This window comes from Vulpes vulpes, chromosome 13, assembly GCF_048418805.1.
Source record: "Vulpes vulpes isolate BD-2025 chromosome 13, VulVul3, whole genome shotgun sequence".
NCBI lineage: Eukaryota > Metazoa > Chordata > Mammalia > Carnivora > Canidae > Vulpes > Vulpes vulpes.
In genome coordinates, this window is record NC_132792.1 from 68,866,559 (window position 1) to 68,938,647 (window position 72,089).

The following is a 72,089-nucleotide window of genomic DNA, read 5'->3' on the forward strand; positions in this document are numbered from 1 at the left end:
CCTAGCAGAGTGCCTGGCACAGGGCAGGTTGCCAGTCTATGTGGAATGATCCACTGAATGAATGACCGGATTCGGTGGCAACATGCCCACATAGATGGGACTGCACAGATAAATTTTTCTACCCCAGTGCATGTTTCTCTAATGCAAATTAGCTCATATTCGGTTAGTGAATAGAAGAATCATGTTGTTATAATGCAGAAATTGTGTTGGTTCATAAACATTTTTTCCGAGCATTTTAATGATTTGTGTGGCCAAGTAATACCCGCTGATCTCCAAGTGCACCAGCACGGTGGGGCTCAGCAGGCTGGGCACGAGCAAGTGTGCACAGCCACCTCCCCCCAACCCCCTTCCCCCCTCTCTCCCCCACTTCCCCTCTCCCCCCAGTAGTTCCTCTTTGCTCAGCCAGCCACCTATTTTGCCTGGAAGCCCATATTGTATGGTTTCTCTGATCTTGTGCCTCCAAACTAAAAGCCTCAACTCCTCTGCATGCCCTCGTTCAATCAAGTGATCATTACATTTATTTCAGGGTACAGTTTTATATCTACTGCAATATTATCTTAAATTGGGAATTGAATGGGTCTTTTTTTCAGAGTTAGATTTTAATTAGGGTTAAGTTGGTTTTATTAGTGCCCTGGTTATAAGACTGCATATGGTTGAGGGTCTGCCTATGGCTTTACTTCCCCCACCCTCAAATCCTTATTATTTTTAGTGTGTAATTTTGCAGAACATGACTTTTTTTTTTTTCCAAATCCCTTCAGGAATGCATGTATTTCATTACAGTGGAAAAGCCTATATTGGTTAAAGCAAAGACATGGGAGAGCTGAGGAAAAGAGTTAACCTATGTAGATGCAGTAAAAAGTGGTTTGATATGTCTCTGACTATCTTGGCAAGAAAAATCTTAAAGTATCAGAGCTGCAGAGGGTTTCGGAGATCAGATGTTCCTCATACAGATGAGACACATTACCCAAAAGGTGTCCATGAGTTGCCAAGGACCTTACACTTGGTATTGACAAATTAAAATCGATTTCTAGGTGTTGGGAGACCTGCCTCAGCATTTCTCGCATTCACAGAAACTGAGTCACATCTTGGTGGGACCCACATCTAAATGAGCCTTGTGTCCTGTGAACGCTTTAGCGTCCTCGTGGGTCAAGCCTAGATTTCTTTCCTTGTCATTAGCTTGTGTTATAAGTCAATAACCGTGCCTCTCAATTTGTCAGGGCCGTTTCAGTTTGTGCCTGTTCTCTTGGTTGCTAATTATTCGTGGTCCCTGTTCTTCTTCTAAGTGACCTGGTGTGGAAGACAAATTATATGGTTACACTAGTTATGAGGCACCGTCAGGAATGCAAAAGTCACATGTGCTTCCCCTCACTCCTTTGGCTGTTCAAATCCTACCCTTTCATCAAGATTCTGTTTAAATTCAGCTAGTTGTACAAAAACTTTCCAGGATTACATAGCAAAAAGTTATCTTTTGTCTCTATTTCTTAGTATTTTATGTGTAAGTTTCTAATATATTTTATAGTTTATTTCAGTGTTTCACAAAGGGCACATTGCTGGCCTTTTGGGTGGGGCCACTCTTTGGTGTGCGGAACCATCTAATGTTGGAGGATGCTTAGCAGTCCTGAAAGCCAACAGCAGCCCTCCAGTGCCAGGCTCCTTGGGTTTAAACCCTGGCTCTACTGCCTACTGGCTACATGAATGATATGAAACTGCAGCTGAGATTGCCAGGTTTATGGCAAAATAGGGATAATATCCATATATACCCTAGAGGATCGTGGTGAGAGGTTAATGAAATAATACACTTAAATGCTCAGAACTCAACCTGCAACATAGATGTTTTAGCTAAATGTTGCGAGGTTAACTAGGATGTTCATGAACTGAATCCTAAGACAGAGAAGACAATGAGATATTGTCTTCAATTTATACTCTACATTAAGAAACCCAAGTATACAGCAAAAGCGACTTTGATTAGGACTCTTCAAGTGAGCTAGAAGCAGAGACCCTGTCTTGAGCAATGAATTAGGAACCAATAACCATACTTCTGGTCTCAAATGCCCATTAGTATGTGGTTCAATAAATGCTATACTTCTTTCTTCCTGGTTGTTTTGTCTGCAAATGAAAAGAAGAGAGGAAGTTTATCTTTATCAAAAGCCTGAAGAATATTCATGTAAATGTTAAGCATTTTATGATGAAGGAGAGACAACGGTGTTCTCCTCAGGGTTGCCGATACTATTTTCATCCCCTCTCCAATGACCACACCACTTCGATTGTCTTGAGAAACAAACACCAGCAACACTTTGAGGAGTATAATTTTTGTGAGCAAAACAATCTCTCCATTACGAAGGCAAGTGTAAAGCTCTCAATTTTCCCTCTTGTGACATTCAACTATTAAAGGCAAAAATTCCATTTTATTGGCTTCTTGTAATCAAGGTGATGTGACCTTTACAGGATTAATATCTCATTCTTTTGCTAACTAATTTACTCTAAGAATGCAGGAAGATGCTTTATAGTGTAAAAAACACCTTGGGGTATTGGGATTGGATATAATAGCCAGAATAAAGCCATTATAGTTGGATATATAGTAGGAGTAAAATCTTAAATAAAAATTTGTTACCATGGGATATGGAAAATTTCTTTTTTTAATGTGGGAGTTTTGCTTTTATTAGTTCTTTGTTAAAAGAGCTGCTCTATTTTTGCAGTAAATTTTCGAGGGCCTCTAACTTTACTTAGCCTTTTGTCATCTTTACTTCTATTATTCTTGTAGTTCTTCATTTTATACAAAGCCAAATTAGGTGTCCTATCACAGCCTCGACGTTAATTTGTATTTAGCTGTAGGAAAAGACTCCAAGGACCCATATCTGCCCTGCTTGCCTCATTAGATTGTGGGCTCACCCAACATGGGGATTGTTCTTCTGAATCTCCCTATATCCTAGATCTCATCATGTGGCTGGCACACAGCAGATGCACAAACAGTATGTGACAAGTGAATAGTGATTTTCCCCTGCACTTGAAAAATTCAGTATTTACATTTCATAAGGCCCAGGTAGGATAAAATTGTCGTTATACAATCAAACAGGTATCCAGGGTGGTGGTTACTGTCATGGCCAGCTGGCTCACTCTGATCTCAGTCATTCCTTATGAAGTTTTATGGATCTTCAATCTCCTTTGTGGTTTTGCTACTCAATGTTTTCATCACAAAATGATGAGTGGTGAAATCTGGATTCTATCTGCTTGGAATCCAGTCTGGATTCAGACCTAGCCTGTTTAACTGTTAGTCTGTATGACCAATATCCCAAACACATGTTTGAGAGGTCTTGGGACCGTCTCTTCTTTCTCCATATTCTGTCTTTGTGATCTCAATTATTTCCATTGGTTTTAAAAGAGAGGAAAAAATAAAACAAGACAAAATCAGAGAGGGAGACAAACCATAAGAGACTTTTAAAAAAAGATTTTATTTATTTATTCATGAGAGACACAGAGACAGACATAAGCAGAGGGTGAAGCAGGCTCCCTATAGGGAGCCTAATGCAGGACTTGATCCCAGAACCCTGGGATCATTACCTGAGCCAAAGGCAGATGTTCAACCACTGAGCAACCCAGGTGTTCCCCCCCATAAGAGACTCTTAATCATAGGAAACAAACTGGACTGTGCTTTTCTTTATCTAGTTTTCTGATGAGTAATTTTCTGTCTCCTTATGGGAGGTGGGGGTGTGGAGGGATGGAGTAACTGGGTGGAGTGTGCATGATGTAATGAGCACTGGGTGTTACATAGGACTGATGAATTACTGAATTCTACCTCTGAAAATAATAATACATTATATGTTAATTAATTGAACTTAAATAAAGAAAATTAAAAAAATAAAAAGCATCTTCATGTGTGTCCCTCCCTAATTATATTCTCATTCAGACCTATCTCATGAACTCCTCCTTTCATAATAAAGTGCATGCTTGGTATCTCTTATCTATCTCACAGACATCTTAAAGTTTTCCCCAAATCTCTCCCCTGCCCAGTCAGCTTTCTCTATCACAGTAAATGACCTTACCTCTTGCATTCAACCCTTCAGGAAGTCCTGCCAAGCTTCTCTACACAGCTCTGTGAATCACCTTTCTTCTCCATCTTCCGGGCTTCTACTGGAGTCCAGGGCACAATTATCTTTTACCTACAGACTTCAACTAACTCTCTTTGCTTTCAATATTTATTCTCTACACTGAAAAGAAAAATAAAAAAAAAACATTTTCATGTTTCAACCCTTAAATGGCTTTCTAGAGCACCTAGAACAATAGCTACGCTTTGCGCTATGACATACAAAGACCTATATGATCTGGTCCCTACTTCTCTCTGTCATGCCCATTACAGCTTTCAATTATTTCATTTGTTTGTTGTTTCATTTTGTTTGTTTTTCAAATCTACCTTTCTCTCTAGAACAGAAGACATTTGAGGCCAGAGACAACATCATTTTATTTATTATTGTATTTTCAGCACCAAGTATTTCCTTTGCCACAGGAGAAGTACACAAAAAGTTACTTGGTGAATAAGGAAACTTTCTATAACATTTTGCCCAAACATTCACCCCCTGAATCTCATGCTCAGTTGTATTCCACTCCATTCCTTCCTTTCTGCAAATTATCATCTTATATTTTACTAAGAATATTATATATAAATCATTCAATCCATACCTCTCTTTGTTTCTATCTACTATTTTGACTATTTCTATCTCTATGCCATTGCTTCCCACCTTGAACGAAGGGCTATTCTTGTTTTTCTCACTGACTTTCCACATAGTTTCTTAAACTTGCCTCTATCACCATCTCAGGGCGCGGTTTCTTCTACCAACTATTTTCTCCCCAGCATCTTCAATCTCTTCTTCTCCACACTGGTTTCTTCTCCTTTTTTCAATATATTTAGGTGTCCACTACCTTTTCATGCTCCCTTTGGCTGACATTTCCTTCCTTGGGTCCTTTAATTGCTAAACCATTTGATGTGCTACTATATCTATTGCCTCAAATTCCTTAGGGCTTGTTCTTCTTTACACCCTTGTAATCTAAATATACATTCTCCTCTGTTAAAATTTCTTTCACGTCACCAAAGAATTTTGCTAATTGTCAAATCCAATTTGATTCTCATCTCGATAACCTGTGTTTACTCTTAGCAACAGCTTTCTTTTGGCAACTCTACTGTTTTGAATTTCAGAATTCTAGACTGTGCTTTTCTTTATCTAGTTTTCTGATGATTAATTTTCTGTCTCCTTTATGGGATCTTTATTATTTTACTGCCTTGTAAGTATGTATTTCTTCATAATTAAATCTTACCCATTGGGTTTTCTCTTTGTACCGTCTCCCAAGGAAAACTCATTTACTTCTAACACATGTTAAGCTGCTCTTCCTTCCAGATCACTTTCTCCTGACTTCCTGCTTTTGTCTATGGTGTTATGATCTTTCTAGGCACTCCCACACAAGGTTGCTTATGGCCATCACCCTACTTCCTGCTGGGTCCCAGCCTCACTGAGTCATTTAGCACACAACAGACTCAAGTGAATGCTTGTGTAAATGAGAACGTGCTAATAGCTCTTCTCTATAGTAGTACTATCAGCCTCTAAATAACCACCATCTTGTATCCTATCCAATTGATTCTCTACCTACCTTAAAATACATTCCCATTTTTGTGGTCTAGACTAGGGAAAAAGTGGCAGGCTGGTTTTATCTTTTGAGATAACCCTGTAGGATGGTGTTGCTGCTTAAAGTATTAAGCAGGATCCTGAGGTCTCATTAAGGCTCAGTGAGAGGGACTGTGATGATTGTTTAGTGGTAGCTGTCATAGCTTGGGGAAGAAGGAATGTAGACAGATATATTCCGTGAGTGCTAACTGTGTGCATCTCTGACCTGCAAGTTAAACACTATATTTATTAGCTTAAGAAATCAAATCTTGAATTTTTGCCTCATGGCTCATGACTCATAGTTACTTTTAATAATGTCTCTAGTTATTTATAGTTCCCAATATTTTCCTTCAGCAAAATTCATTGCTCTTCAAACAAGTCTTCCAACTTTTCACGCTGTAGAATCCTTGAATGGTGCCCTAGTATAGAACTTCCTTTAATCTCCATACCTCCTTTCTTTCTTCTAAATGTGAATCTATCCTTTTCCATAAAGCCCAGACCATTTTAATCCAGAACCTTATCTTCTGAAGTTCTATGACAGAGGTCATCTGAACTGTGCATTTGACACTTAAGCATACAGTACCTTCGAATATTCCCTGTATTTTTGTAGGAACCATTAAGTGCCTCTTATAGTATCAGTTTTCATTTTCTTTGCTGTATCTTTAATGACATTTTAAGGGCTCCTATGTACCTGGCACATATAAAGTCGGCTTACCCATATCTACTATGTGTAGTAATCTCCAAGGCTAGAGGAACTGTTTACTCAACAAATTGCCCTTTACAAAGTAGGTGATCATGATACACGATTGGTTTAAATTAGAAAATACTGATAGATAGTTCTCAGTTCATTGTGTTTTTACTCTGTGTTCTATGTTGTATTTATATCATCCCATTTTAGTACTTATAAAAATCTTATGTGATGTGTTACAGTATCCAAGTTTTGCAGAAGCTATGAGGTTTGAAAATATTATCCAAGGTAAGTTATGCAGATAGTAATTGCTGGAGACTCGGTTCAAATGAAGGTCAGATGTACTGAGAGTATCACTGGAAAAATTAATGGAAATGCAAGCATGCCTCATTCTTAAACAAAACCCTATTACTCAGAGGAGCTGTCTCAGAGTCACTATTTCTGGTCATTGGCTCTTGTGACAAAATGCCACCAGAGCTTCTGCATTTACAACCAACACTCTCAAATGCTGATAATGCTGCTAGCAAAATGAAGCCATGGTTTTGCCATATGGCTCTAGTTGACAATTTCCAACCCTGGAGTGCAAACTGTGGAAGGCAGGGGATGAACTGGGACCTAACTATTCCAAGAAATAACTATTCTATTTGGCATTATTCTGGGTGCATAGAGAACTAAATAGCTCCCACACTCTTTATATAGGCTTGGATGGTTATCTGGGGGTCCCCCAACTTCACCTGGACCCTTTGGAACATATCCAAGTCAGTTGGAATCCCTATAAAACCATAGACTCCTGAGGATATTCAGAATGGCCTCTCTCTTTCTAGCTACCTTTAGGCTCTCTAGGTTGAGATAGAAAAACTCTAGAAGACCTGGTAGAACAAAAATAGGAATGCACAAGACAAGAGGGTAAACGGTTCCATTCAAGTGCCTGCAGGATGCCCCCAGTGCTTGGAAAGGTATAATTTTCCTGCAGCCATCATAGTTCCCCACTGGGGGGCACCAAAATGATGCCTCTGTTTTCTTTCTTTCTCATGGCAAGAATTATTTTGCAATGAGATGAAAAGAAATCTGTATGCAATTATTTTAGTAGGAGGACAAGTTGGTAATGGTTTATATTTATCATTCACTCACATCGCCTGCTTTTAATGCTTGCAATCTCTCTATTAATGAACGAGAAATTGGCTACTTCCAAGAAGAGGTAATGTCCTTCTGATGGATAGTGCGTTGGGCTAGGAGTCAGCAGATGGGGTTGCCAGAACAGAATCAGAGTTAGAAGTGACTGCAGAGGTTATAATCTGACCTCTTACTAATTCACGAATAGCCTCTACAATGCCCTTGACAAGTGATCATCCACTTCCAGTTCAGGAGGACCACTGGGTAATTGTGTGTTAGGCAGAGCACTTAGCAAATACATTATAGAATCACGGGATGATTGAGCAGGAAAGGACCTTAGAGATGGGCTAGTCAACCCCTTCACTCTGAGATGAGGGCCGGCGAGGTTAAGTGACTTACCTCTGAAGGTTAACACTATGGGTAGAACTAAGTGTCCCGATGCCCGAGTCAGAAGGATCGCTCCACCATAATTCCTCAGTTAGTTAAACGGGAGTATTGACTATTGTTCTTGGATGTCAGCGCTCTGGGGAAAACAACTGCAAACTGAAGATACTGTCATCCGAATACTCTGGTTCAGAATTAAGGCAGAATCTAGAGGAAGAAGGGAGATTACAACGGTGATGGGGCCAGCTAGAAGTTAATTCAACTCAAGCAGCACATCCTAGATTCAAATAATATTATGCGTAAGAATAATACCATTTTCCTGAGGATCACTTCCAGGGAGGTTGATTGCGGCAACCAGCAGATTTGAACAAGAAATATTTATCTTCTTAATGATCTTGACTTGCCCTCAGGATTAGAAGAGTTCACTGGTTAATCTAAACCTATTCATTCAGATTTCACTTTTTAATCCATTTTGTCAGGCTTATCTCTAAGATATAAGTAACTTTTAAAATACATACATCTTCTCCTCAACTGTGTTACTTTAAGGCATAGCTTCTTATTTGAACAGCTTGAGGACTAATTTGAATCACACTTCACTTGTGGGGGCTCAGAAAGTATGTGATACCTTAGGGAGTTGCCTTACAGGATTTTTAAGATGTTCTAAAGTGAAGTACATCTAAATTCTCTAAATTACATATGGTTTAATCTAGAAAAGGACAATTGAAGCCTTCATTAAAATAGATTTATTCCAATTTCATATGTGAAAAATAAATTTTCCTGAGATAACTTGGTATATGTCTATCCAGATTGTAGCATTTCCCTACTTTCTAAATTAAATGTTGCTGTATGTGAATCTTGGCTCCATGGTGGCATATATTAAAAGGCTTAGTCATCATTATTGTAAATATCCCAGTATTGAGTCAGGTTTCATTGGAACTCAGAAGTTACTTTCTTTTCTTTTTCTCTTTTTCATTTTTACTTCTCATATTTCCTGCACTTCTCCCTCCAGTTTGCTTGATATTTTCTGTCTTTCGTTGATTTCAGCCTTCCTCAAGGACATAAAATAGTCTTGAATGGTTTCAAAACCTTTCTTTGTCTTGAGTGAAAGGGGCAGTTTTGAGCCTTTATGTAGTAGGCAGGAATGAATCTTTCTTAACTACATAGGAAGCAATTTGTGTTTACTTTGTCATTTAACATTTTTAAAACTTTCTGAGATAAGTCTAAAAGATCAATTTAAATATAAGGAGAAAAGCTGAAAGAGATTCAGTATTTTATCCAAAGTCACAAAAATAGTAAATGGCAGAACTGGAGTTTCAGCCTGGGCCTCTCCTACATGAAAACCTATGTCCTTTACACCTCATCATACTTGGTTTAGGTCAACAACAGAGCACTGCTTTAACAAAACAAAGCAAACAACAACAACAAAAAGCACACTTGTCTTGTAATTTGCTGTCAGCAAAACGAAAATTATATACGTGTTGCTTACCTGGGGCCACTTTGCATTTCCTTTTTTCATGAAGGAGCCCCATTTCTTGAGTCATCTGAACATAATATTGTTGCTTCTTGGCTTCTCTTCTCGGTATTATGAAAGCATGGTCATTGCTAACAACACCAAAAAAAACCTATCATCTGTGCCAGGGTCATTTAGTGTAAGTGAGTAAGGACAAAATCAAGATTCAATCTATAGGCCTGTTTAGTTTCCCTCTGAGAATCATTGTTCCATAGCCCAGAACTGCATATCGAACCCAGCCAGCTAGCTTGTCTTGTTCATATTATAAGTAAAAACTGGGGCTCAGGAGATGTTCCAGATGTCCCAGCACACACCGATTGTCATTACTATAAGATTGTTTGGGAAAAATAATTCTAAATATATATAATATTGATAATGGACAACAGATTTCCTTTGACTGTGTGTTCTGGTATACATTTAATTCTACCTTTTTTTTTTCATTCACTCCTTCAGCAAATGTCCTTGAAACCTAGAGCTAACTTGGAATCTTGAAGGGAGAATTCGAATTCAGGCAAATTATGAAACCATTTTCTTACTTGTAAAAACATGAAACATACTAAAATAATGTCTGAAATGTGCAGTAGGCTAGCCCATAGTTAATTCTAATTAATGGGGGTGGTTATGATTTTATTTTTTCACGTATTCTAGATCATATGCACACTGGAAAGTAAGGCGGGGTATGAAGCACTGTTGTATCCTCTGTGGCCACTCAACACAGTAGATACCGAAGCATCAGTATGGCTCATTGTTTTCTACTCAGCTACATTTGTGGAAAGGACAAAGCACAAGGATTCTACAACCCAACTCTGCAAACTGTAATGGATATTTATCAACATTGATTAGTTTATTGAGAAGTATATAATTACTTAATTCTATCCAATATATTCAGCCACTTTATACAAACCAAGTACTTTGTCTTCTTTCTTCTTATTGCAAATTGGATAATGTCTAGACATTTTTTATAGAAGGACAAAGGATATACTGGTGGATGACTTCTAGTCTGCTTGGCCCTTTTAAAGAAGGTGAATGAAAAAGCAGGGTGGGGGGTGTCTCATTTGAAAGTCTCTAATATCTGACCTAATTTTGAGACAGAAACTTGCTGCTCCATTGGAATCTCAGCTAGAAGAGGACTTAGCTAGAGCACAGAGTGGTAATACAAAATAAAATAGGTAAGGTATTTTAAGTCGGCGTTGCTCTTAAATTATTTAATGCTGTACTGAGTAAGGGACAGGGACTTGCATTGTGGAAGATATTGTTAATAAAGAATGTTATCCTGCTTAGTTGGAAATTTATGGAAGTATATCTGACTGAACAGATTCTGAGTCCCTTCCTCTGCCAAAGGTCCTGTGGGAGATCGCCCACTGCATGGCTGGAGGGAACAAAGATGGCAGTCACCCACAAGCTCTCCAATGCCCATTTGTAGGCAAGCTGTCTTTCACCTACAGAGTCACTGGTTGAGCTTGTTTTAATGCAGACATCATAGACTACATGCCCTTTTGGCATTTTTCCATCAATCATTCGGAAACTATCAGGCTAGGCTGTTTCATTTCCTATTGTAGGAAACAGTAGACATTTTCTCTGCCTTGCATGTAACTATATTGATGGGAGGGCATTTTCTACAGAAATTATACTGAATTATTTTTCTCTCTTTTAAAGAGATTTCACTGAAGTCAAAAGAGGAATAATTGGTAGGTTTTCTTTCTGCTTGTCTTAAGGGGTGGGGGGATGGGGATGCTCTATCCAATTTTAAAGACCCATAAAGAGCTCAGCTAATAAAAAGGAGGTGGGTAAAAAATAATAATAACAAAAGCACCAACTTCTGAACTTTTGCAGAAGCCTATACGTTAGAAGAAAGAAAATGATTCAGAAGAGCTCTTTGATATTTTTTTCCACTACAACAAAGTACACCCTTGCTTGTCAGCCCATCTGTACTTTCCCTTCATCTAATAAACTGGCTAGGCCAGAGCTGCAAAAGTACATTATAATATTGACAATGTTGTTGGAAAACCACATGATTTAGGATGAATTAACTTTTGCTGCACTGCTGAACGCATGAAGAAAAACTGGCGTAACAGGAAAAAAAATGGACTTTAACCCATTTTTGCTACTGGAGCTCAATGCAGCAATTGAAATGAACAGGACCCCTCAAAAGACCTAGTGCATTTGTCTCCAGTAAAGAAGCTCATCTTGGCATATCCTTAGGCTATAATATATCTTTGAAGCTTCAAGAAATATCTGGCAGACCTTGGACTGATAGGAGCAAAATTGCAAATAAAACTTGCCAAATAAGCAAGTTATGTGAGCACTGTAGAAGTTAACTTATTGGCAATAGTGCAAAAACTACAAGTGAAGTAACTTGGTGTTCTTATTAATGACATAACGGTGTTCGTGTGCAGCAGCACACCAGTACACCTTCCACCAGCTTCTCAGGGCACTAGTTAAACATAGATTACATTCTTACAGTAATTTTCTAGCCCACGCCTCTCAGGATATCTGGTAAATAGAATATGCTGGAATTGGCTTGTGCCCTATCTTTTCTGCTTTACCCTTTCTCCTGTACAGTTTCACGAGATTGTTCCCCAACTCCTGTCTTCATTCCATTCCCATGTGGACTTAGAGCTTCTTTAACAAAGTTGTGTAATCCCAGACCTACAGGATATACATATACATGTACACATCTTAAAATACTGTAGTAACTTATAATAAAAAATAGTAAGAATACATAAAAATAAGAATATGGTCATGACTTTGAGTTACTGTGCCAGGCATTTTGTATGTGTTAGCTGAGTAGATGAAGTTTCTGGCTCTTGGAGTCGAACTGGGAGAAGACTCATTTCTCTCTAAATGAGTGGGCCTTTACACCAAGTAGTCCTGGGGAGATGGCCAAAGTATCCTTCCTATGGGGCCAACCAGCTTAGAGAACACCGATGGAGGGTTGTCAGGTATTCAGGCTTTGGATGCCCTGTTTCTAATGAGTCACCAATTTTTTGGAAATGTGCAATATAAAACAGGTTCCATGCTTATCTTTCAATCATGGAATTTATACCTTTACTCAAAGCGCAGCATTAAAACTTACTGAGTTGCATGATCTAACCTTATGTCTAAGACTTTCAGACATTAGTTAATTTAGGGGAAGTGCAGGTGATACAAGAAATGTTCTTTAGTGGGTCATAGCCCTAAAAGCCATTGTCTCAGGAAACCCCCCATATACAACTCTAAGATACAAATCATCTGCATTTCCTTAAGGCTGCCCTGGCCTATTTGAGTAATCAGGGTGAAAAGTGATAATAAAACTAGTATTTCAAGGCTTGATTGCTACTACCTGGGTCATCAGTCCTGAAGTCCCTTCCTCTTCATAATGTTATCCTCTAACCCTATCTTTTAATTCCCACATGAACTGCTTGGGTGCTGCCAAAAATATTCACACAGAGCATGAATAATTTATATTTCCCTCTGCTATGCCACATCCTCTTGTCTCCATCCACTGATGCCAAGGTTTCAGCTCTCAGGAGCTCCAGAAGTGTGGCCCTCCCTCTCTTTGTCCTCTGCTCCCATCCTCCCCACCCCAACCTTCCCTGTTCTCTTCCCACCCCTGACCCTACACCATTCCCAGTGAACTGTCCTTACTTGGTAGCATTAGACAAGTCACCCTCTCCAGATTCCCCAATGGCAACTGAAATGGAGATTAACATTTAAAATGGGAGGAGACTATGAAATCAGTGTTTTGAAAGAACAAAAAAAGATTGAACCTTACTGAAAGGGACTCAGAATGACTTGTTGGTGATTCGAGGCTCTAATTTCTGTCAGGGAAAATCTGTTGAAAAGAAACTTTGTGGAAATAGTAGAAGGAATCAAAGTCTCCAAGTGCTTTAAGAAGATAAGGAAATAAACCTTTTATGTTGTGTTACAGTAGTAAGATGGGTTGGTCGCAAAGAAGTGCTTTGGCATCAGACAGCCTGAGGCTCAAAGCCATGCCTCTTATAGGTACCAACATATGGACTTTTGCAAGTTATTTAACTTCTGTAAGTGTCAGATTTTTGGTTTCTGTTTTTGTTTGTAATCTCCAGAGTAAGATTTAGCTTAATTACTTCTTTAGAGATGTTTAAAGATTAACAAAAAGATGTACATAGACTTCCTAACAAAATGCCTGGTTCATGGTAAATTACCAAGACATGTTATTGTATTTACCTCCTTATTCTGATGGATATTATACTCAGATCCATCAACATTCATCAGCCTTTGAAAGCCACTGGATTTAGACTTTATCTGAGCCAAAGGTGTTTCTGCCAGTATAGCCAGAGCTCCCTTTAGTGAGAATCTGATAAATCTTCCTCTACAATTCCATTCACCACATGGAAAAGCAGCAGCAGAGGGAAGCAATTTTTACCTGTTTCTTGGGTTTGGTGACACTTGTCCATTGCTCTACAAAGCACAAATGAGCTTGGTGTGCCACTAATGGCTTGAAATAATTTATAAAGGGGACCTAATGGAAAGAAAGCGTGTCTTCAAGTCCTATGCATTTTTCTGACTGTCAGTTGGAACTCACCTATGATCTTTTGTGAAAAATAGTTTACCTTCAAAGAAGTAGGAGTACTTTCCAGTGACATAAAACCCTGAGTGAGGTCATCACTGAAGGTCTCAACTCTTTGAAAATTATTGGCTGTGTTTCTTCATGGCTTCCAAATTGTATTGCATGAGAAAGGAAGCCTCCAGAGAGTATGGGCTTTGTTGTCTATTGAGGAAAAAAAATCAGAGAAAATAGATTTCTTCAACCTTCTGAGCTTTATCCAAGATAATGGAAAATTCTTCAAAGTAATCCTTCTTTTTTAGGTCTTCAAGAACTGAATAAAATGTTCATTGACAATATAAATTTGTAATGGAATATTATAATTCAAAGAGGGCTTTATGATCATCCAGTCAAATGTCCCTACTTTACTGAAGATGAAGCTGAGAGTAGGTGGAGGCGATGTGATCTGCACAGGGAAGCCCTTAGTGAGTAGGAAGTTCTTACTCAAATTCACCATGTGACACCATCTATTGCATGCATTTCCCCACCTGCCATCTACTTGACTACAACACGGCATACAATGTTTAGTCCTTTATCTTAAAGCAATGGAAGACTTTGTGTCCTTCCATTATTTCAACAAAGTTTGTTTCAATACAGATTTTCTCTGCCATAAAACAGAGATGGAAATCCCTACCAGATTAGTCTGAGGTTCTTTTAGACAAGTTAATTTACTCATTCCTTAATTTCCTCCCATTTAAACAGTTACTGTTCATTTCACTTGCCATTGGATAAACTGGACAGTGTGATTCATCTAAAGCTACCCAGTAAGGACTGTTTTTTTTTTGTTTTTTTTTTTTTTTTTTTTTATCTTTACCACATGGTTACTTTGGAAGATCCCTAAGTTGAGCTTTATACATCAAATACTTCAGATGCATCTACTAATCTCTCTATTTGATCTATATTGTGCTGATAGATTTTATTCACTTACGTAGATTAAATCAGCTGGGGATTGGATAAGGAATGTGCAAATTCACTAAGCAAAGACACTCATAATACTCTGAAAGACCCTTCACGCTCAAGCCATAGATGTGAGCAAATGACATGCAGGGTACATTTTAGCAACATCCCTTTTTGTTTGTTTGTTTTTGAGAAGTTGGTATCATTTCTAGGACCTCCATAATCATCCTTCATTCTTGTTGACTTTAAGTTGGAAAAAACTTTTATTCATTTTAATAATCATTATAATTGCCAATGAAAACTGGTACTCATGTAGCTATGATATTCTAAGTGTTTTGTAAATAAGCATTGCCTTCTGTTAGTTAATTTGTTTTACTAAGCAAGCATAACTCATACTTCTGTTTGGTTAAATCTTATTTTCATGTAGGTCACTTGTTAATTGATAATTCAACCATTCCCATAATGCCAATTGCATACTTTTTTCACCATTAAAAAAATCACAGCTGGAGAAGGATGCTTTCCTAGGTGACACAGACATGCTTTGTTGTCTTGGCGAATTAGATCTCTGGGTTTGATTTTATTTTTGAAGATTGCATCTCCAGCTGTAACTTTCTCTATTCTTTAGTCTTACCAATGTCTACAGTATATGCCTAGTTTGTTATCTGGCCAATACTTCAGAATGAATACTGTAGATTCAAAAATTAATTTTTTTAACCTTCTAGGTTACTTTTTTCTTCTGATTTTCCTATTTCTCCCAATGACACCATCTTTCTCTCAAACACAGAACTGTATCTGAGAACACAATCTGAGACACATCACTACCCCAGTGTAGTAAACTGTGTAAGCCTGTGGACTTCAGGTAGGTTCTCTGGTTTTGAATTTTAACTTGGTCAGTTACCACGGTGAGGAATGTTACCAATATAGCAACACATGATGTGTACTGTGACTATAGGTATTTGTGAGCCTCTATTTCCCATTCTCAACTATGAATGCCATAAGGACAAGGAGTATGTCTTACTTATTAATATTTATACATCTTACAGCATTCACATGGCACAGTGTTACACACTCAATAAAAGCTCAGTAATATATGAATAACAACATGAAAATACAGATGAATAGCAGAATTGAAAATTTGAAATGGAAACCAAATTTTCTCTGTAATCCCCTGCCAATCGAATCCTTTCTCCAAGTTACCAGAAATGTGATAATCAATAAAATCCTAGCCTGAGAAGTCATTCTGAAATAGTGCTCATCTTTAGACAAGGTATTTTTAAATGATCTCATTAGCAAGCTTGACTTTGGAAACTGGCAGACATGATTGCCAAAGGTAATAAAATCATAACAGGAATTTAATTTCACAAAGGAAATAGTCACTTTCATTGACAGAATTATTAGCATTGACAGAATTCAGTATCGGGAAGAATATAGTTTTATGTGAGAATTTCATCAATGATAAAATTTGTTTACTTTGACTCTGTGAGGGTATTTGAATACCTTGGAGTATGAGGTGATTGAAATGAAAAATAAGTGAGTAACTGTTTATTATTCATATATATGAGGATTACTAATGTCACCACCTGAATTCATTGATATGTGAAATAAGTAATAGAAATTGATCACAAAAAGGATATGTCACCCTTTTCTTCATTTTTGGAAAGTGTCTAAAAATTCAAACCTGGGTTAGTTCTGGGTAGCTTAAAAACTTTAATCTTTTTTGTCTCTTTTTATTGTAATTTAATTAAATATTTAATTAAAAAATATTTATTGATCATCTCCTATGTAGGAGAGAGTGTAGTAGAAGCTGATCATAAACGAATGCATATATAATAGTAAAGATTATATATTATATATACGTAAATAAAATATATATTATATAAGTGTATACATATATATGTAATAAGGTATATACATATGTACACATATAATAGGCGAGATGAAAAAATTAAATTTGTTACCAAAAGAACTTTAGAAAAAGAAAAGCTCATACTACACGTGCTATTATTAATAGACAGTGATAATTCCGATACTGTTATTAGAATTGACACTAGAATAAGTGGAATAATAAGCGGAAATAAATTCAGCTAATCAACCTTAATTCATCTGCCACCTTTCAGGTGTTATGAAGTGGGAAAGAATAAAAAAATTTTCCCTTAAGGAGCTTATAGTGGAGCAGGAGAGGTAGTGCACGTCTGCAGGAAGGTGCCATATGCCAATGTCACACACGAGTCATGAATTACACGTTAGGGTGTTTGGAAGCAGCATCTATAGGAGGTGGATCTCTGGTGTGAGACAATGAGTCCATGGAAAAGTAAAGGCTTTGAAGAGCCACACTTTGTCAGGGGCACAGAGACTGCCCACAGAGAGTATAGTCTACACTTTGTACCCCTGGAAGCTCTGGACTCAAATGTGTCATGGAAAAGAGTGTCCAAATTCATATTCAATACAAATGAAAATGATAATTTCTATTCATAGGTAAACCTGACTGGGTTTTAGGGCTGAGGTAGGGGCTTCTGGCCTTTTGGCATGTGCTGGGGCTCCTGTCCCTTGCGTAGCAGCTGCAAAGCTGTCCTGGGGGCAGGTGCCAAGCCAGTCCCAGGGCTGTGACTGCTGCTTTTGGCAGCCACAATGGTCTTGGGAATTATATCTCTTACTCAACTAACTAAACGGCAGTTTGGAACAATAGCCATTGCATTTTAAAATGCTGATTTAAAGCAGATTGCCCTTGACTTTCCACAGTGGTGACTAATTGGTCTTCATGGCTATATTTTGGATTTTGTTGTTGCTGCTGTTGTTTTAGATCACTGCCTAATAAGATCACTGCATATCCAAATTCTCCATATTTTGTGAATAGAATTTGCAACTAACAGTAGGTTAGGTTTGGGATGAAGAGAAAATACAACAGGGGTAGATAACCATATCTAGACATTTCAATTGCTTTAATCTTTCTGTAAGTTTTGTGCTGGGTCATTCTCATGGATTCATGTTTACTCTAGACCTTGGTTTATTATTATGATAGAAATTCTATTATCTCATTGTCTCATTTCCTAATTTTAAAAAGTATATAGAAGGGATCCCTGGGTGGTGCAGCGGTTTGGCGCCTGCCTTTGGCCCAGGGCGCGGTCCTGGAGACCCGGGATCGAGTCCCGCATCGGGCTCCCGGCGCATGGAGCCTGCTTCTCCCTCCGCCTGTGTCTCTGCCTCTCTCTCTCTCTCTGTGACTATCATAAATAAAAAAAAAAAAATAAAAAAAAAAAAAATAAAAATAAAAAATAAAAAATAAAAAGTATATAGAAAATATCAAGGCCTGGTATTACTTCACTAATTGTATCTTTGTATTTTAATAAATGGTATGAGGTTTATTATGATTTCTACATTGTCCTATTTGTATTCTGAACAAATGTTATTTTTATCTCAAAGTCTTCCAATGGTGAAGAGATAAACACTGTTTGTGTGGTTTTCATTTACATTATTTTGTTTTAATAGATATTGTGTTGCTTTTTACCTTCTTTGAAGCAGATTTACAGCGTATTTTTCCAACATGTTCTCTATATATCCATCAAACCATGTAATGAATCCAAAGTCTATCTTACTTATAGAGTATGAATCTTTGTTGCAAATCCTCTTTATCTGTAAGTGCTTCTGAAATTTTAGGTGGAATTTTAAATAAAGCTTCCACATTGTAAAAATGGGGAAATTTGCTTTAAAAAATCCTCATAGGAGATGTAGGCATACTACTATATGCTGGTAGGGGGTGGTAGGATGAAACAAGGATCTGATGCAGTATAAAGAATCACTGGGGTTCTTGTTAACACACAACACACACATACACTTCTATATTTACTCTCGATTTGCTGAATCATAGTCTCTTAGTGAAGCCCTGGAAATGTGTACACAGAGTTTTGTGTACTCTTCATCTGGCTTCCCCTAATAGTGACATTTTGTATAGCTGTAGAACAACATGAAAACCAGAAAACTTGACACTGGTACATTGGTGTTAACTAGACAGCAGGCCACATCCAGTTTTCACCATTTTTAAACCTGCATTCATTTGTGTATTTGTGTGTGTACCTGTGCACGTGTGTGATTCTATGGACATGCGTAGAATTTTGCATTTTTGATAAGCTCTCCAGGTGAGTTATAACCAGATAAGGTGTATATACACGGATTTTATGCAATTATTCACAAACAACACAAAATCATTGGGTGGCTTTTTAAACCTGCAACCCCCCAGGCTCTCATTCAGGAAGTCTTGGATTGGGCTGAAGGGTTTGCGTTTGAACGAACACCCGCCGAGTGATTCTGATGCTACTTTTCTATGAACCAGCAAGAAGCCCGGATGGTACTGTGTGGCAGGTGGAACCTCTGTGGAGATACATTCATGGAGGGAAGCATGCTGCAGCAGAAATGGAGTGTGATTCATTCATTATGAAAGACAACAAGGACAGGTTTTTTATAATTACCTATATCAAGTGGTGCAATTTGGTTCACGCACCACTCTGGCACTCCACCTCTCCATCTATAAAATAAACTAAATGTGGATTATATCATCTTTTATGTCCCTCGGAGCTCTAAAATCTTCTAACCTCATGCTTATAATGATTTGATTCCTTAGATTTGACTACATTTTCATCTATTTTTTTTTTCCGGGTATGATGCAAGACATAAATTTAATGAAAGTTAGATTGATGTGAAGGGATGAAGTTGATTTAATAAATCTAAGGACATTATTGATTATATGAATGTTGCCCATATATTTTAATCCCTAAGAGTGGAGGTTCTTCTGTGAGTAGAACAAATAATAAATGAATTAACCATTTTATAATACACGTATCCCACAAATATTTAATGAAAACAAATTGCTTTAAGTAAGCTTTTCCAAACTTAGTACCTGTGAACTACCAGTTTGTGTTAATTAAATTAAATTTTGGTAAGTATCCTTAGCCCCTTCAGTTCAATGCAAATTCTTTAAGGAAATTATCTGTCTTCCCATTTACTTTGCTATATTTCTGACCTAATTGTTATGAACCACATTTTGTAAGCTCTCAAATGAAATCTCAATCAGGCAAGCTAGTCAAGCAATTTAGGATGTTTGCTGAAAGCAGTTTTCTACATAGATAGAATTAGACCAGCAGCTGGAACCACTTCTGTTACCCAGAAATATAATAGTTTATTTATTATTGCTCATCTTTATTGTATCCATTTGCAGCTGAATTCATTTGGCACAATTTAAGATATTCTGAAATGAAGACCAGTCTCTGTCTTTATAACTTTTGACAAAAACAATAATGAAAGAACAAAGTATATGCACAAAAGCACAAAGTACACAACTCCCCAGAATTTCCCTCAATCCTAGCGAAAGTAAAGATTGCAGCTGCCAACTGGAACCTCACGGCAGAGTTTCATATTCTCTCTCCACAGATTTGATGACTTTGGCCCTTTTAGTATTCCTTATCTCACCTTTGATTTCTTAAAAAACATTTTGTCTAGGTTTCTGGCCTGTCAATAGGGAAAAATTGCTGTAGGCATGCATGACTACAAAGATAGCTTTGTCAGTTTCCAGTGGCTAGGTTTAGTCACACATTCTTGCACTTGAATACTTGGTATTTAAAGTTATTTTTCTATTGATGAAATTCCTTCAAGATACTGCATCCTTGATTTTCACATAGCTCAGTATTTAATTTGCTTATTATGGAAAGGTGGTTTTAACACCAGATGGAGGGGAAGAAGCAAACTGCGTGGGACAGGAAGTAAGGTGTCAGACTAGCTTGGATCCCAGTCCCGGGTCTGTCTCATCAGTCACATTACCTTGAGCAAAGGCTGGATTTCTTTCTTATAGCCTGGGTTTTTTTATTTGACCCTTTGAGAATGATAGAAATATCTGCTGTGCCCATTTCACAGGGTAAAATAAGGTCATGAACGTGAAGGTCGTTTCCAAATGCAGTCTTTAGAACTTAGTTTTGTGATCTCTGTAATGAGAAATAGGATTAAGAATTCAAGATTGAAGATAAAGAATTCATGTAATTTTTTTATCACCAGTATGTACTTTTAAAGGTGTGAGTCTGTTTCAAAGATAATATTTTATTGGGTGTATGCAAAATATAATGTTTAACAAGTTATGCAACAACATATATGGAATTTATTTCTGAGAGCAAAGGTTAAACAATAGCTATTTATTGGATGTGGGGCAGGACCATGACTTTTTATTAAGATTTTTATTTTGGGACACTTCTAGATTTACAGAAAAATTGTGAGGTTAGAACAGCGAGGTCCCATATATCCCACCCCCTTTCCACTATTTTTAATGTCTTACACCTTGGGATGATGTCTTTGCCTCAATTAATGAAGCAATACTGATAGATTTTTATTATCCAGAGTCCACAGTTTACTCAGATTTTCCTTTTTTTTTTTTTTAACTTAATGTTCTTTTAATGTTCCAGGACCCCAGCCTGGCTACCATATTCTATTTTTTTTTTTTTTTACCATATTCTATTTATTTGTTATGTCTCCTTAAGCTCTTTCTGCCTATGACGAATTCTCAGGCTCTCCTTGTCTTTGATGACCTTGACAGTCAGGGATGTTCTGGTCAGTTATTTTGTAGAATGTTCATCAACTGGGATGTGTCAGATGTTTTTCACATTTTCAGATTGGGGTTAGGAGTTTTTGGGAAGAAGATTAAAAAATGTTAAGTGTCATCCCGTCACATCCTATCAAGGGAACATACCACCATCATGAATGACCACTATTGCTGTTGACCTTAATCACTGACCTAATGTTTCTTAGGTTATCTACTGGATAGTTATTCCCCACCTCCTGCTTTTTACATTGTATTTTTTTGGAAAGAGGTTGCTATAAATTGCCCACATTTAACAAATGGCAGTTATGCTCCCCATCATAGAGGGTAACTACATGAATTATTAGGAATTCTTCTGCCTGGGGGATTTGTTCATTTTATCCATTTGTTTGTTTATTCTATTATTTATTTATATCAGCACGGGCTCATGGATGTTTATTTTATGCTCTAGCTTTAATCCAACACTACTTCATCTTGTTGCAGAAAATTTTCTTGCTTTGGCCATTGAGAGCTCTTTCATTTGAATCTTGTGTCCCTTTGACATACCCCATCAGGGTGTGTGTATGCACATGCTTGTGTGCATGAGTGTGTGTGGGTGTATGTGTGTAAGTTTTGAGTACTTTCCTATTTTCTGATATTATAAGATGCTCCACTTTCGGCTTTAGTTTTAGAATTAGCCATTTCTCCAGGAAGCCCTGGTTTCTTTTATTGGAGAATGGTATTAGCAATCGAGAGCTGAGTGCTAAGTATGCCCCTTATTCCTGAGGAGTTGTCCTTCCCAGCCCTTCTCAGATGAGAGAGCAGGGAAATACATGTGCATATGCTAATCTATGTATACACTCATGCCTGTCAATATATAATCCTTTTTCTATATTAAGCTAAACATGAATCCATACTGATGTTTCTAACTTGAATCTATTACCACTTTCTGACCTCCCCTTGCTGTCTGTAAAATCCAACTGCAACACCATCTGCCATCCACCATCCATTCCCTTAACTGTTCAGTGGCAGCATACACGTAGAGTTGTTTCAGAATCAATAGTCTATATTCCATGGCATAAAAAACAAAAAAATTAAAAACAACTTTATCAACTAGATTATGAGGCTTATGTAGAGTGTCTTTTGCCTTTAGTTTTACAGATTTAACTCATTTTTAAGGGTACTTAGGTCAGTATTTCCTACTTCTCACTTTTAGTGAGGCTTTTGCATGCTTTAGTAATACAGTTAAGATTATTTTGTCATATTCTACATTCCTTCCTAGGATTTCCAAAATCCTAAGTGGTTTTTTAAAAATTTGTATATATTGAGATTCATTCTGTGCTGTGAAGTGCTATGAGTTTTGAAAAATTCATAGTATCCTGTGTTCACTATTACTGTATCGTGAGAACAGTTCCTGCCTTATGAAAATCCTCTGCACCTCACTTATTAACCACCACCCTGTACTCCTGGTAGCCATCAATCTACCTGCCTTTTTTGTAGCTTTGCCTTTCCCAGAATATCATATAATTGGAATCTTACCGTATGTGGCCTTTTTTACAATAGCTTCTTTCACTTAGCAGTATAGTATATATTTAAGATTCAGCCATGTTTTTTCCTGGCTAGCTAGCTCATGCTCTTGTTTATCACTGAATAATATTCCATTGTATGGATGCACCACAGCTGGTTTATCCATTCCCCTACCAAAAATCATCGAGATGGTTTCGATTTTTGGGGTGATCATGAAAGTCATCAATTTTCAGTTTGTTCAGCTTTTTCTTGTAGGAATAGGAGAAATGACTTACAAGCTATTTCCAGAAACTGGAAGTCAAACTTTTATATTTTGCTTTGTACAACTCTGCACAATTATTTTTTCTACAGTAAGAATGAATTAATGTTACTACTAAAGAAGCTTTTAATATATTGTCTGGTTCTCTAGTTTATTGGATAGAGAGATTGAAATAAGTCTAAATCTTAGAGCTTTCAAAGCCTTCATGAAAGGGACAGGAATGAATTTGAATGTAAATCATCATTTTTCATGATTTTCTGATTCCTTCATGGATACTTACATGAGAATGAAAGTCCCATGTATGTTTATATTCACATCTATGCAAATACATAAGCATATATGTATACGTAGGAATATATACCTGAAGATGCAGGAGAGCATCAGGCTTTAGCCTGTGGGCTTTGGAGGCAGATTATCTAGGTTCAAATCGAACTCTCTCAGTTGCTAGCTTGAGACACGGTATAAATGACAAATACTTAATTTGTCACCCTAAGCACTAATTTTCCCAAAGAATAGTAACATAAGATACTACTGAATGCCTACCACATGCTAGAGGTGATATTAGAGTCTTTACATAATTCAAGCTGCACTACCAGCCTATAAAAAGTGAAATTTGAAAGCTCTTTTTTTAGATCTGAAAAAAACAAGGCTCAAGAAAGATATGAAACTTGCCTCTGGTTGCACAGCCAGGAAACAAGAGAACTGGGATTTGATTTCAAAGCTGCTGGGTCTCAAACCAGCGCTTTTTCTACTACATTCTAGGCCTCCCAGAAATGTCAAAATGATTGGTTCCAACCACAGTTCAGGGGTTGGGGAGAATTTCTAAGGTTCCAATGGGTGCATTTAGCTGGTTTACTTTGACTTGAACTGTTGGTGTTAGAACTGAACCCACTTCAGCTCTTCTACCTGGGTCTGGAATCTTTTACAAGCCTGGAATCCTTATAAAAAGATCAATTATCCCTCTTTGAGGACTTGGGGCACTGGTTTCTGGATTTCCCTTGTCTCTGAGCCTACATAACATAACTACTCATTTTTCTGATATACTGCTATCCACTCCTATCCTTTGTTGATAACCTAGTGAGGAAGATTCTGAAGTCAGAACCCCTGTGATCATATCCTGGCTCTGTGACTTATGAGCTGTGGGTCCTTGCACAATTACTCAATATCCATATTCTCAACTGTAATTCAGGGTGATGGTATTGCCTATTGCTTAGGGTGGTTGTGAGGACTGAATAAAGTGAGCTTTCGAAGGGACTTACTAACCCATGTCTAACACTGCACTGTCCAGAAGTTGGCCCCAGTTACTGAGCATTGAAATGGGGGTAGTCCAAATAAGCATGAGCTATAAATGTAAATGGTATAAATGCACAATGGATTGAGAGGATTCAGCACACACACAAAATAAAAATATAATTTTTAATGTTGACATATAGAATGAATACTATTTTGGATTTATTAAGTGTACCTTTTTACAAAATCATATTCTCTTTTTGTTTACTTCTTCTTAAGAAGTAAAGGTGGCTACTAAAAAATTTAAAATCATGAATGTGGCTTGTGTTTGTGGCTGCCATGCTGTTTGTATGGGATAGTGCACATCTAACATACAATCAGCACTCAATAAATACTATCTGCTATTATGAAGTCTCTGAGCTATGATTATTATGCCTCATTTATTGGCATGAATTCAGTTATTTTGAGGGATATCTTAGAAGCCTGAAAGCATTTATTTAACTCTAAAACTAGTGTGATAGAATTCATCTGTTAGCACAAAGCTGTTGTTCTTATATAAGGAAACAGTAAACATGTCAAGCAAAAATACATTTCTTCTCTTTTTTTTTTTTTTTGCTTTGAGTCTTCTCCTGAGGTATATCAGACCATATTAATGATAAGACACTTAATTTATGTTGATTGACAATATGGAAATAAGTGTTAGACTCACTAAAGCATGGCATCTAAATTCTATTTTAATTTCATTTGCATAGAATAGAAGAATGATTATTACACCCTGAACTATTCTCCTCACTGTAGAGCTGAGTCAGCAATCCATGATTTCTCTGCTTAAAGTCATAAAATAGACTAATGAAACATGATAGATATTATTGGTAAATTATGAAGCAGCATATATTTTAGGTTTAAAATATTATTCTGGAAAGATTCCATCCATATCAATGTGCTAGGATAATAGTAATTAGCTTTACAGGTTTTACGGAAAATGACTTATTTGTGAAACACCAGAAGGAGTGATTTATTATCCTTCATGGTGTTAATTTTGCAAATATCTGAGAAATCTCCTTTAACTATCAAATTTCACAAGCCTTCTTCCTGGGCCAGGACTCGATCCCTAGTCTGCTTTTTTGATAATTTTCTTCTAAGCTTCCACACGCCACATTTTGGAGCTCTTTCCTTTCAGACTTTTCAGATAAGAGCTGCTTTCTTACCCAGGTTTTCTTGCCACTATCACTGAGTGATATGTTATCAATTGCTCTCAGAATAAGTGGTTTCCACTTCTTTTACTATAAAGCACTGATTAAATATGGTATCACTGAAAATGTAATCTATGTCCAAATCACAAGCTATGGCAAAATGCCCTAGCAAATGTGCAAAGATAAACATTAAAAATCTTTAACATATTGACATGATAGTTATATTCTTGAGCTTACTGACAAAATTCCTTAGTGGTCACTTGACATTTTTTTTTTTTGGGGGGGTGTGAAATGAATCTAGTCTATGTTTGCCAGATTCTCTTATTTACTCAAACTAAATGCAGTATTATATACCCAATTTGAAATAATCAGTATATCTTCTTTTAGTATTGAATAAGTAGGACTAAAACTAAAAACCAGTTAAAAATAGAATAGAAATAGAGGATTGATTGATTCCACTGATGCTACCAGTAGTTAAAAATTCATAATAATATAGATAGAGATATAAGCCACTTACTAACTTTAAACTCTAGGGAACATCCAAAATTAATATATAGATATTTCCTGAGAATTTAAAATGGATAGATAGAAAACATGGGTCACTTATTTTACAGAAAATACCATAGAGCAATGCTATTAGGGAACACAGCTAGACAAAGAGTAGGAAAAGGCTAAGAACCAAAAACTTAAAGTTACATGGATAAGTGTGTTGTATAATAAGATTCTGATCTTTCCACATGTAGTATTCATCCAATGGCTGGTGTTCACCATTGGTTTTCAAAAAAGAATGATTAATCCTGTAAGTTTTACTATTTAGATCAAATTCAGTTTTTTTTAGATGATAGCAATCAAATACCAGTGTCTTAGACTAGAAGGATTTATCTATCCCTCAGTATGTGAGCTAATTTATTGAAATGATTTTAAATGACAACCTTATTTTTTATTAATGAATTTTTCTTTCTTTCTTCTTTCTTTCTTTCTTTCTTTCTTTCTTTCTTTCTTTCTTTCTTCTTTCTTTCTTTCCTTCTTTCTCTTTCCTTTTCTTTCTTTTAAGTAGTATCCATGGTTAAAGTAGATCAACATGGAGCATGAACTCATAGCCCTGAGATAAAGACCTGAGCTGCGATTAAGAGTCAGATGCTTGACTGACAGAGCCACCCAGGTGGCCCAGAATTACCCTTTTTTAAATGACATATTTGTGTTTTAGAGCTTGCATTGCATTAGATTGGAGATGGGCTGTCCATATGATGGCAGGAGAATGCTGGTAGACATAATTATGTGGTATAGTTTCAGGTTACTGAGCATGATGGCCTTTTCTTTAGATTGTATGGCATAGGGTAATTTGTTTAGAGCTTTGTAGTTATTAAATTGTTCATAAGACACTCAGTCTCATGCCAACTGTCAAACTAGAAGCAGGGAATGCCCAGCCTTGAAGGATATCCTATACCTGGTCTTATCTTTTAAGTACTGACTTTATCTCCTTTCTCTTTCTCAGACATTCCATCCCTCCACTGTGGTACATGTGACCTTCATAGTTATGACTTTCATTGCTTCTGATTTGTCTTTGTAATGATAATAATACTTTACTAATCATAGCATTTTTGCAGCATCTAACACATGCTAAACACTGTGCTAAGTGTTTTTCATGGATATTATTTAAGTGTTTCAGGGAACACTCATCCTTATTACAGCAAGAGGCTCAGACAGATTAAGAAACTTGCCCAAGGTCCAACCACCAAATGGTGGACATGTATACAGTCTAACTCCAGGTTTCACTCTCATCAGTATAACTTGTGCTACGCAGGTACTGAATGCTGTTGCCTCTTTGGATAATGTGTGTTCCCTATGAAGTACATATAACTTCCATCCAGGATGTTCTCCATCTCCTCTCCTCTCTACTACAGAGGGCAGTGTTCTTACCCAGATCTCTTGGGCCTTGGTGGGAGCCAGTGAGGTTGGGGAGAACACTGGCCTCTGGCTGAATGACTACTTTACTTTGGTCTGTCACATATGGGAAGCTTACTAGGAGGGTAGGAGAGTGATGATTTATGTATGGAGCTATCCAGTGTATATCTTATGCTTGTCTTGTGATGCTAGCCTTCATGGGAACATTTTATCAAATCACAACAAAGTACCAATATCTTGGTAGGATACACCAGTATAGAAGGTACTACTTCTGCTCTGAAATAATTTATCATTCACTTGTAATCAAGAACTCCATCACCTTCTGGGCTCTCAAGCTTTATCTGAGTGCTCTGGATGAAGGTGACAAAATTCATGCCTCATCCTGCATACCTTTGCTTTCACTGATAAAGTATCTTTGAACCCAACTCTGTGGTCTAAGGTGAAAGCCCTCTCTTCTTCCTGCATTGAAGTCCTGGGATATCACCCTTAAGAAATCCTTAGTGGGCACCAAATACCCCAGAATACTAGCTGAGAAGTGATAACTTATGGCAGAAGGGGCCTTTTATTGAGACTGGTGGAGAGTAAAGGGAGGTAAGTGATTAGCTAATCTTCAGGGAGGCCTTGAAGTCTCCATGAGGGGCATGAGGCTAGAAGTCAGTAGATTATCAGTGATAGTATGATATGGAAGAAACAGACAACTGTGAAAGCTATGGTAATGACAACACACCACCACTTGGCTATTTCCCAGAGTGTAGGCCCAAGCAAATTTTTGCTCCTGGGATTCTTTTAAAACTCATGCGCAGGACAATATTTCTTAAGATTCTATATTAAGAAGTTAATGTACTACTGATGAAATATTTCAGCTGTACATGTGATTTCCAACATTGTGTTGTAAAATATGCTTTTGAATATTTGTTAGTTTGGTCAAATGAAGCCAGGAAAAGAGAAGGAAATGGAAGAGGGTAACTGAATTTTTAAAAATCTTAATAAATAAATGGGTTATTGAATTCTAAGCTTTTTATTTCCATGGCACTTTTCCTTCCATGATGCTGATGTCCCCTAGGCTAATAAATATAATCACTACCAGATTGTAAAACCAGCGACTGACTACTATCCAATAGTGTAGGACAGGCATCAGCATAAGGCTAAATATCTGATGATAGAAGGAGAGCCTTTTCTAAAGGTCAGATCATTTCTGTGTGGCCTCACTAGGTAGTCTACAAAGGGCTTTTCTACCTTGCAGGGTATCTTTCTCTAACACTGGCATATTGTTTTTGCTCCCTTATTCTAGAAATAATTTTTTTTAAGTTTCTTATATTTTTATCTCAACAAGAAACGGTAAAGTTTTAACATAGCATATTATAGAACTTCACTATGGGGGTTTTCATCTTTCCCTAACCTTTTTGTTCTCATTTTAAATACAATATGATATACTACCCTACCTTGGGATATCTTCTTTCCTAACTGAAATAATTTTTATATTCTCCTCTTCTGGAGTATGGTTTTTTTTAAAAATAAAATGCCTGTAACATAAAAATTCAGATTTCTTTTTATAGCCTCATACCTAGACAATGAAATATTTTAATAACAATCAGTTATTAAAACATAATATGATAATGCTATAAAAATGTAGAGGTTGTCTGACATTGCTCTGACAACTATTCCACAAAGTCATAAAAGTGCAGTTATAATTTCTGGTCAATAAACAAATATTTTTTTTAAAGGTCTGGCATATGGAAATCATGAGGAGATACAAAAATATATGAAGCATGGTCCATGATCTTAAGGAGTATACTATAGGTATAGAGAACCAATGCAAAATAAAAATGTTGTCATGGTCCAAGAGATAAATGACAGTTTAATGTAACAATAAAGAAATGTATCTACATGATTAATTGCAAACTGAACTGTATAAATAATATGGTCACTTCTTAGAAGTGAAAACATGTGAAGTATATCTGATTGCTGAGTATTTGACCTACTCTAAAGAAGTTACTACTAAGATTCAAAGTAAGAATGTAAGCCAATATTGTGTTCAGATGTGGCATAAATCTGGCTTCAGATGCTGTGCTTCGTTTTGTTCTTTTTTTAAAGGTTTAGTAACAGAAATTATTTAAGACTGTGGTCACCATCTGTCAACATCAAAGCTTGACTTAATGACAAATAATGCTTTGAAACTATCTCTGTGTTGATTATAAAGCTTTCGTTTGTTGGAAAATTGCAGTCAAAAGGAAGAGTAAATACATCTAGACCACTACTGATATAGCTACAACATTTATAGGTAACAGTATTTTGGCCAGGGTTGGTGGGAAATTTCTTATTACCTCCAAATTTCTTACTATGACAAAAGCTGTAGATAAGTTAATTTCATTTCTCAAGATTTAGTGAATATCTCCTACCTAGTTTGGCAAATTCTGGTTTTCTAGAGTTATCCAACTTATTGCTTTGTGTACATTTCTATGCAGGAGTTTTTGTTTGGCATCTATGTTTTCTTACAACAATTAATTTGAAAAATTTTGAACCTGTAGGAAAATTGCAAGAGTAATAAAACAAACACCCATTAAGCTTACCAAGATTTGTCAGTTACTAGCTTTTTGGGACATTGCCTTTCTCTCTTTCTTTTCATATACACATGCACACAGACACACAGGATGATTTTTTGGGCTGAACTATTTGAGAAGTAGTTGTAGACCTTATGGCACTACACTCTTAAATATTTTAAACATAATATTGGCTGAACTATTTAAGAGAGAGGTGCAGGCATCATGACATTTATAGTCCTAAATATTTCAGGTCTATCATCTAAGAATGAGAATATTCTTCTTTATAACCACAATACAACTATTAAGCTGAAGAAATTTAGTACTGATACAATACTGTTATTAAAATGCAGCCCATTCAAGTTATACTATTTGTGTTAATAATATACTTTATCATTTTAGTTTTAATGTTTTATTGAAGTATAATTACATAAAGCACACAGATTTAAAGTGTGCAGTTTCATGTTTTGGTAAATGTGTATACCCAAGTAACCAACACCCCAGTCAAGATATAGAACATTTCTGTAACCCGGGAAAGTTCATTCATGATAATCCTCTTTGCTCTACAACTTCTAAAGGAAATCACTATTTTTAACCCTATAGCTTACATTTGTCTGTTTGTGAATTTCATATACATGGGATCATGCAGTATATATTAATTTGTGGTTAGTTCTTTTCTTTGGTTCTGGATACCAGCATCTATAAAGTTTTATTGGAACACATGCTCATTTGATTATATTGTCCCTGTATGGTTTCTTTCAAATGGTAATAGCAACAGTGGCTTGTTGTGACAAGGACTGTCTGTCACATTCTCACTGCTTTCCATTGCTGTTTGGTGTACTATGAATTATTGCAACCAAATATAAATTAATGACATTTTGAAGGGGATGCTCACTCTAGCCATAACATTTAATTATTTATTATTTATTACCAGTACCTACCCTCTGTGTCAAAACACGATAAGAAAAGTCAATTTTGAATGTTGTGCTTTTAAGGAAAAGTGGAGGATGAACTATTTTGTTAGCAAACAAATGACACAGCACTGCATTTGGTATGCAGTGACACAGTAGCTGTGTTGAGATGATGTTACATACTTCAACATTACTAGACTAAGCACTCTTTACAATAGTCCCACTCACAGAAAATCAACTTTCAGAAAAATTAGAAATTTTAAAATAGAATATCTCATCAGAGCAATATTTCTTCAAAAAATTTAAAAATATTGAAATAAGGCTGAAATCAAAGTAAATTTTTGAGCAGCTCATTTGTTAGCTAAGAAGGAAAACCATTTACCAATGTTGAGTTAATTTGTGTTTGATTGCAATAGATGAAGAAATGTGTCCAGAGGAAATAAACTTGAGACTGTTAGCATTTAGTGAGAATAGTTGCTTGAAGAGGTAAGGATATTGAGACCATCAGATGGAGTAAACATACTTTCTATATTCCTCTCACCTAGAATCCCTGGATATTATATATTAAAAAATTTGAGAAGAGCCTGAAAGGTGGAGAGAAGGAGGCACACTGAGTAGGGAGATTAGGGCCTATGGAATGATATTGTTTTTGTTTGCTTGTTTTGTTTTTTCTGATCATCCCATAGTGGGGACTGGAGAAGCCGTCAACCTAGAAATACCGAAGGGAACAGACAAAAATGCCCTAAGGAGGGCCTGCTCACTCTAGCCAGGAGTGAGGAAGAGAGCCACCTCACAAAGCAGAAAACTTTTAATTAATAACTGTATACTCCAGTGAAATGCCACAGAAAAAGCTGTGACCAACCCTCACCCTCACCAAAGCTAGAGTGGAGAGTATGGATATTTAACAAGGTACCCCAAACCCATTTCCATGGTTATTTCAGAGGCTGAGTGAAAGAGGATCTTCATCCTTGTTGGGTGGTAATGAGGAATCCATGGTGTTGATGGAAATAACATAGGAAGCTTGGAAGTCACCCACACTTGGAAGTGGTATCAGAGAAAGTCTAGTGGAGAGAGATTTTTCACCATCACTCAGAGATGATGAGGCCACTCTGCCTGATGTCAGTGGAGGTCATCTGGGGGAACTTCTACTTCACAGAAACAAGGAACCCCACCCTTATAGTTGTCAATGGAAACAGAGGTCTAGTGGAGAATCTGGGCATCTAATTCCACTTGGCAATAACAAAGTGGTGTTCCTCTTTCCCACTGGAGTTGTATCAGAGGGAATTTATTAAAATGCAGGATTCATAAAATACCCCAAATGTCCAGATTTTAATAGAAAAATCATGTGTTATCCTAAGAACCTGGAAAATCTTAATTTGAATGAAGAAAGACATCATTAGGTGCCAACCCTGAGATGTAACAGATGTTAGAATTATCTAATCAGAACTTTAAAGCAACCTTTATTAAAATGCTTTAACCAGCAACTATGAACACACTCAAAACAAATGAAAAAAAAATAGGCATTCTCAACAACAACAAAAAAGAAAATGCAAAGAAGAACCAAATGGAAATTTTAGAACTGAAAAAAATACAACAGCCCCCACATAAACTCAGTGGATGGTCTTAACGAAAGAATAAATATATTTGATGATAGAACAATAGAAATTACTCAACCTAAAGAGAAAATAGACTGAAAATAAAAGTGAACAGAGACTCAGGGACCTGCAGAATATAACAAAATATCTGACATTCATGCCATCAGTGTCCCAGAAGGAGAGAAAAAAGAGGACAGAGCTCAAAAAGGATTCAAATAAATATTGGATGAGAGATGCCTGGGTGAGTCAGCAGTTAAAGCATCTGCCTTCAGCTCAGGGCGTGATCCTGGGATCCTGGAATTGAGTTTTGCATGGGGCTCCCCACAAGGAGCCTGCTTCTCCCTCTGTCTGTGTCTCTGCCTCTCTCTGTGTGTGTATCTAAGGAATAAAGAAATAAAATCTTAAAACAAAAGAAATAATAGATGCAATTTCTCCAAATTGGGCAGAAGACATAAACTTAGAGATTCAAGAAGCCAGTGAATTCCAAACAGGATAAACCCAAAGATATATCATAAAATTCTGAAAGTCAAAGGTAAACAAAAAAATCTTGAAGGCAGTCAGAGAGAAACACTGGAAATAATTTGAAAGACAACAGATTTTTGGTCAGAAACCAGGAAGGCTAGAAAAAAGTATTGTAACATTTTTCAAGTGTGGAAAGAACTTGTCAACCCACAGTTCTATATCCAGCTAAAATATTCTCAGGAATGAAGAGAAAATTAAGATATTTTTAGATTGAAAGACAGACTAAGAGAATTTGTTGTCTGCAGACCTACTGTAAAAGTATAGACAAAAGTAGTCCTCTAAAGAGAAAGGAAATGATAAAAGAAGGAATCTTGCAACACCAGGAGGGAAGAAAGAAAAAGACAAGAGTAAATATGATAGGGGATCCCAGGGTGGCTCAGCAGTTTAGTGCAGCCTTCAGCCCAGGGCGTGATCCTGGAGACTCGGGGTCGAGTCCCACGTCAGGCTCCCTGCATGGAGCCTGCTTCTCCCTCTGCCTGTGTCTCTGCCTCTCTCTCTCTCTGTGTGTGTGTGTGTGTGTGTGTGTCTCTCATGAATAAATAAATAAAATCTTAAAAAAAGGGTAAATATGATAAATTTTCCTTCTTCTCTTTCATTTTTATTATTGTATTTAATATTTGAACCAAAATATGCTGTCTAATGTGGTCTTTTGTTTATATAGGAGAAAAATGACAGATAATTGCATTACAGAGGGGGAAGGATGAATGGACTCAAAGGGAGGTAGAGTTCCTATACTTTACTCAAACTGAAGAACATATTAACACTAGAAAACCATGATATACATGTGAAATATAATATTTAGAATGCTACTAATATTGTTATTGGAATAGATACTCTTAAAAACATTACAGATACACTGAAATGTATTTCTAAAAAATTAGACAAGAAACAGAAATGAAAAGTGGAACAAACAAAACAAAACAAAATGGCATAAAGTCCCTACATATCACTAATTACATAGAATGTATGTAGTCTGAGTATAGCAATTAAAAGACAGAAATTGGCACAGTGGATTTAAAAAAACAAAAACAAAGATTAGCATGACTTTACTATAGGCTGTCTATAGGAACCTGACATCAAATGTGATATAGATAGGTTAAAAGTGAAAGAATGCAATGAGATATACTATGCAAACATTAATAAAAAGAAAGCAGGAGTAGTTATACAAATATCAGATTAAGTAATTTCAGGGCAAGGAAAATTACCAGCAAGAGAGTAAATTCACAAAGAAGACACAGGGATCCTATTCTGTACGCACCAAAAAAAATGAGCTTCTAAACACGTGAAGCAAAAACTGATAGAAATAAAAGGAGAAAGACAAATCTATAATTATATTTGGAAACTTCAATACTCCAACTCAACAACTGATAAAACAACTGTGTAGCATGTCATCACAGATAGAAGAACTCAAAAGACTACCAACCAACAGGAGCTAATCCATATCGATGAAACATTCTACTCAACAACAGCAGAATATATATTTTCTTGCATCCATGGAACATATACCAAGATATTATCCTGGACCATAAAACAAACCTCAACAAACTTAAAAGAATTGAAACCACACACTGTGTTCTCTAACCACAATGTAATAAAACCAGAAATCAAGAACAGAAAGAGACCAGGAAAATCTCCAAACACTTGGAAAATAAAACAGCACACTTTGAAATTATCTATTGGTCAAGGAGGAATTCTTGAGACAAATAAGTACATTGAACTTAGTGAAAACGAAAGCAAAACTTATAAAAAATTGTGGGGCACTGCTAAAGCAGTGCTGAGGTAGAAATTTATAGCTTAAATGCTTATATAGAAAAGAGGAAAATCTTAAATCAATAATTTAAGCTCTCAGTTTAAGAGCCTAGATGAATAGTAAAATAAACTCTTAAGGGGGGAGGCACAGAAATCAATAAAATTAAAAATAGACACACAATAAAAAAGTCAATGAAACAAAAGTTTCTATTTAAAAAAAGATCAATAAAACAGAAAAAACTCCAACAAGACTGACAAATAAAAAAGAGACAAGACAGAAGTTACTATTATCAGGTTGAAACAGAGGATCATACTAGAGTTTGCATACATCAAAAAGATAATAATAGAATACTCTGGGTAATTTTACACAATACATTTGATAATTTTCAAGACATGGACTAATTTCTTGAAAAGTGTAGATCACTACAACTCATTCAAATAACAGCCCCCAAATTACTAATAAAACTGAATTCACACACGCACGCACGCACACACACAAACACTAATCAAACAGAAAAAAGCCCAGAAATAGTTCTCTACAATGATGGCCAGTGGATTTTTGATATCAATGTAAAAGGAATTCAATGGAGATTTAGATGTTTTTGTAAAAGTGGCTTTAAGTAATTAGATATTTATAGCAAAAGAAATTTCAACATAAACTTCACACCTTATATACAATTAAGTCAAAAGGATCATAGATTTAAATGTAAAACATAAAATTATAAAACTGCTAGTTGATAACATAGGAAAAAAATCTTTCAGATGTAAAGTTTGGTGAAGAGTATTTTTTTTTTTTTTAAGTAAGCTTTAAGCCCAAGTGGGGCTTGAACATGAACAGGACCTGGAGACTAAGAGTCATATGGTCTACCAACTGAGCCAGCCAGGTGGCCTGGTGAGGTTTGATAGGATACCAAAAGCATAATCCAGAAGAGAATAAAATTAGACTTCACTAAAATTAAAAACTTTTACTCTGTGGAAGACTCTATAAATTTGATGAAAAGGCAAGGTACAGACTACAAGAAAACATTTGAAAGCCACATATATGAAGGGCTCAGAAAACAGTAAAAGGCAAACAATCCAGTTAGAACACAAACGAAGAATGTGGAGAGACATTTCCCTGAAGAGGATATACAGGTGGCAAATAAGTGCATGAAAAAAATGTTTATTACCAATCATTAGGGAAATGCAGATGAAGACTACAGTGAGAAATCATTATGCAACTATTAAAACAGCTAAAATTAAAAATAGTGACAACACCAAATACTGATAAGGATGTGGAAAAACTCAAACTCTCATACTTTGCTGGTGGGGTATGTAAAATGATATACACCCACTCTGGAAACTATTCTGACAGTTTTTTTTTTTTAAAAAAAACTAAACATACACTCTCCATATGAGTCAGCAAATGATTTCTGAGCATTTATCACACAGAAATGAAAATTTAAGTCTACACAAAAACCTATACACAATTGTTCATAGCAGCTTTATTTGCAAGAACCAAAACCTGGAAACAGCCAAATATCTCTCAATAGTTGAACAAAGTGTGGTATAGCTATATGAAGCTACAACAGTAAAAATGAACAAACTATTGATACATTCAGTAAGTTAAGATATATTGCAGAGGGTTGTTCAGTTGGAGGAAAAACCCAATCTCAATAGGACACATGCTGTATTTACATAACTTTTTTAAAATTGCCGAATTATACAGATGGAAAAGAGTTTAACGGTTCTCAGGAATTAGAGATGGTGGTGGAATATGACTTTTAAGGGATAGCTTGTGGAAGATCTTTGTGGTGACGTAATAGCTCTGTATTTTGATTGCATGGTAGTGGTTGCTTGGGTTTACTCATGTAACAGCTAGATAAAATTATACTCCATACTGTACCAATATTACTTTCTTGGTATTATATGCAGTATAGCTATGCAAGATATAACTTTTTGGGGAAATGGGATGAAGAGTACAAGGGACCTAAGTACACTGTCTTTGCAACTTCCTATGAATCTACAATTATTTCCAAATGTTAAGTAAAAGAAATAAGGAAATTTATTTTGAAGGTTTTTCTTGACACTTAATGAACTTAGAGATGTTGCTAATAAATCTCAGTTGCTGTTGTTTGCTTGAAGATGAATGCCAAGTTCGATATGACTGAAGAATGAGTCTCTGTGGATAGTCAGCATGGAGCTATAAGCAAAAATATTCTCAAAGATATTGTCAAATAACTCAAATATTTAAGAAAACTCCAATTCAGTACAACCTGAAGTGGATTCTTTAAAGATGCATTACTTCTGATGGTGGTAAAAATATGTGGGGTAATAAAAAATTTAGTTGGAAAATTTGTAAGGCTTTGAAAATGAATGGTATTTATTGCATTATTCACCAACAGGTAATTTCTGGAAAATATTTTAATATTTCCAATAGATTTTCATGACAGAAACCACTAACACTAATTAAATGAGATACTATCTACTAAAAAACAATTCTGTCTTCCTAACTGGAGAACCTATGTGCAATCCGTGTGCAATTTGTATTATAAAAATTCTAATTATTATAGTTTGAATTTAATGAATCAAAATTTTGTGGAAATGAATTTTCTGTCATTATACAAGTATTTACGAAAATCATCAGTTTTAACCCTCAGCCCATAAGTGCAAGATATTTACTCTCTGACTCTTGTTAGAAAATGTGTTCTGGCCCCTGTTCTAACTTATCCTTGTTTCCAGTCTTAGAGGAAAAGTTTTCAGCTTCTCACTGTTGAGTGTGATGGTAGCTGTGGGCTTGCTACCAATAGCCTTTCATATGTTGAGGTACATTCCTTCTATACTCAATTTATTGAGAGTTTTTATCATGAAAGATACTGAATTTTGTCAAATGTTCTTTCTTTTTTTTCAAGATTTTATTTATTTATGAGAGAGAGAGAGAGAGAGAGAGAGAGAGAGAGGCTGAGACACAGGCAGAGGGAGAAGCAGGCTCCATGCAGGGAGGGAGCCCGACGTGGGACTCGATCCCGGGACTCCAGGATCATGCCCTGGGCCAAAGGCAGGCACTACACTGCTGAGCCACCCAGGGATCCCCTCAAATGCTCTTTCTGCATCAATGGAAGTGATCATATGATTCTTTCCCTTCATTTTGTTAACATGCTGTACCACATTGATTTATTTGCCAACGTTTGACTATCCTTGCATCCCTGAAATAATTCCCACTGGATCATGGTGCATGATTCCTTCATTGTACTGTTGAATTCAGTTTACTATTACTTTGTTGAGGATTTTTGCATCTGTGTTCAACAGGGATACTTTATTTTCTTGTGGTCTTCTCTGGTTAGGTAACAGGTTAATACCGGCTTTATAAAATGAGTTTGAAAATGTTCCTTCCTCTTCTATTATTATTACTTATTTATTTTTTGGAAGAGTTTGAGAAGGATTGGCATTAATTCTTCTTTGGTAGAATTTACCAGGGAAGCCATCTAATACTAGAATTTTCTTTGTTGAGAGACTTTTGTAAAATTGTTGGTTTTTGTGGCTTTCTGTGCATTTCTTCTTCATTCATTTGTTGCTTCTGATTTATAAAGAAGGTTGTGTCATTTTGATGTGTAACTGTTAGATATTCATAATAAATTTGGCTTTTAGCATTTTGGAGTATCCTTTTTACAGTATTTTATGCTTTCTGGTCTGAATTTTATGCTTTCAAGTTTTGTCTTATTATTATTTTCAGTTTTCAAGTATATAATTTCTCTTAATGTCTTTTGAGTTTCTTTTTTAGGTATGTCTTTTATATGTAACATAGCCTTGAATTTTGCTTTATGAGACTATCTGAGAATCTTTTTAAAAGATTAATTAAGGGCAACCCCAGTGGCCCAGCGGTTTAGTGTTGCCTTTGGCCCAGGGCCTGATCCTGGAGACCTGGGATCGAGTCCCACATCAGGCTCCCAGCATGGAGCCTGCTTCTCTCTCTCTCTCTGTCGTCAGTAAATAAATAAAATCTTAAAAAAAAAAAGATTAATTAAGTCTTTTGTATTAGTTGATAAGACTGTTCTCAATTATGTAATATTATTTTTGCTACATTTATAGTATGTATAATGCTTTTATAAAAAGCATTTAAAATGCTTTAAAAAATCTTTAAAAAAATCTTTTGGTACTTCTAAATATTTGAAACTTTATTGCAGTGGCTACATTTATACTTGTTTCTTTATTTTTCCTTCTATTGTTTCATTAAAAAAAAGATTTATTTATTTATTTGAGAGAGAGAGAGCCAGCTTATAAGGTAGAAAAGGGGCAGAGGTAGAGAATCTTCCAGCAGACTCCCCGATGAGCACAGAGCCCAACACGGGGTTCTATCCCACGACCCATGAGATCATGACCTGTGCCCAAACCAAGAGTGGACACTTAACCTGATGAATCACCCAGATCCCTCTATTGCTTAGTTTTTTACTTTAAATTTTATCTTTTGACTTTTACCTTTTACTTATACAGCAATCAACTTATTTTACTTTCTTCCCATTTTTCTCCTTTCATTTTAAATGGTCTCACTTTTACTTTGTCAGGATATATATTATTTACCTCCTTTGCTTTGTAACTTTTTGTGTTAGAGGGATATGTAACTAAATTAATCTGTGCTCTGCTTAGGTCTCTCAGTTATCTCTTGCATGAGACTTATCCTCCTATTGGTTTCTCAGGATAGGTTCATCAATAGAGTATTTCTGAGATCCTGCAAGGTTATAACTACTTTCCTGCAGCCTTGACACTTGAAGAATAGCTTGGCTGAAAATAAAATCTGTGGTTCCAACTTTGTCTTACTGTTTCTGAAAATGTTGCTCTGTTCTTGTACTGCTTCATAAGCAGTTGTCAAGAAGTCAGTGGTCATCAGATTTTCCTTGGTAAATAACAATAGCTTAGCTGGATATAAAATTCATTGATTATCACTTTGTTTTGTAGAATTTCTTTCTAATGCTACTCCACTGTTTTCTTTCTTCCTAAGGTTTTTCATAAGTCTTATCAACAGGATTTTCTTCTCTTTCCAAATGACTATTTTTTCCCTTGGTATCCCCTGAAAGTTTTTGTTTTCCTCAATCTTGAGTTTTATTTAAAGTTTATAATAGTTTTATAAAGATACATCAGTTGCCTCAGGTATGCAATGAGGACTTTCAATACATAGATTTAGGTCTTGTTTTATTTCCAGGAAGTTTTCTCAGATAACAATTTTATTTTTTGAGGTTAATAATTTTAAATATTAGATATACTTCATGGGTCTCTTTATTACGTGGTTAATTATATGTATGTTTTATATCTTCTTTGCCAATCTATTTCTGGCACATTCTCTATAATTCTTTGCACTTTTTCAAATTACATTTTCATTCCTTTGGCTTTTTCTTCATGTCCCTTATTAATGTTTCATTTAAATCTCTTCTGCTCTGGGCTTCTTGCAATTTAAATGTAATTTCACTTCATTGTAAATTCCCCATAGCTCTTAGAGCACAACTAGACATGTTTCAACTATATTCCACTAAGGATGATATTCTCTTGGGAATTAATTTCTCTATATTTTCTCATGTCTAGGTTCCATACTATTATTTTTCTCTTTTCTACATACTTTCCAATTGACTCTCTCCCAAAACCTTGGTTCTAGAGCTGGGTGTTATGACTTGGGACCTTTAATTTTCTATTTAGAGGTAATTTAAAGGATTTTTTAGTTGTCTTTTTAATCTAAAGACATTTCCAAATCTGTTTCTACATAACCAGATAACTCCCAAATACTGTGCTTCAGATAACTGAGGAAATAGAGTGGTTATGCATGTCTTTCATTATACTAAGGGGTAGTAATTATGACACTGTAGCATTGGCAAGGAGACAAAAACAAGTAGCATAGATTAGAAAGTCCAGGAATATATCACACATATGAGATATGTTGATTTATGACCAAGAATTTAACACAATCTATGGGTAAAGATGTACTTTTTAACAAGTGATATTGAAAGAGGAGAAAAAGAACACTGACTCTTATTTCATGACATATGTGTAAATTAACTTGAAATGAATCATAGGCCTAAGTGTAAGAATTAAAATGAAAATTTCTAAAATAAAATATAGAATATCTTCTCAGCTTTGAGATGAGCAAAGACTTAAGAGATCAAAAGCATTAACTATTGAGTCAAAAATTTTTAAATTGGACTCCATCAAAATGAAAAATTTTTGCTCTTTGGAAGATTTCAATAAGAAAATGAAAAGGAAAGCCACAGTGTGGGAGAAAATACCTGTAATACATAATATGTGACCAAAGACTTGTAGCCGTAACTCGAACAACTCAACACTGGGAAGAAAATCAACTTAATTAAATAGAGCAAAAAGAGTTGAACTGTTGCTTCAAAAATGCTAATCTACAAATGGCCAATAAGTACACGAAAAGATATTCAACATCATCAGCCCTCAGAAAAATGCAAATCCAAAACAGAATGGGATTCCACTAAGCACAAACTAGAATGGCTGAAATTAAAAACATTAGCAATAAAAGGTGTTAGCTTTTGGAGCTTTTATACATTTCTGGTGTGAACACAGAATAATACAGTCACTTTGGGAAACTGGCAGTTTCTTTAATGTTAGACATACATCTACCATATGATCTAACAATTCCACTTTCAGATATTTACCAAAGAGACACAAAAATATATGTCCACATAAAAACTTGCAAATGAATGTTTGTAGTAGCTTTATTCATAATAGCCACAAATGGTAAGCAACCCATGTCCATAAGCTGGTGAATGGATATACAAACTGTGGTAATATCCACACAATAAGGTGTTAGTAATAAAAAGGAACCAACTATAGATTTTTTTTTTAAAATTTTTTTTTTAATTTTTATTTATTTATGATAGTCACAGAGAGAGAGAGAGAGAGGCAGAGACATAGGCAGAGGGAGAAGCAGGCTCCATGCACCGGGAGCCTGATGTGGGATTCGATCCCGGGTCTCCAGGACCGCGCCCTGGGCCAAAGGCAAGCGCCAAACCACTGCGCCACCCAGGGATCCCCCCAACTATAGATTTATGCAACAACATGGTAGATCTCAAAAATGTTATTCAAAGAGCAAAGCCAGACACAAAAGTACATAATAAATAATTCTCTTTATACAAAAATCTAGAAATGAAAAATCTAATGTATAGTGATAGAAAGCACATCAGTGGTTGACTAGGACCAGAGGTGGGCTACACTGACTGGGAAAGAGCCTAAAAAATTTTTTCTAGAATGTTGAAATTATTCTGTATCTTATTGTGATGATGGTTACATTTGTCAACTCATCACACTGTTCACTTTAAATGGGTTCCTTTCTTAAATGTGAGTTACACTGTAGTAAATTGGTAACAAATTATAAAAATGTAAAATATGTCTTTCAAATTATCTCTTCCTGTTATTTATTCTTCGAAGAGATAAAATAGTATAGGAAATTGAATATTATAATACTTTCAATTAGTGAGAATCTTTTGCGCTATGTATTTTAAAGTAGTACAAAGTTGAGAAATAGTCACTTAATCTTAAGATCATATATCTTTCCTAGAGGTTTTGTGAAATGAAGACTACTTGCTTCTGAAAACCAGCCTTATTACAAGGACAATATACTCTGATCTTTTTGTAAATCACCTTGTATTGTTACAATGCTGATATTCATGCATATGTTGCTAAGGTATAAGTAACAATGTATCTGTTTTAAAATATGCTTCATTTTCTTTCATTTTATGCTTTTCTAACTGTTGGCAGACATCTTCTTCTACATCAGAAAGTGAAGAGTCAGAAACTTTTCACTGCTTAAAATGTTCTGATGCTTTATTTTCTTATGATTTTTTTCACTTTCCGGAGTTTTATGCAGAACTATTTTTTTTTCCCTTAGGGAGTACAAATTATCCCATTCTGATAGTAATCCTTTGAAAACATCACCAACCTTAGCCATCTGCTTCCAACTTTTAAAATCTGACTAGCAATGATCTTAAGAAAAACAAATTTTGGGCAGCCCCGGTGGTGCAGCGGTTTAGCAGCCCAGGGCGTGATCCTGGAGACCCAGGATTGAGTCCCAAGTCAGGCTCCCTGCATGGAGCCTGCTTCTCCCTTTGCCTGTGTCTCTGCCTGTCTCTCTGTCTCTCTGTCTCTCTGTCTCTATGAATAAATAAATAAAATCTTTAAAAAAAATTTCAACTGATATATCCAGATCGTTTCTTTCTAAGATTCATGCTCCTTGTTCAGTTGCCCTGAATCTTGATCCACAGCTTCTGCAGACTCAATTGTAAAAGTAGGTAGATGCACAAAACACGGTTGTTTTCTTGTAAACTAACTGCCAAAGACATATGTATTCATTTGCTGGGGCAACTGTCACAAAATACCACATGCTTGATGGCTCAAACAACAGAAACTTGTTTTTCCACCGTCCTAGAGTCTGGAAGTCCCAGAGCCAGGTGTCAGCAGGTTTGGTTTCTCCTGAGGCCTCTTTCATTGGCTTGCGGATGGCCACCCTCTGGCTGTGTCTCACGTGGCCTTCCCTCTGTGTGAGCACATCCCATGTGTCTCCTTGTGTTGAAATTTCCTCTCCTTATGACACCAGTCAGATTGGATTAGAGCACATACTAATGGCCTTGTTTTAGTTTCATTACTTTAAAGGCCCTATCTCTGAATATAATCAGATTCTGAGGTAGTTCAAATTCAACATATGAATTTGGGGGGGGGCACAATTTAGCTCATAACAATACCTGACTCATCATGCTTTGAGTCATCCTTCTTTGAGCTCCTTGAGACATTAACAGACCTCTGTGATTTGGCCGAATATGCTAATACCCTCTATGAGCAGTACTCACAGTGAACCATCTTTCTCCTTCTCAAGTTTTGCTTGAATGCAAACTGTACATTGATGCCAGAGATTATTCCCGTTGGCAATTTAAAAACAGATCCTGTTGCACACAATTCGACCCACTTTGTGCTAACTATGTGAATAGCATGTGAGAGGAAATTACTATCGTTTTACGTAAACTCATTATAGAGCTTGGACACAGTCTTATTTAAGTAGTTTTTGTAATAAAGTCTGGTCGGAGTCATCACATATGTACCTTTCAAAGGGAATTCTATCTCTGCTTTAGCTGCCTGCCTCAGAATATGTGCCAAGTATTTTTAAAAGACATTCACCTTCTGCAATGTAAGGTTTTGTGAGCATGTGGTTTACATTGGAGTTGATTTTTTCATTCATCTGCCTACAAGAATGGGACACATTTTACTGAGCATTTCCTGAGTTCACATTGGAAAAGTATTATTATCTTGAAGCACTGACACCCAAAGGCAAGGGAAAGGGTTATACTTTTCTCAGCAGATGAATTTTTGTTTCAGAAAAGAACATAGAATATCTGTTGGTACTTATGAAAATAGAAATTGAAATTGTGCTTTTTTTTGTGCTTCCATCTTCCTACACTGTGACCTATATGTCACCATCAAGATGGGAAAAAGCATCTAGAATGTAACCAACTGGTTGAACCACTGTAAGTTGAAGTCGAGGAGGAATTGTTATTACCAAACTGTAATTATTGCCTTGCTGTATATAAAACAAGTTTGATAAGTGTAACTGTCCTAAGGTCATTTACACAGCATTCCACAATCACCAAGGACACGTTGGTAGCTTTGTGCCATCCCTCATTCAGTGAAATTATATGGCAAGCTCCTTGCTCGGAACGTCTTGACCTCGATCTCTTCCTGGCCTTGCCTTCTAACTTGTCATTTCTCACAGCACTGTAGATCTCTTGTGGTATGAGCAGCAGTGACCACATTCACAGAGATCTCAAACTGGAATCTTGTACCCCAAACTTAGCCTCTAGTGGCTTTTATTTATCTCATGCAATCTTAATTCTTTAAGTTATCTTGTATGAAATCAGAACACATCACATAAAGATGCAGAAATTGTGAGTTTGTTTTTTTTTTTCTGAAATCACTGATGTTGGTGATATTTCAGGAAGTTGAGCCCTGTTTTGAAAACACACACTTATACATATAACATCATTTAAGGATCTGTTGTAAAATTTCATAAAATTGGCAGTGACATCATTATTGTAGTATGATGATGAATTTGGTAATAATGGATAAAATCACTGAAAATATAATGAAATGCAAGGTTCTACTGTGTAAAATATCTAAGAAGTATGCATAATTCACCTAGCTTTATCAATGTGCTTGTGAAAGCTTTGGTAATTCAAAAAACAAAATAAAAATACAGTTTCATAAATTTCTGAAAGCTTTATAAAATTTTAATTAATTAATTAATTAATTCAATCTTTCCTCTAACATTAAATAAGAAATGGTTCTATCTTAGATAAGAAAGATTAGCCAAGCTTTGTTTTGTGAAATAACTTTGGGTGGCGATAGAATGTATGGACGTGTTATATTGGCCATTTGTCACTATGATTAGTAGCGAAAGTGTTACTTTGGAGAAATAAAAAATCTTTTAGGTACACTCAATACATAACTGCATACATACATGGGCATACACACACCTACAACTAGTGTTTCCTTGTAAGAATTCCTGTCCAGGATTTCTTGGGAAATTTATATTTTCTGAATGCTGAGTCCTGAGGAAAATTAGTCCACAAACTGGGAAAGTGAAGAGAAATACTACAGTTTCTATGTGAGATTTAAAGCTTAATAATCTATAAGAGCATTACTGGCTGGAAGGAATCCATTGATGTCAAATCAAAAGCAAGATCAGGAAATGTGCACACCATGGAGTGAGAGGTTAAAGTTGACATTTTCAGGAACCAGCACAGGAGCAGGTAGGAGAAAGGTTGTGTCCCCCACCAGCCTACTTGTACCTAGTGCTATGTTACAGCTGTATGTGGATTGCCCTATCTCACTGATGGTGAGTCATTGTGGAATATTGATTACTATTGAGTTCATGCACACATTTTATACAAATTCTGTTGGCGGTATCGCAAGAAATAACAACTGGAAATTATTCGGAGAAATAACACTTGGAAGCAAAATGAGTCCTTCAGTGGGAAATTTTAATGCACACTGTTGATAGAACATGTGAATCTTATGTTATTTAGGTACTACCTAATAATGTCCATGGGAGTTTTCCATTATTTGAAAATTTGCTTTAAGTGATAGTCTTTTGGAAATGTCATTAAAGGTAACATTTCTTATTTACTGAACAACTGTTTAAAGATATCTGTAATAATTGGGGCACCTGGGTGGCAGTCAGTTGAGTGTCTGACTGACTCATGTTATGATCTTGGGGTGCTGGGATGGAGCCCTGCATGGAGCTCCGAGTTCAGTGGGGAGTCTGCTTTTCCCTCTCCTCTGTCCCTCCCTTGATCATGTTCTCTCTCCAATAAATAAATAAAATCTTTAAAAAAGGGTATCTATAAAAATTTTAAAAAAGAAGAAGAAGAACATTGGAAGTGCTTTATGCCTAACCTAGGACTTCAAGAATTACTATAAATTTCCAGGAATTCTGATTTCTTGTTTTCAAATTCTGAAGATTAATACCTGTTGGGAATTTGGAAACATTATCTTCCACTAATTTCAGGAGGTGTAGGGAGTCAAAATTTCTAATTTTAAAGCATATGTTCAGTTCTTTAGTTGGAGGGTCAACTAATAGTCTAGTTTGGCAAAAACGGAAATTGTGTAATTATTTTTTTCTGAGGCAAAATAGAAAAGGACATTAAGTGCTCAAGGTATGTGTGTGTGTGTGTATAGGATATAAAATGAATCGTTTTTGGCAAAACAGAAACAATGGGAATCCTCTAGTATTTTTGAAACAATGTAGTTTGGTTTCTATTTTCATATTAAATGAATTAATATACATTTAATTCAATGCATTACTTATGCACATTTTATTTAATGATAAGTACAAGACCTTAAAATTTTACTTGACCCTCTCTTCTGTTTTGTTTACTTAGCCAGGGAAAGCAATGCTATGAATATTGAAATTTGTATCAAAGATTTCTAAAACCACCAACTATGGACTTAAAGAATGTTAAAAACCTAATTGTTCACGCAGTTGTAATGATAACTCCTCTCTTATAAAGCTGCTTTGAAAACCCACAGATCTTTCTGTACTTAAAAAATGTAAATGACTTTTTTGCCCATGGGGAGATTAATAAATTCACTAAGGTGAAAAAAATGAATCTTGTCTTCCCCAGTAAGAAAATTGCTCAAAGATTAATTTAGCCTGTTTAATTCAGCTCTCAAATGTTTCTTAGAGCTCTAAAATATTTCTCTACCTTCCCTGCACCTGGGGCATCAATTTGATTATTTTTACTCTTGATTTTAATGTGTCTACTTTCTTCTATATCAAGCCATTTTCATTTTCATTGAGTTCATTTTACCCTTGGTTTCCTTTTCATTTTTTTTAGAAGATTATCGCTATTCATGTTTTGCTGATGATCTCCTCTTACATTATTTTGGGTTCAAAGCTGAAAGGAATTTGTAACAGATAGCGCATTTTTCCCTTCTCTTTCCACTGTCAGCCCTTCCCTCCTCTGCACATAAATATCCATCGTCAGTGTTGATGAACTTGTGGTTTGCTCACTACTTGACACAGGGCTTTTTCAAGAAAACTAATATTTTAAGCTGAGGGAGCCCATAACACACCTCAACCAACTTTTAGTAACAACATCCAGCCTTTAAGATCCTAGTATTTACTGAAAGGTAAAACTGATTGAATCAAATTCCATCTTCCTTATGTATGTTCTTTTGATCGAAAAACACAGTTCACTGTCACATATTTTTTCACTGCCTGTTATTTTAAGCAGCATAGTGGCTGTTATGACTCTTGAGGTCAGCTTTGAAGATTTACTTCAGATATAATCATCTTTATAGTACAAAATGCAATGTGCCATATAAAAGTAAGATGAGTCTCTTATTATTTATTACACTTAATTTTTTTTTCCTTGCTATGATTCTGGCTCGATTTCCTTACCACATATGCCAGGATTTATTGTTCAGTTTATCCTTGATATCAAAATTCATTTGCTTTCTTTATGTCCTTCTTTATTATACTTGTGTTTTGTAAAGGATAAACAATTTCATTTTGACCTGAAAAAATAGACATTTTTAAAAACAGTGAGATCTAGTGCTTTTTTCTGCTTAATTGAATCAATATCAATGGAAATACTTACCTTGGTGAGAGTAACCTAGAAAAGCATTGTTTTGGTAATAAAGCCAGTATGGTGTTTTGGCACTTTGCTTTAAACATTTTGCCTGACTTAAGAAAGCACATGGGTACTGCTAAAATTTTTAACTTTAATGAAATGCTTACATTTATGATAAAATCTTGTGAAATCTGGAACCATAAGGCTAAGGGGCACTGTATATGCTTCCTTAGTACTCTACTCAAGATATGAAAAATGTCCAATGGGACTTTTAACCCCAGGTCTGTGAACTTGCTATGAAACAGAGAAAAGACAGTAATTAAATTACAATCCAGTGAATCATTGCTTCAAGTTGTTTCTATTCTGCATATTGCATGCTTGATTAATTCCTGGGGTAGGGTGAAGGACAGATCATTAATGACTACAAAAGGGAGGCAGAGTACCTGGCATGGTCACCTCTCCTAAGTGGCATCTGACTGCTGTTCATTACCAGGGGGCGACGCTCAGCACTGATAACACATCCTTAGGCCAGATGCTTCTGTTTATTAGCACAGAATCTGATTTTACCTCCCCTAATGAAAAATGAATTCAAAGAACAAGAAGATACCATTTCAATAAGACTAGGGAAAAGATGCAACCTATAAACTGTCTACAGACTACGGAATAAGTGAAATGTTATGACAGGGAAAAATATGTGTTGGTAACATAGCCTGACTCATATTTCAAGAACAAAATTGAAACCATACTTCTGAAGGGTACAGATGGTGACAACTGGAAAGGTGCTCTGAAATGCTACTATTTCAGAATGTGTCATGCAAACCCTCCTCTGCCCAATCGCTTTCATGTGTAGGACAAATATATCTCAGGAAGAAAAAGCAATTTTGCTCCTAAGTTCTGGGTTGGAGAACTGAGAAGGGAAGGGCCAAAGAAGAAAGCAAAATATTAAAATAAAAGGAATATCTTCTTTAAAACATTATATTAATAAAACATTATACACAAAGTAGTGACAAAGGCCAATAATTGCACCAAGGGGTGAGTAACATAAAGGTCTGGTTATTGGCCCACAGGACAAAGTATACACGGCTAAATGAGTCCTACTCTTTATACCATCTGGTACTTTATATGCATTAAAAAGAAGTAGATTATTTTTAATCAAAGTCAATATAAATTTTTATATTAATATCAAAGTGAAATGAATTCCCAGATGATTAAATATCTAAGCAAAAATGACGGTAACAAATAATGTCTAATTTAGTTTTCTCTGGCAGTTTTGATTTTTAAATTTTTTAAAAAAACTTTTGCTTTTAATCAGAGCTCAAAGTAATGGTAAAAAAAATATTACACAATATTTGCTTTTCAGACAAAAGTGTCTGAAAGCCATGTACAATGATGATTTCTTACGATGTATTTTTAGGTTAGTGAACCTTGGATAAGAATTTAAATTCTCAGTTCATGAGTCAACCTGGAATGGGCTCAGGGACACAGCTCAACTCATCATTTGTGAATTTGGAATTTTATATTGAGTGTGTGTTAAAAAATTTTTAAAATTAGTATCTCAGGCAGGGTTGTGGAAGCCCTTTTTGATTCAAGAAAGCCAGGTAAACACAGTATCTCTTATTTACTCTGAGCTAGCAATTCATTAGGAGGCTTATGTCAAAAGTGATCTAAGGGCATGGTGAGGGTGAGGACTTTCTGTGCTGTACACCCTGTACCCTGCTGCTGAATAGAATGTTCTGGCTCACGTCAGATGCACAATGAGTGCATTATTGAATGAATGAATGAATGAGTGAGTGAGTGAGTGACACAGTTTCTCCACTTCGTTTGTAAAATTTTCTTCTCTTTTTCACTGATTCCTGGCTTTCCATTGGATTCTCTGGCTGTTCCTTTTCAGTGCTATGTGTGCGAGTGTGTGTGCGTGTGTGTTGCATATGTACCCATACATGTCTGTGTTTTCTCCTTGCTCCTCTGCTCATTAAATATCTTTGTTCCTTAAAGATCAATTTTCTTTTCCTCTAGGTGTACACTTCCTACTTAGGGAACTCAACTAGAAATATAGTTGTAAGGTTTCACACACTAAGTATTCTTGTGATGCCCGAATGCCCATCTGTGAACCTTTTTTTTCAGAGCTATAGAACCATGTGTCTGTCCACCAAGTAAATATTTCCACTTCAAGTGTCATAGGTACATTACACCATTTTTGACTCAACCAAATGCCCTCATACTCTGAATTTGTTCGTTTCAAAAATATTTTTTTGAAAAAAAAACTATTTTTTTCTTTCAACCATCCCTAGAACCAAAATGTTTTGTTAGCACCCTTAATTACTTCTTTCCTTACCCAATCAGACACCAAGTCCTGAAATCTAGTTTTTTAAATGTTTTCATAAACATCTGCTCCTTGTCTTTCTCCTGACACTATATCAGTTCTAATCTCAATGACTTCATCCTTATGCAGCTACAATTGCACTCTCACTGCTTCTGCCTCCATTCTCAAACCCTCCATCTTACACTTTGCTGTCAGAATCTTTCAAAAATTCAGTATGACCATGTCACCCTTCTACTCAAATATCTTCATTATTTTCCTCTAAGGTTTTCAGAGTAGAAATTAAACTCTTTAGTTTGGCCTGCAAGTCCTCCCCCAAACTGGCCTATCCCTACCTTTCTGGTTGCATCTTCTGCTGTGGTGACATAAGCTTCTGTAATATATACCTAACCACCTGTAAGTAAGAAATTCTAATTTCATACCTCCATGTCTTCATTCTTCCTGCTACTTTTGCCTGAAATAACTGCCTGAATCCTTTGTCTACCTCTCTACTGGTTATTAAACAGTAAACTGTGTTCAGTGTCACCCCCTGGAAAGTATTCCCTCCTCCTCAACTCTCCTTTGATCTATATGATTTATATGCTCCCCTTTTATTCTCAGGTCATTCTAAAAGCATAACACTCATCACATTGTGTGATCATTTCTCTGACCTTTAGCTCTTCGAAGACAAGTAACTCCCCATTCAATTTTGTGTGCCCAGAACCTATCACAGTGCCTGACACATTGTAGACACTCATTAACATTTGCCGAGTGGATAAATGCACAAATTCACAGGCAGAGCTCTGGGATTTAATTATGGCTTGTGCATGAAGAAAAACGTGATTCTGATAATGGACAATTTGGCTCTGACATATTGTGATTTTTCACACATCATTCCAGATATTTGGATTTCAATGATAAGATTAAAAGCATGCTATTAATATAGCCATGACAGTAAAGTAGGGTTATGACTTTGGATTTAATGTATCAAGTTTAGTGATTGTTTTCATTAGTCTTTGGGTTTTATGTTCATGTGAAACTTGGACTAAACCGAGCTGCTTGAGTTTCATTATGAAACTAAAGCTTGTATCTCCTCATACTAAAACCTCAGTTTAAAACTCAGCAGTTTCAGGGGATCATTTCATAAAAATGTCAATTCTTGCAGTTCTGGATTGAGTGACAGCCAAAAGTTTTAGCAAAACATCTGAGCAAAATTACTTACCAGTACTTCACAAGTGGTGAATAAAGCATAGCAAGACTAAAAAGTAGAGATTGCAGTAACAGTATTTTAAGCTATAAATTAAATGTGTTTTGGGGAAAAAATCTGATCTCAGGGAAATTTCTTGTGACCTTAAAATATTCACAAGATCATCTAAAAGTTTTGACCTACCTCTCATATTCCTGTTCTCCATTCCCTTGAATTCTTCGTAAGACCTCTGACCCTGACCTTAGGTTTTTCAGGATATGCTCATCTATTTACAATTTCTTTTCTTTAAAAGAAAACTGATTTGAAATTACTTGGAGTCAGTTTAACATAAGAAAAATAGGAAAATTGTATAACCTCCTGGTGTCTCATTTCTCACTCATTGGCACTCTGATGGAAGAGTTGATGCTCTGTTTAAGGTGCAATTCTATGTAGGTTATTTCAAGCTGAAAAGCGTATTGATTATTCAGCAGAAAACATGGATGCAAAAGGCAACTTTATCACTGGGCTTGATTCTTAATAGCCAGAGTATTTCATCTGCCAAATTTCAATGTGAAAGCTTTCTAAGATTCTTACATCTGATTCTCCCATTAAAATGTGACTACAACTTTAATGTCATTTATGAGGTATGTATTACCAACACTTATAATTTATATAAAATGATTTTAAACTGGATTAACTTTCTCTTCTGACACATTTTGACTTGTTTTAATATTTTCTTTCTGATTACTTACTAGCTTCTTCATAACCCATAGCAAGTGTATAATTTAATATAAGGTCAATCTCCTTAAGGGGAATGTTTTACAGTGTTTCTCTAGTGTTATTTAGTCTTATTCATTCATATTTGTTGGCACCTCAAGTAGTGTTCATCAGTACAACAGATTAGAAAAGAAACAGTATGAATGTTTTCAAGGAAGTGTAATGTATGTTACACTACATTTAAATATCACCGCACCCTATGTAATCTTTTATTAAAAAATACATGCATGATCATTTCCCTATGAACACACACAGGCATCTGAGTTATATGTTATCTAATCCCTATGAAATCACCTGTTTTAGTTGAGATACAGAAATGATAAAATGTAATGTAAAAAACTATATTGACTTCCAGCATGGCAGTGTGAGAGGCTCTGTAGATCTGATCTACATTGAAACTGGTGAAAACTAATTTAAAAAGAACTAAAAAACCATTTTTAAACCCTCTGAAAATGATCCTCAAGTGTACAGGTGAAAAAAATATTTACTCAAGAAAATCTATAAAACTCCTGTAGGAAAAGCATAAATCTGTGGTATTTCAATAAAGATCAATTCCTTTCTCCTGGCAGTCAAGAACACAAGACTCCCCCTCTTCAGTTTGCAGCAGAAGGAGCTCCCAGGAAGAGAAGCATGACATGAGCTTTTCTCATTCTGCCACCAATTGCCTGTTCCGAAGGGTAAGTTTTGGGCAGGTGCTGTTGAGAGATTCCGAACTCCCTTTCTCTGCCTACACTCCTCCAGTCAATAAACAGAAATTCACCTTGGGCAAAGAGCTGCTAAGACTACTTGAACCATGACTGCCCTTGCCTGTGATTCCATATTAGAAAAGGCAAGCCAAAAATGATTTAGGCTGCTTCTCATACTCCTCCATCAAGCATTCAGTTCCTAGAGTAGGAACATCACTCTAAAAGCAGCTTGCCATTGTCCTACCACCAACTCCAGATCCCTGCCTCAGAGATGTCTGGGGTGAGAGGCAGGCTATAAAACAGAGAGCATCTACAGTTTTCCCAAAGGAATTGAGATCACTTGCAGCAGAGCAGAAAGTCCAAACTTAAGGGTGCTTTCAAAGACACTGGAGGTTGCATTAGGGAACAATTGGAAGAATATTCAAGATACAGGCTGAACTGTAGGTCAGCAAGTTTGCAGGAGAGAGTTGGGGAAAGAGATAGTTGGGAAGAGTCCTCCTGGTACCAGAATAAATACCAAACAGTTGAACTTGGGAACTGTTCCTTCAAGGGAGCCCAAATTTGGTTGGATTGCTTTTAGAAAAATTTATCACCCTAGGGCATTGTTGAAACAATAGGACAATCAACCTCCCATTAGTGAGGCCCAACAGCTAGAGGTGGCACAGGAAAGATAGGAAGGGGTCCTGTTAAAATCACTGTGGACATACCCAGAGTTGTGCCTTCTTGAGAATGAACATCATGGGGTTAACATTATGGATGAGGAAATAAACTTTGCTAAGGTAGTCCAGTCAGTCACTGAGCAAATAAACTACCAAGTAACATTAAGAACCCCAACGTGAGGGGGAATCAGTACCCAGAGTTGCTAAAATATATGATTAAAAATGTCCAGTTTCTAACAACAGAAATATGAGACATGTAAATAAATTTTAAAAAGTATTATTCATACACAGAAAAAATAAATCAGGCAGCAGAAATTGCCTGGGGGAGTGACTGGATATGGAACAAAATAGAAAAGCACTTCAAATAGTCATGACAAGTATGCTCAAGGAACTAAAGGAGACTTCAGTAAAGGAGTAAAGTATGACAATGTTGAAAATATCAATAGGGGTAGGAATTATAAAAAAGAACCATGTGGAAATTTTAGAGTTCAAAAGTAAAATAGTTGAAAATAAGAATTCACTAGAAGGGCTCAACAGTAAATTTCAATGGCCAGATGGAAGAATTATCAAAGTTGAAGGTAGATTGTTCAGTGCAGTCTGAAAAGAGAGAAAAAAGAATGAAGAAAACTGGAATGAGCTTCATAGAAAAGTGGCACACTATTAGGTATGTCAAAAACTGCATAAGAATATCAGAAAGAAACATGGACATGAGAAGAGCAAAAAAATATTAGGAGAAATAATAACTGAAAACTTCCCAAATTTATTAAAAAACACTAATGTACACAGGAAGTTCAAGAACTTGTACGTTGGAGAACCACAGAGAGCTCCGTGAACAGACACATGATGATAAAAATGCTGGAAGTCAAAGATAAGGAGAAAATATTGTAAGTATTAAAAGAAAAATCACTTGCCATTTACAATGGGACACCAATAAGACAAGAGCTGAAAAATGCCCAAAGATAAAAACTGTCAGTGAAGATTGCCATATTCAGCAAAGCTATCTTTCAAAAGTGAAAGTGGAATAAAGACATCCCCAGATAAACAAAAACTGAGAGAACATATTACTAACAGATTTGCGTTACAAAAAATATGAAAGGAGTTTTTCAGACTGAAAACAGGTGACCACAGATACCTGAATTCACAAAAAGAAATAAAGAGCACTACTAAAGTAATTACATAATTATAAAAATAGTATAAATGCATACTTTTCTCATTTCTTCTGATTAAAACAAATTGTATTAAATGATTTACATTTATTATGTATGTACATATTTATATTTGTATATAAAATATGTTATTGGGCCAATAACATAGAATTGTAATATATCTGTAATATAATTGCCGATAACAGCACAAAGGAAGTGGGTAGGAGGAAAGCTGTTTTGGCCAAAGAAATGGTTATAGATGGTAAATTAATTATAACAAAGAATTTAAATTTGTAAAATTAATAAGTAGAACATGTAAAACAATTATATAAATGGGGGAAGGAATTTTTATATATATTTATATAGTTTATATTTATATTTTAAATATATTAATTATATATAAAAAATACAAACCAGTCACATATTTATATTTATACTTTATATATAAAAATATATTACATATTACATATATAAATATATAAACATATCTTATGAGAAATATAATATATAAATATATAATGTATTTTATATATAATTATTATGTTTATATATTATATTTTATATATAAATACAACATAATTTATATATAAATATATAAGTATAATATATTATATGTACTTATATTACAAACATATATGCCCTTAATGATAGCATCAAAATAGGGCAGCCTGGGTGGCTCAGCAGTTTAGTGCCACTTGCAGTCCCGGGTGTGATCCTGGAGACCCAGCATTGAGTCCCACGTCGGGGTCCCTTCATGGAGCCTGCTTCTCCCTCTGCCTGTGTCTCTGCCTCTCTCTCTCTCTCTCTCTGTGTCTCTATGAATAAATAAATAAAATCTTAAAAAAAAAAACAAAAAACAAAATATATGAAGCAAAAACTGACTGAAATAGAGGATGAAATAGATATTCAACAATAATAGAGACTTCAATATTTCACTTTCAATAATGTATAGAGTATTTAAACAAAAGACCAACAAGATCAATAAGGAAATAGAAACACAGTGAAGACACAACATACCCAAACATATGGAATGCATCTAAAACAGTACTTAGAAGGAATTTATAGCTGTAAATTCCTATGTTAAGAAAAAAGAAAGATATGAAATTAATAAACTTACTTTCTCCCTTAAGACACTGGGAAAAGGAGAGTGAACTAACCGAAAGTAAGCTAAAAGAGGAAAAGAATAAAGAATATAGGGGGAATTAATAAAAAAAAAGAGAATAAAAAATATAGAAAATCAACAAAATGAAGAGTTGATTCTTATAATGGATTAACCAAATGGATATACCATTGGTTAGACTGATCAGAGAAAGAAAGAACTCAAATGACTAGAATAAACAATGGGAGAGGAGGCATTATTGCCAAGCTTCCAGAAATAAAAAAAAAGATTATAAAGGAATTCCATGAAAAAATTTCTGTATGCCAATATCACGTATGCCAACAAATGAGATAATTTAGACTTATAGATCAATGAAATAGATTGAGAATTGAGAAATAAAACCAGATATTTTTGGTCAGCCAGTTTTTGACAAGGATTCCAAGACCCTTCAACAGAGAAAGTAGTGGAACAACTGAATAGCCACATGCAAAGAATGAAGTTAAACACCTTATACAAAAATTAACTTAAGGGGTGCCTGGGTGGCTCAATATGTTAAGCCATCTGCCACTGGCTCAAGTCATGATCTTGGGGTCCTGGAATTGAGCGCCATGTCAGGCTCTCTGCTCAGTGGGGAGCCTGCTTCTTCCTCTCCCTCTGCCCGTCACTCTGCCTGCTTGTGTGCTTGCTCCCTCTCTCTCTGTCAAATAAATAAATAAAATCTTAAAGAAAGTTAACTTTAAATGGATTAAAGACCTAATTGAGGAGTGAAAACTATAAAACCCTTAGAATAAAATATGGGAATCACTCTTTATGACTTGGATATGGCAAAAAGATTCTTAGATATTACACAAAAAATATATGCAACAAAATAAAAAAATAATTAGACATCATCAAAATTAAAAATTTTGTGCTTCAGAGAACACCTTGAAAAAAGTGAAAAGAAACCCACAGAATGGGACAATTTATTTGCAAATCATTTATTTGTTAAGGGTCTTATATCTAGCATATATAAAGATCTCTTAGAGCTCAATATAGACAACTCAGTTAAAAAATAGGGAATCTATGGACTTTGAGTCATATAATGTGTCAACATAGGTTCATTGATTGCTAACAATGTACTACTGTGGTGCTGGACGTTGATAGGGTATATTATGCATATGTAAAGATAGGTGGTATGAGGAAAATCTCTGTAAATTCTACTCAGTTTTGCTGTGGATTTAAAATTGTTCTAATATAAGGGCTACTGTTCATTGTTTTAATGAGCAAAATATCTGAATAGCATTCCTCTAAGGAAGATGTCAAGCACATGAAAATATGCTCTCTGTCCTTAGTTATCAGGGGATTCCCTCCCCTGATTTTATGTTATGTATATTTTACCAAAAATACAAGAATGTGAAAACACATTAAAAATTTCTCAGATGAGGGCAACTGAAACTTTACTTTTAGTCTTAAAAAATGGTATGTTCAAGGCAAGACAATAGCATTAAAATATGTCTGAAAAACAGTCATATTAATAAACTGGACAGTGAGGGTGCTAAGAATTGTATTTATTTCATAAAGGTTGTTCTCCATGGATCTAGAAGATAGGGAGCCAAAGAGCAAACATTGCTGGTGTCTATCAAGCTGTGTCCAAAGAGAGGTTCTATTTGGAAGTGGTGAATTGTGCAGCCCTTAGAGAAATTTACTGTTTCATGAAGCAGGAAGAGTTGATTAAACTTTTCTAGAGCCAGTAATTAATATCCATGGTCACAAAAGAACTTTGGGCTTTATAATTTTAATGCCCTGATAATTAGAAGGAGTAGCAGCGTTGGTTACCATCAATAGTCTACTGTCTGGCACGGTGTCTGTTGTGATATAAACGAATGAGTCAGTATCCTAGTTTATATATTAATTACCTATGACCCCATTCCCTGAAAATATAATGCACAGTTACAGAATGATTCAAACATACATTTTCATTATGTGTCCCTGGGGTTTGATAACCCCTAAGGTATTCTACCAAAGGAGGCACCAACTTTCTTTTCAATCACTCTTTAGGTGCAATAAGGATTCAAATGCCACACCCTCAGGCTGAGGTTTTTTGGTTAAGTGACATCATCTTATTTTTTAAGATACATTTTTAATGTATACAATGTATACAAACATATAATAATATTAACAACTGTGTTGAGTATTAAATATATGCCAGGTACCTACACAAATGAGATTAATAACTATGCCATAGAATCTTTACAAAAGTCTTCTGAAGTAGACTTTATTGTTAAGACAATAAGGACAAAACTATTATTTTCATATCCATTCAAATGATGAGGTGAGGGAAGCTTAGGCAGAGTAATTGGTTCAATATCTCACAGACCAGAAATGGAGGTTGGGTTCCTAACTATGGGGTGTGTGGTTTAATCTCAAAACACCTATTTAAGTCTCATATTCAAATCAAGTTGCTCAGCAAAAATAAAGAGATGCAAATGTGCCTACCTATACAAATACAGAAATAAAAACAAAATAAAGGAAGAAAAAATAGCAATTTAAGTAACTCTAGTCAATGTCCATAGTGACAGTGAAATGGGAGCTACTGCTGTGGTTTTATCAGTAAGTCTATGTGGCTAAGTGCTTCTCATGGTACAAACATCCATCCTGTGGTGCTTCTAGTGTTTAAGGATAAATCTTTATCATGCAAATCATCCTGAAGAGAAGTTAACTTCTTAAACTCACACGTGAGAACAATCAAGGTTATTTGAAAGATCTTCATTTTATGCAGTACCTATTTCTGAGACATATGCTTTGCTTATATATACACATTTATTGGCAGTGCAGGAATATACAAGTTAGATGATGTAAATTATATTGCTCTGTATGTAGAGACAGGTTATATCTACTATGGCTAACATTTTCTGTGGAAAAGTGCAATAAAAAATCACAAATATAAATTATCTTTAATATCTATTACAAAAGATAATTATTATCAGCTCAAGTAAGACATACATTGCCTACAGGTGATAATAGATGAATATTGATCTAGTCTGAATCTCTACCTTGGAATGCCAGGAAGTGAAATTTAAACACTATCATATATTGACAGGCTCTAATGAATATAATGAAGTCAGAAGATTCTAGTTAAAATGGAGAAAAGCTTACATTGACAAAACAAATAATCCCTCTTGGTTGGGAACAGAATTGATGCTTAATCTTTAGCAGCTGCATATTTTATATCAGAAGTTTGCATTTTATTTTGTAGTGGTTAAAATAAATTATTTATATTAAAATTAATTGTAGTTTAATAATAAATATTTGCATTTTTTGTGCTATCATATTTATAGCAATCCCAGTAACAATCATTTATAGCTGTTCACTTGTCCTGTCTTTAAATAAATGATTATCATAAACTGTTAAAATAAAACATTTTAGTGAGGAGTAGTAGACAAGAGTTAGAAAAAAAAATCTCATGAGGGAAAAGTAAAGTAGTAGATCATAAGAGTGATAGAAATAATACTTTGTGAGTCTTTAATCTGTGCTGGAGAACAATGCCCAGGTAAGTCTGTTGCCAAGACTAAAACAGGAAAATGTTTGCTTGAGCATCAGGTGTTGTATGGAAGTATTGAATCACTATATTGTACACCTGAAACTAATACTACACTGTATATGAACTGACAGGAATTTGAATAAAAACTTACAAAAAAAAATCTAAATCCAAATCAATCTAGCCCCAAAGCCTCTATAGCCAACTCCTTCGGAGAGGATTCCTTTATTTAACCCCATGAGCTCAACATCTTCATTAACAGTTTTCTTTTTCACCCCAAGTAAGCATTTTCAAAATAAAGAATATGTTATTTGGAGGACAGTCTGAAATTTAAGAAAAAAGTCCTATCTAATGGTAAACATGTTTTAAGGTCCAGTCAATATTGTCTCTATGTGGAAATAATGCTACTACTGTTGTTTTGAATAGATGATGCTGGAGCCATCAAACATTTACAGTTAAAAATTAACTTCAACCTAAACTTCATATTTCATATAAAAATTAACTCAAAGTGGACCACTTGGCCAATAGTTATAAATTAGATTTAGATATGAAATTATAAGTATTGTAGGAAAAAAGCCAATAGCAAAATATCTCTGAGATTTAGGGTTGAACAAAGACTTCCTAGGATACCAAAAGCATGATCTATAAAAGAAAAAATTGAATAACTAGACCTCATCAAAGTGGAAAAGTTCATTCTGCAAAAAACCCCTGTTAAGAGGTTGAAAAGAGAAGCAACCGACTAGAAGCAGGTATTTGCAAATAGACACATTCAACAAAGAGCTAGTATGTAGGATATGTAAAGAATTCTCAAAACTTAACAGTTAAAAAAATCCCCAAACAACCCTATGACAAAATGGCAAAAGACAGAACAGACATTTTACCAAACAGGATATACAGATGACAATTGAGCCTATGAACAGTTGTTCCACTCATTAGCTATCAAGGAAATGCAAATTAAGACCACAATGAGATATCACTATGAACCCATCAGAATGGTCAATGTAGAAAATGGTGACAAAGCCAAATGCTGACAAGGATGCAAATAAACTGCCTCACTCATGCATTGCTGATAGGAATGTAAAATGATATAAGCACTCTGGATTAACAGTTTGGCAGTTTCATAAAAAAACTAAACATGTAAATATCATATGACCCATCTGTTTCATTCTTGGACATTTAGGCCTGAGAAATGTGAAGTTACATTTACACAAAAACTGTCAATGGAAATTCCCAATACATTATTCATAATAGCCACTAACTGGGGATAACCCAGATGTTCTACAAGGGTGAGTGGTTAAATAAACCATGGTGCATACATAACCATGGAATACTACTTAGCAGTAAAAAGGAATGAATTATTGACACATGCCACAATTTGGATGAATCTCTAGGAAATTATGCTGGATGAAAAAAGCCAACCCCCAGAGATGACATGTTATATGTTTTTTCCATTGGTATAGCATTCTTGAAATGACTAGATTATGAGAATGGAGAATGAATCAGTGGTTGCCAGCGGTTAGAGGTGTGAGTGGGGAGGTAGCAAGGGAAGTGGCTATGGTTATAAAAAGGAAACAGGAGGAATACTCATGGTGCTGGGACTCTTGTATCTTGACTTGAGTGATCACACGTGGTAAGAGTGCATACAGCTGAACAGATACACATACAGAGGAATGCGTGTGAGCTGGTAAAAATCTAAGTAAGGTCATGGCCAGTTTCCTTGTTTTGAAATTGTACTGTGCTATGCAGTACATTAACATTGGGGGAGACTGAGAGATGGGTATATTGGATCTCCCTGTATTATTTCTTACAGGTGTATGCCAATCTACAATTTTAATGAAATAACAAGTGAAAAAATCCGTACTAGGAATCACACACACGCAAGGAAAATATAGACAGTACCTGAGTCTCTTTTAGCCTGTCAAGTCATTTGGCTACAGTTAATTTTAAAGTGTCCTATTTAGGGGCTCTTAAAAATGATAAAATCAGTGTTTTGTGTTTGTTTTGTTTTGTTTTGTTTTGCTATGGAGACCTTTTAAAATGACAGTATTATTTTTTATGTTAACAGTCCATTTGAGAAGATTGGAATCTGGCATATTTACCCACATTTTAAAAGGCAATGAAATGCAGGTGCAATGGTTGAGGTACATCTCCACAGGTACAAAGCTGGGTAATAGGACAGGAAAGAGATGTAATTCTCTAGATGGGGACCCCTTCTTCCAGGCCACATTAACTTCCCCAAGCATCAACCACTCATCATACGAAACTTATACTGCATCTTCCTAAAACCATGTTGCCTTGTTTAGCCACAGAACCCACTTCTTGCTTTCTAGTTAGAGGTCAATTTCTCAAAAAGTATAAGGGAAATATGTTGAGACATGATTATGAGAGTTTTATATTCCAGATAGGGAGGTTAGATATAATTTGATTGGCAATATCGTTCAAAGTAGTTGAACAAAGAACTTTAGCGCAATGTATCTGTTCTGAAACATAAAGAAATGAGATTGGAAGAATTATTATGAAATTACTACAATAATCTAATTGAGGATTACAAAGAGGCCAAATAGCATGTGATTTGGAAGAATAAGAAGTGATGGGGTTCAGAGGAGGCCATCCGAAAATATGCCACTTTGGCCTACTGATTATTTTGAATTAAAGTTACTTAAGAAACAGCTGGTGCAAGAGGACACTAACCCTCCTCCATCTCCCAGAAAGCAGGAAATATATGCCCCATGTCAACGGTACCCTTCTGCACCTGGTGGGTAGAAAGAATTCTTGTTGCCAAAGATAGGAAATTCAGCTCCAAGAAGGCTGTATGAACACATCAGGTTACTTCTTCAATAATTTGCTACACCAAGCCCAAACTTCTTTGTCTTGTCACTTCTTCACAAATTTATTGTTTCTTTGTCTAAAAGGTATAAAAGCTGCCTGCTTTGTTCACTTCTTTGAGTCTCCTAGTTTTATGAGCTCCCATACATACAAAATTAAATGCTTTGCTCCTGTTGATCTGTCTTATGTCAACTTAATTATTAAACCAGCCAAAAAAAGAAAAAAAAAGAAAAACCTAGAAGGGGAGAAAGGAAAAAATTTTTTCCTCCACAAAAGAAAGGGACAAATATCATATCAGGCCTCCACTACTGATATTGGGCAACATAAAGATATTTAAAACAATGTTGGTCATGTGGGCCAAATTTAATAGTGAAGTTTTGTAAACTACAAAATAAAAACCAGGTTTACCAATGAAACAGCGGCAAATGTTTGTTGATGTGCTAGTGATTAAGCAATAGAAAAATAAACTTCTGGTTTGATGAAACTTCGATCCTTGAGAAGAAGGCATACTGAGAGTATAGCAAACTTTGTCTCTACATTTTACCAGAATTCAACCTGACTGAAGAGTTAATCGACTGATAAATGTCTCACCAAGATTAAATTTCCCCTGTGTTAGTATGACTTCTTTATAAAACAATTCTTCACCATTCTCAAGACCAAACTGGTCCCTGTTGGATACTCACCCATTGCTAAAATGATCAACAGCCCTCAATCAAATATATCCTGTCTCTGATGGACATTGGATAATAACATATATTATTAAAGAGAACATAATACAATAAACCGAGCCTGTGGAAGTGTGAAAAATAGAACTTAGGAGATGGTGGTGGGGACGGGGGGATTCATTCAAACCGGCACTGCTGTCTAAATGGCCTCTGCCTTCACTTTGAAAAGGACTGGCCACTGTGCAAAGATTAAAGATGAGAATTGCAATTCTAAAAATGTACATAGGAAGGGGATGGGAGGTGTTATAACAATATTAGTTCTCATACCTTGGTACATAGAAGAATTACCTGAGGGATTTGTTAAAATGCAGTTTTTTAGGCTTCATCCCAATCCTCACCCAAAGATTTGGATATGTTAGCCCTGGAATGAGACACAGAGATTTGCATTTTTACATGTTTTGTACTCCATTACTCACCTCCCCTCCTCCCTGACACACACACCTGGTTTATTCTCTTACAATGTAAAGATTATCTGATTTCATAAAACACAGGATCAAAGCGCACACATCATCATGCTGCAGAAGAAAGAGCAGAAGCTCAGGAAATTGAGGCACCTCGAGCAGTGTCAAACAGTGAATTAGCCTAAAATATACTGATATAACCATCACCCATATGCTGCGCTGTTTGTCTCAGTCCGTACAAAGCATGGTAGTGGCATTCCAATGTGTTAGCATCTTTCTTTACGATTCCTTTGTTGAGCTGTAAAGTCCTCGACACGTGTGTTGCTGTATGCTGGGATCCAATCTTGTTCATGCCATAGTTTGCTATGGAGTCAATGTGAGCCCAGGAAAGGAAAGCTGGAAGACAACTTTAACCCATTTGTTTTCCTATAAATATCCCTCAGGGTTCTGTTCCCTGCTCTCTCCAGTTGCTTAAGTCTTTGCAAATTAAGTGATGATGGTCTGATAAGAACACATATATCAGGATCATGCCCTTGGCTTTCCAGGCACCCTCACTTTTCTACCACTTCTTTTATTAGATTAAAATAACAAAAGCATTTGTTCATAGCAAAAACACAGATGTCTCATGGCCCAAAAAAAAAAAAAAAAAGATAGAATATTACATTTTTCTAAAGCCTGTTTCTTATTAAGCCAGACTTGATTGGTTTTAGACCCAAGAGACATCGGCCAGTGCTTATTTCCATGGCTTCCTTAAAGATATATTCCCCCAGAATCTTTCCTTTTCCTATTTTCTCTAGGAAAAGTAACTGAAGGAACACATTTTCAACCTTGATGCTATCTCATAAGAGGTTAGAAGAATCAGTTAACTTCTTCCTGTATTTGGACTGTCAGCTTCAATATTCTCCCTGATATTACTTTATTTTTTTAATCACAGTCTCCAAGCAATAGCAAATTTTTATTCATGCACATGATGACTGTGATTTTCTAGATAGAGTTTTGTGCTTTGGAACTTGAATTGCAATGCAATTATCTTTCCTTTTTTACCCTTGCTTTCCAGGGAGATAACCCTACAAATTTTGATTTTCTAGACATAGTGTGGTCTTTTTTGAATTGCAAATTTTCCTTTCCTTTATATTTTTAGGCTGAAATTTTTATATTGCCAAATGCATTCTTATAGATTTATACACACATATGCCCATATGCATTTAAACATATATGTTTTTTAATTCAAATATACAGATGGGTAATAACCCCTTACCTTGAAGGCTTATCTAATTTTAACATTTCATGTACATGGAAACACAAGAAAACATCTCTTCTAGTCCTTTTCAAGCTGTGACTGGTTAATTTATCATGTCAATCAATGACAGTTTCACAATTCAAATGAGTGCATTCTATCTTTAGGATTAAAGTAAAATTTGAATATTAGCCAGTATTTTAGACCCATTTTCAAAAGCAGTGATGGAAAGGACAGTGGAATATTAGGTATGATATTTCATAATATTAAACTCAGAATGTTAACATTAGAAGGAAACTTGGAAAACCAAGAAAACTATTGATGCTTATAAAAATCTGGTGAGAGGTATGACCTCTTTTCCTCCTTCCCAAAATATATATGCATAGTTACACACACACACACACACACACACACACTCATACACAATTTGGTAAAAAAATATAGTAGACTTTCTGTCTATATTTTTTTTATATAGTGGCTTTCTGTCTATAGAAAGTCTACTATATTTTTTTATATAGTAGCTGGTTTATTATAAACCAACAATTCTGGTTTAGGACACCTGAGTAACTTCAGCATTTATAGATTAGAGTAGCTGGCACTGACTTTATCAATACTGAATCCATTAGAGCTAGTATAGTGCTGACACTTACTGTGACTGAATGAATATGTTTGATGAATGATGGAATGAGTGAGGGAGTAGCTGCTTGTTTCTTCATAAAGACAGAAAGTTTTTTTCTTCTTCTTTTAACTCTGGAGTTGTAATTGTTGGAAATGAATTGGCATTTGTCTCTCTGTAAATTTGAACTCTTGGAAAATTTCTACCTATTGTAAAAACAAAAGCATAAGTGTGGTTTTGATTTAACTTAACTGCGGAAATATTTGAATAGGTACCAAGAATCACTTCAATTTCCCAAACTAAACATATTCTTGAAATATTCCATATATTAGATGGCTTCCATAATCTCTCATGATCCTAGTTCTATAGTTATAACTCCCCTGAACAATGTGTAATATATCTCCTTCTTACAGGGTGAATATGAAGGTGAACAGTTCCCCAGATTGTTGTTAATAAAATAGGCAAATGATCAATTTTAACCTGAGCACCTTACTTACATTTACTTTCATCTTTTCCATATACTGCTCATAGAGATTTATGGCACAGTAGTACAGAAAGCCCATTGTTTAGGACCTTCTTTCCTTCACTGAAGATAAATGGAGATCAAGGATGTGAATGTACAAGGAATTTCTCTGTATTTGTGAGAATCAGTGTCTCCAATCTACTTGAGATCCTAAAATAACCAGATTTTGAATATATAAAGTTACCTCAAAAATGGAAATTGTTTAAGTGGTTGAAATATGAGACTTTTTTTTTGCAAAAAATCTTAAGCCTGTTAATTCTTAGATAGATGATCACCATCCTTTAAATTCCATAGTGGGAACATGCCTGAGACTAAGTATAAGAGAAGAGAGGTCTCTGGACACATTAAGTTGTAACATCCTTTTTGACCAATTCAATCCATAAGAAATGAACTTTATCTTTTGAGTTCATTAAGTTTTTAGGACAGATTCACATCTTTAATTGAATTTGGGATATTTTTGGTCACTATTTCTTTGAATAGCCTTTCTTTCCTTTCTCTCTCTTCTTTCCATCTGGGATTCCTATGATGTGTATATGTTGGCTCACTTGACCATTTCCACAGGTCCCTTAATTTCCATTAAGTTTTCTCTTTCTTCATTCCTTTTTCCTTGTGTTTCTCAAGCTGGATAATTTCAATCTATCTGTAGGTTTGCTGACTTTTCTTCTGCCTCCTCCACTTCTGCCTTCTGCCTTGAACCACTGCTGAAGCTTTCTAGTGCATTTGGCATTTCAATTACTGTACTTTCAGCCTCAAAAATTTGTTTTTAAAAATGATTTCTATTTATTGATATTTGTTCATACATTGTTCTTATAGTTTTCTTAGCTATGTGTCCTTGGTTTCCATTACTCCCCTAAGCATATATAAAACAGTTGATTTAAACTCTTTGTTTAGTAAGTCCAAAGTATATGTTTCCTCTGGGACTATTTTTGTTCATTTCTTCTATGAAAGGGCCATACTTGTTTTTTTGTTTTTGTTTTTGTTTTGCATACTCCATAATTTTTGCTTGGCATCTGTGCATTTTGAGTATTATAATCTGATAAATTTGACATCAAATGCTTCATCATCCTTGGAGTTTATTCTTGTTGTTTGCTTTAACTGTAGCTGTTTGGTGATTTTTTAAGAATTTTTTTTCAGAAGTCTTTTTTAGAAGCCTATATTCTTCATCATATGTGGAAAGGGAGAAAGAAAAGGAGACAGAAAGACGGAGACAGAGAGAATACCCTCTTCTAGTCTTTGCAGATTGACTCTGGGCTAAGAGTAAGCCTTCAGCTTCTGTTCGCAACTCTGTCTTAGCCTTCACTTCCTGCTTTCACCAGAGCTAGAGATCAGTCAGAGAGAAAAGCTGGGATTCCTACTAGGTACTTTCTGAGCATGCTTCCTGCCCTGGGTGTTTGCATGGCCTTCTAAGTTCTCCAGTATACGCAAGTATTTTTTTTTAACACCCTTGGTTTCCCAAAGAAATTTTCTCCAAAGCTTTTCCTCACAGGATTTTGACCTTTTGTGTGCCTCCACAATAATCTTTTGCCTCCCACCCCACCAGCAGGTATGGGCTTTTTATTTAACTATATTTTAGGGAATTCTTGTTGCTTTTCTGCTCTGTGTGAGTTCCCAGTTAAGTGAAACAAAGAGAAGCCCTTGAATCAGTCCTTCAGTGGTCCCCAAACAGGATAAACTGAAAAACACAATTCTTTGTGCTCCCTCTGGGCCCCACATTGCTAATGCTGGCTGGTATCTTCAACACCATCACTTGACTGGCGAGGGAGTGGGGCAAAGACAAATAAGAATGCCACAGAACTTCTTACCCTTGTTAAGTTGCTTTTTTATTGATTCAGCACTCACTTGGTGGCTATAAATCTTTGACTGTTTTCCGGAGTCCTGACAAAGTTGCTTTTGACAGTTTTTGCTTGATTTTTCTATTTTTGAGTAGAAGGACAGGCTTTTGGAGCTGCCAATCCTGCCATTTTTTGCTGATGTCACTACTTCACCACAAAATAGTTCTGAGGCTGCCTTGGATCTTATTCACAGACTCTGACCTAAATGTTTCTTTATACCAATCAGTGTTCACCCTTGCTTCATGGACGAATAAAATAGCTACATTAAACTCTGTGTGATAAATCCACCACCTGAGTCATTTCAGATTTGGATTCTGTTGATTCTACTTTCCTTTTGGATTTGTTAACCTCTCAGGAGTTCTCTGTAATTTTGGATTACATCCTGAGAATTTTGAATATTATATTATGGGAGTCTAGGTCCTGTCAAAATCCCTTGGAGAATGTTAAATCTTTGTTTTATGTACAATCTATTAAGTTACTTTCAGACCACACGTCACCTTTTGTGAGCTGCGGTTATAATGTCGGTTTAAGTTTCAAAGCTTTTGAAGTGCTGTTTGAAGTGCTATCCAGGGGCCAGTTTGGAACCTGGGCAATGGTCAACACTGTCACTTTGTTCTCAAAGCTTTGTTGTATTGATTTGGGTTAGTTCTGCACATGGACACTTGGGGAGGAGCCAAGACTTCATATGTAGACTTAAAGGATATCTTTCTCCACTTTCCTTTATGCCCAATTTCTAGCACACTCTCTGGCCCTAAGGGCCTCCTTTTCCTGGTACCCTGGTTAGATTAATGGGTTTTATTCTACCTGCACCATCACACGCTTTTCATGAGGGATCTGTTTGGGGCATTTAAATGAGAAAAAGAGAGAGAAAAAAGTTGTATTTCCCCCTTGTACTATTTGGAGCACATGTGACCCCCTTTCTAGTTATTCTGTTAAAATGAAAGATTTAATTTTTTCTAAGAGTTAAGTGCCTGCAGAGCTGTTGCTACCATTGCCACCACAAGAGGAGTCGAGCCTCATGATTGGGGCTTGCCCCAAGCAGGGTTGGTTTTGTAAAACAAGTGAGAAAGAAATGATGATCTACCATTAGACTCTCTTCCTCACGACCTTCCTTCATGATTCTCTGGCCAAAAAAGAAGACATTTCCTTGGAGGTTTTCTGTCTGTGCTCACTTCTCAGTTCTAAGATTCAAGTTGCCCTAGAGTCAGAGGCAAGAAAAATGGGAAGAAATAAAAAAACAAAACCTCATCACCTTATAGGTTTTTCTTTGAGTTTTACATTCTCTTCTTAGTCTGCCTGCTATTATTTGCTTTTTAGAGTCTTCACATGTTTGTTTTATATATTCTGTCCAGGGTTTTATAATCAGTAGGAGGGATAGGGTAGAGTGTGCTCACTGCATATTAGCCAGATCTGGAATTTTTTAAAATGCTTTAATTGTAAAATAAAGCAGAAGTGTAGAGAACCATGTGCAACAAATGTATAGCTAATGAGTCATCCAGCTTTAAAAAAAGAGAGTGCTTTTCAATACTCAAGAAGCTCTCCATGGAACATATTATATCACAAGTTACTGCCTCTTTCTGGCATATTAACTATTTTCGTGACTTTATAATAACCAATTCTGGGTGGATTAGGCACTCAACTGTGTGCCAACTGTGTACAACAAAAATTTGTTGTAGAGGTGCTCTCTGCTATTAGGTTGAATAAGTTGGTCACTGTTTTTAGACCTTTTCAGTGATTCATTATAATTGAATCTTGATCACTTCCTCTTATTTGACATGCTATAATAAGTTTTATTAATTATCAGATTCTCTCTCTATTCTTTGATTTTCCCCCCAAAGTTTTCTTTCTGTTGAAGAAGTCAGGACATGTGACCTGTGGATATTTTTTGTCTAGTGAATCCTAATGACAAACTCATAGTGTAGTTCATCATGCTCTTCTATTCTATTTGCTGAGAATTGGCAGCTGGACCCCAAGCCTTGATCACACTCAGGTTGGTTACTTTGGCAAGATTAGCAGTAATATTGTGCTTTTTCATCAGGAAGGATTTGATACCTGATTGTTTCTATTTTTGTAACATTAGCTGTCATAGCTGCTAAGTACCTGAATCTAATCATTCACTTAATCATTCTAATCAGTTGTACATTTGTGATATTCTAATTTTACCCCTTTATTTTCATTTACCAACTGGAATAATTTTAGAAGGTGGTACTTTTAATGACAGTTCATACAGGAAATGCAGAAATCACTTGGCAATTTCTCTCTACCAATTTTCAAGATAATTTGTTCTCTGTTATCCTTTGAGATAATCAACTAGCATTTTTTTTTAGAATCACTATCAGTTTATGGATTTAAACATATTTATAGCTTTTAATCCATTAGAGTTATTGTTCTTACCATGATTCAGCTTTTCCCTCCTAATTCTGAGCAAATTGAGTTTCCTGATGTTGGGTTGTAGGTTTTTTTAGTGTAACTCTAACAGTCTCTGATATTTTGATAGTTCCAAAATTTGTTGTAGAGGTGCTCACTGCTATTAGGTTGAATAAGTCGGTCACTGTTTTTAGATCTTTTCAGTGATCAGGGTTAGTACATGCATTTATTTAACCTGCTATTCACAATTCAGTCAGGACTTTCCAGTTTTACTTAACATCTTGTATTGCATTATTTTCTACGTTTCCTGTACACCAAAAAATTTGGTTCTTAAGGACACAGGGTATGATAGTTGCTCATGCTTTATACTATATTAAATCACAACACATAGAATAACAATAGTAATATTCTACATTAAAATGGTCTGAAAACAGATCTCCCCTTCTCTTTCCCATTTTTATGATTATACTACTCATAATTTTTTGAGATCATAGAGCCATTCACACTACAGACTTTTTTTTTTCACACTACAGACTTTTAAAATCTCATTTATCCTTAAATCTACCAGCAACTGTGTAGTTAATACTAACTATTGATCCTGATGTGAATGTGTCTTTACTTATTGTGGTTTCAAAAGCTTTTTCTATAGCTGATTCTTTGAGAAGAAATCATAGGGCAATATTATCTGAGTTCCTTCATGTTGGTAACAGTTCAATTTTTTCTGGGTTGAAAATTGAAACTTTGAGGGTATTCTTAAAATCTTTGGCTCATATTTTGTTTCATTGAGTACTTTAAGTATTTTATTCCATTTTCTTCAGATGAAAAAGTATTACTGTTGAACAAGCTGATGATAACATAATTTTCTTAATCAGTACTTTGCTCTTTCTGTTTAGTTGTCCAAAGGTTTTGTTTCTTTGTTTTTGTAGTCTAGTAATTTTCTGGAAACTGGGTTGGTGCTCCTTATGCTGACTCAGTATTGTCATGTCTGTGCTGCACTTTTCATCATGTGGTTCCATTTTTTTTTTTTTAATTTCAAGAAAGTCTGGTTAACTTTTAACTTGTAATATTTATTCTGTTTTTATTCCTTCAGCATTTTCTATTATCTATAGGTTAGGTTTTCTTTTATGGCCTATTTTCCATATTTGTAACCTTCTCTACAATTCTTTTATGCATTGTAGGGGCCCAGAATATACCACTCCAAAATACAACACTTTGGCATAATGATTATTTTGAGCTGGAGGCAAATGAAAAATCAACACATGTAAGAAAAAAAGAAAGATTTTTTTCCCAGAGCTTCCCTTATCTGACTAAAAACAGAAACTTCTGAGAAATTAAAGCTGTCATAAATCTCTTCTCTTGGGGAAGTTTTATGGCCACAAAGAAAATGGAAAGTTGGCACCAAGAGGGTCCCTCAAAAACCAACCTTCCTCTACTAGTTTCCCGGCATATTTACCTTCCTGCTGCCTTTGGAAGCCTAAAACCCTTTTCCTTTGTCTTGTCCTGTCTCAAAATTTATTCTTTATTCACATGCTATATAAGCCCCAAGTTCTAACCACCCCTTGGAGTTACTCATCAGTGGGTTCTCCCATGTGAATGATGTGAATGCACAATGCTCATGTTAATAAACTTCCATAATAACTTTCTCCTGTTAATCTGTCCTTTGTCCCTCTAATTTGCAGTTCTCCAGCCAAAGCATCCAGGGGGCTGGGGAAAAAAACAACAACAGTTTTTTCCCCTCTCCCACAGTTCTTTATTGATTTTTTTATTTTATTTTTTCTTTTTGTCTCAATTTTATTTATGTTATCTACTGTGTTTATTTCTCTTTTGTTCCTACTAGTGTAGCCTTCATTTTTCAAGTGACATTTTTTTTCATCCATTTTTAATTCTTTTTAAAGTTTCTGTCACTAAGTTTCTAAATCTGGTTCACATTTTGTTTCCTATCATGTATAGTTTTCTTATAGTCGCTTAACTCTTTAAGATAGTAGGTTACTGGGACACCTGAGTGGCTCAGTGGTTGAGTGTCTGCCTTTGGCTCAGGTAGTGATCCTGGGATCGAGTTCCACATCGGGCTCCCTGCATGGAACCTGCTTCTCCCTCCACCTGTGTCTCTGCCTCTCTCTCTCTCTGTGTGTCTCCCATGAATAAATAAATAAAATCTTAAAAAAATAAAATAAAAAGAAATGGAATAAAATAAAATGTTACTCTGTTTATACTTTTTGGGACTTTTTTTTTGAATGCCTGTGGGTATGTATTTCTGCTCCTTGTTTTCTTTTCTCTAATGTTAATCTTGTGTG